Genomic DNA, 71,657 nt, shown 5'->3' on the forward strand with positions numbered 1-71,657 from the left:
TTTGGCTGCCGTTATTGAGTGTTTATTAAAGATTTCTTATGGCACAAAATTCAAGGAAAAGTATGTTCGGGTGATGATGGTCAAGGTTTGATGTTGACAATCATCACCTGAGGATTTGATTCACTGATCTCATTCAGAGTCTGATCTCATTCAGAGTCTAATCTCTGATTATATTATTAGTTGTATTCGAAACTAAGATTTTACATCATAAGAACTAGCAATGTTATGACTATCAGATAGTATGAAGGATTTTACAGAAAATGTAATTCATCACCAAAACTAACACAGATATCAAGAATCAGTATATGAATCTCAACAATGGTGAGTGACCATTAAAAAAATATTCATACTGCAATGCATGCTGGGTACTACCATAATACAAACCTTATCCATGGCTCCCAGCATGCATTGCAGCATGACTCGTTATTAATGGCCACCATTGTTGAGATTCATATACTGATTCTTGATGTCTGTGTAAATCAGCATGATAACATAGAGGTTTTTAAAATCTGATTGTAACAACAATGGGCCTTACAGCAGAATCACGGTTCTTTTATAATGAATAATACAAGTTATATATCACCTGTTTAATCAGAGATTATTCTCAAGAAAAGATCAGAGAATCAAGACACCAAATGATGTTTCATCATTTCATAATTCATCATCAAAACAAAATTACATGCTCAAATTTTCTTTCGGCTTTTGTGAAATAACAAATGTGTTATATAAACACTCAGTTATGGCAGCCAGAAGAACAACTGGTGTTATAAAGTCAAGAGCCCAACTAAAGCAAACACTGACCACTATCATGGTGTCTTATATATAACTCAAAAAATCATCATCATCTAAACCTCTGTTCATTCTCAATAACAACTTCTGTAGACGCATGACAAAAGTCAAACTGGTTAGTAATAAGTGAAGCTGGTAATGCTGTTTGTGGAGTTGTTCAATTCTCTGCTGAGATCTTGACAGATTTAAACATATTTTATCTTCAGTTGATTTCATCTAATGTTGGAAGTCAGTTGTAGTTCTTGTGTTTATTTTTCCTTCAGTCATTCTGCATGTTAACAGCAGGTGTTCATCACTAATGCTCACTAATCACTTAATGAATCACTTAATTTCTTGACTGCATTATCTACTTTTAGTGAACTCAACTGAAATAATTGCAGAGTAGGCTACTCATAACTATTGTTTTTATAAACTTAAATTAATTGAGGGAATTGGTTTCCTCAAATGTAATGAGTTAGCTTAACTCATTGGATTTGACTTCGTGTGTGATATAATGCAGTGTACAATTTAATTGTGTATTAAGAATTTTTTTTTTTTTTTTGGAACTCGATTAAAATAAGTTCAGAGTACTCATAACTATTGTTTTTTATAAACTTAAATGAATTCACCTTTGGCTAAGCCCCGCCCCCTTAGTTACTGTTGCTACCTCCGACAACTTCATCTGGGCTCTGGTTTGGTATTAACATGGCTTATGATGTGACGGCTCTTCCTGCTGAAATTTTATCAAACTTTTATAAAGCAGCAAATAAAGTGTCCGATAGAAGTAGGCAAAAGTGTCTGCAGTGTGCGTTTGAAGGCTTTATTCAAGACATACCGGAGAAACGCAAGCAACAACAAGGCATCCAAATAGAGGCAAAAGCATAACGGTCACAGTCAAAAAATGAACTACCGCATATCCTACTAATCGAGACGGAGGTTTCGCTGACTGAGGACGTCCACACAGTTTAATCCAAAGACGACACTTGTCAGTATTTAACTTCGGTTTTGGGAAGGGGAAAAAACGGACACCCCCCTCCAACCTCTCTGGGAAACGCGTATCTGTGTTACAAATGCCCCAGGCACAACGTTTAACCATATTTTTAATAAAACGACGACGTAATAGCCTGCCGAGACCAAAAATATGAGCTGCCTGCGTTGAAGTCAATGGAGCGCTGTGAAAAAGTGTCGGACCCTCTGTGGGAGCTCGTTCTTGGCTGCGCTGTGATTGGTCAATCTACATTCTAGGGTGTGGCTTAGCCAAAGGCGAATTGAGGCAATCGGTTTCCTCAAATGAAATGAGTTAACTTAACTTGTTGGGTTTTACAGTGTGCAAATGACAGAAAGCATGTATCATGAGACAGGGACTAAACTCTTAACAGCTGCAAGATCAACTGCATCAATGAAACAGCTATTATTAATTCTCCACAGTCTAAAATAAACTTTGAATTAAGCATACATTTAACCAACACCATGATATAAATCCAAATCATAACAAATGGTAGAGATAATAAACAGTTTGACTGAATTTTTTTTTTTGCCTCTAACAGTCCTTCAATGTAATTATTTATAATAACATATCACCAAACAATAGCGTTGCAGCGCAGGTAAGTTAATTTAACATTTTGAAATTATTCATAACTTTAAAGAACAGCTATTCATGCTTATGAATTGTTACAGAAATAGTATTTTAACTAAGCTAACATTTTTGTATTATTTTGCTATTGTTACAAATTCATAATGCAATATTTACATTCTACTCTTGTAGTCTAATAATTATCTATATTATTCTTTCAAAATAAAGCAGTAAGCAAAAATCTATGTTGTGTAGTGATTGTATTACCACTTACATGTTAAAAATGACGGTATAAGTAATGTTAAAAGAAATAACATTTCACTTGATCTCTACTAAATAGCCTACCAATTGTAATGGCTATTTGTTATTTCATTGTGGATTATCAACAAATGCGATTTTATGATGTGAAATTTTGCTCTCTGGTTAAAAATAAAGGAAGAAAAAAAAGAATGACGTAGGCTAAAGGTTAATAATACAGTTCAGTCTCACCACGAGCACTATGTGATTTAGGGGAGTGGATCATTTTCACTTTAGAGCTCTAGTGATGTAGGTGTAAAACATGACATCATAGCGATTCCACGTACACGCGCATTATTTCTACACTGCACGAGAACCGTTTAATAACCGTTTAATACATTTTCTGCATGGTATACAATACATTGTCATACTACTTTAGTGTGAAAAACATCAATTGAAACATTGGGGGAAAAAACAGACAATTAAAACGCCCGAGCATAACGGCCACCACCAAACAGAGTCTGTGCTCATTAAAATCTCATTTAAAACGATAATGATAACACCTACAGTGTCGAAGAATGACAGTAATATTTCTAATTATAAAATTATACATTTTGTCTGAGCTGAATCCACTCAACCGCTGTGCCAACCCAAAATCCCCAGCTCCTCGCAACAATTGCTTTTCTCCCAAAGAAACCTCCGTACAAACACGAGCAATTTTACCATTTATTCTTCAACATCTTACCCGTCGCCGACAACAACACACTTGATGGCTTGCATTTGCAGAACACGAGTAGTATCCGACGAGCGAGGAATCTGAAGAAATAGCCTGAAATGTGATGTTGAGGTGCCTGTGCAGCAGCAGCGGTCGGTGGCAGTCGGGGGTCTTTCACGATACTTCCGAAAAAACACGAACAGAAGGTTCGTGCTTTTTCGGAAGTCTCGCGAGGAGCCCATCTGCTTTTCTTCTCTACTACTATTCATTTTAATATAATGCTTCAGTGAAATTTTTCATCTTATAGACAAAGTAAACGCTTCACATTCAAATATAATTCTTAAAAACACGTAAATAAGAAACTGGAAATAGTGAATAGTAAATGAGAATTGTAGCTACTACACCAGTGGCAGGGTTAACAACTGTCATTCAGTGCCAGTTGGAATGACAGTTGTCGTGTTGAGTGTGGAGGGTAAGGTGGGGCAAAATGACAAATCTCTGGGAAAATCCCATTAATTCTCATGAAATGATACAAATAAAAATATAAATTTTTCAATATAATACATTAAATTACATTCAATATACAGTCATGGCCAAAATTGTTGCCACCCCTGGTAAATATGATCAAAACTGGCTGTAAAAAATAAATCTGCATTGTTTATCCGTTTGATCTTTCATTCAAAAAATTGCCAAAATCCTAACCTTTCATTGAAGCAAGAGAATTGAAAGTGGGGCTAAATCACATTATGAAATAAATGTTTTTCTCCAAAACACGTTGGCCACAATTATTGGCACCCTTTTATTAAATACTTTTTGCAACCTCCTTTTGCCAAGATAACAGCTCTGAGTTTTCTCCTATAATGCCTGATGAGTTTGGAGAACACCTGACAAGAGATCAGAGACCATTCCTCCATACAGAATCTCTCCAGATCCTGCAGATTCCCAGATCCATGTTGGTGCTTCTTCTCTTCAGTTCAGCCCACTCATTTTCTATAGGGTTCAGGCCAGGGACTGGGATGGCCATTGCAGATCTTGGTTTTGTGCTCAGTGACCCATTTTTGTTTTGATTTTGATATTTGTTTTTGGATCACTGTCCTGTTGGAAGATCCAAACATGGCCCGTTATAAGATTTCTAGCCCCGGCTGTTAGGTTTCGATTTTTTATCTGTTGGTATTTGATCCAATCCATGATGCCATGTATCTGAACAAGATGTCCAGGACCTCTGGCAGAAAATTACAGCAGAGTATTTCATTTTACACATGGGGTACTTTTTTATCCCTGTGTGCACCAAACCCATCTTAAGTGTTTGCTGCCAAAAAAGCTATTTTTTTGGTTCCTCTGTCCATAGAACGTTTGAAAAGTACCTGACACTACTGGCACTTCAAACGGGACGGGTTCTATGGTCAGATGAAACAAAAAAATAGTTTTTTTGGCAGCAAACACTTAAGATGGGTTTGGTGCACACAGGGATAAAAAAGTACCCCATGTGTAAAATGAAATACTCTGCTGTATCTTTACTGCTGTGGGCCTAATTTTCTGCCAGAGGTCCTGGACATCTTGTTCAGATACATGGCATCATGGATTGTATCAAATACCAACAGATAAAAAATCGAAACCTAACAGCCGGGGCTAGAAATCTTATAACGGGCCATGTTTGGATCTTCCAACAGGACAGTGATCCATAAACAAATATCAAAATCAAAACAAAAATGGGTCACTGAGCACAAAACCAAGATCTGCAATGGCCATCCCAGTCCCTGGCCTGAACCCTATAGAAAATGAGTGGGCTGAACTGAAGAGAAGAAGCACCAACATGGATCTGGGAATCTGCAGGATCTGGAGAGATTCTGTATGGAGGAATGGTCTCTGATCTCTTGTCAGGTGTTCTCCAAACTCATCAGGCATTATAGGAGAAAACTCAGAGCTGTTATCTTGGCAAAAGGAGGTTGCAAAAAGTATTTAATAAAAGGGTGCCAATAATTGTGGCCAACGTGTTTTGGAGAAAAACATTTATTTCATAATGTGATTTAGCCCCACTTTCAATTCTCTTGCTTCAATGAAAGGTTAGAATTTTGGACATTTTTTGAATGAAAGATCAAACGGATAAACAATGCAGATTTATTTTTTACAGCCAGTTTTGATCATATTTACCAGGGGTGCCAACAATTTTGGCCATGACTGTAATAGTCATCGATCAAGATTAACATTTCTGTCATAGAGTTCTAGAGATTTTATTTTGTAAAAGTGAACATTATTGCTGTAATTTCACTGTTACACACAATATAGTCTTAATTGGGGATGTTGCTCATGTAGTGAAAAGTGGGAATGATTCACAGGGCCTACTGGGAGATTTCAATAGGATTAATTCAATGTAGGTATTTGATGTCAAAATATGTAGCCTAATAAACAAAACATAGATTGTGGGATGCAAGTTAATATTTCAATCTGTAGTCCTTGAGAGACACCTACTGCAGAAATACATCAGAAATACTTTTGATGTATGAAAACAGCACAGAAAACACAAGATGCTTACATATTCAAGAATTAATCATTTTATTGCTTGACCTGCCATTGGGACAATCTATACCAAAAGTTTTACAACTTGAGCACATCCAATTAAATCAAACCGTACAGTTATACAAAAAAGCATAATAGAAAAATGGTCCCTCGACATTTTACAACTCTCTGTGTTGAGGGCTTAAACTGAAGAATGGGTGAACAGGAGTCTCTACGCTCTGGTGGCAAAGCTTATCAGCAAATATCAATTCCTCTGTACCTACTAGAACACAATTTTACTGAAAACTCCAGAAGAAAACACAATTGGCAGTCACAACCAGGGAATGAAAAGCAGGCTAAAAAAAGGGGGTAAAAGTTGCTAATACAAACACATTACCAGTGACCACTGAATGATCTTCAAGAAACATGGCCTGAAGTTGTTGTTTAAAAAAAAATCATAATAAGAAGGTAAGCAGAAAATTTGCAGAGGAACAAAATAATTGTATCCACTCATAAAGGGGAGAGAATTACAATAAACATCAATGATGCATTTTACAGAAAACAAGGGATTTACATTTTGTCATTTGTCATCAAATGAAGTTAAATGAACAGACCAATGCATATATGAGCAATAACAAGTAGACTAATCCACATGTCTTTGCCTATCTTCGGGTGTCACAGTTTATCATTAAGGACTCATAATTATATATAATTTCAACATGTTCATTTATTCAACCCCATCATAAGGCATAAACCACTCATTGAAAAGACAGTGGAACGGTTAATCAAAAGGCTATTTGAAATCCCCTATAATTAAGGGTGCAAATTCTTTTTAAAGCTACAGCACCAAGATTTGACTGATTCTGAAATTCTAGTCTAGAGGGGCAGAAATCTGTGAATGTCAGAAAACATCTTATATTCCTAGACATTTGCTGTGACGCACTCAAATCAAGCGTCAGACTACAGTGACAACAATTCTCCCATGTGGTTAATAGGACAGAGTCAGATATTGAAGATAAAAACACACTAAGTCTTTCTTTGTAATATCTTTCTGTAATTAACATAGCAATTTTGGGACAGTTCTGTGCAAACTCTTAATTACTGGAGCTTTAAGTCTGAATAAATTACACTGCTAAGAGGATCTGGATGTACATATGAAATAAAACATTGTAGATTCCAAATAATAGTGACAAGCTAATAGATAATGAATATATTAGGGGGGAAATCACTACAAGAAAATGTCTGTTGGCTTTGCATTATGAAAGTAAAGAAATCAGGCACTTTTCAAAACCCAAATTTACTTTCAATAACATGAGTCTGTTGTACAAATGAGCTAGATATTTGTAATTACATAACACAAGATGTGTGGAAAACAAAAATAAAATTCACATCAGTTATTTCCAAATAATACAAGAGTATCTCTGTGCAATAATTAAAATCTACCTTCAGCAACTGTTAACACTATTGTACCACCCAATAAAACACAACTCAGAGAACTCGAAGAACAATATCTGATAGGAGATTAAGGTGGTGGCAGTAGTGGATCGCCAATCGATTTCCAAACATTTGATGGATCCCAGACGCCATGACCTCAACGCAAGCGGCAAATACTGTCCCTGTTTTAAGACTTTCATTTGACTATATAGGTAAAGTGAATAATCTAAATCTCAATCTAAAAACAACAGTGATTATTGGAAAACAGACTTGCCCTGTTTATTAACCAGACTATTTCAGTTTTAAAAAACAATTAAAAAGACATTTGGGGTTTCGAAGCAGTTCACATACACTAATCGAGAAAGAACCCTAATGGGATCTTAGTGGGTTAAGGAGGTCACCAAGTGGTTAGTTCCTGTTGAGGATCCTCAGATTTCATTAACCATTACATTTCTATAACTCTTCTTAACAATTAAACAAAACATACAAATATAATATCTTTTCTGTATATAGCCTATATCCGCCATAAACACAATGTTGAATAAAATAAGATTACATCGCCTTTGTGTGGGGGAAACAAACAAATAAAAGCATTTGCAGCATGTGGCATTTCAGAAGGGAGAAAACGTGAGAGAAAATAGCAAAAGAAAAGAAAAAAAACAACTTTAAAAGGAAATTTAACTAATCCTGGTCTGTTCTAAACAAGAGTCCAGAGCAAGCCTGTGTGTATAGCAAAACGCCCAAAGGAAAATTAAAAAAGCCCAACGCAAAGGGATCAAATGCCTCAATATAAAACAGCAGGGGTATATAAAGCGCATATATATATATATATATATGACAAACTGTGCAAAAAAAAATATGGTTATGGTCATTTACTTCTAATATATAATCTTTTACATACACTATATATGTGCAACTATAACAATAAAAGAGCAAAGCTGATCACCATGATAAACACAGTGACATTTTAACTTCAGTACCCCCAAGAAAACAATATAACACACGTGGATTTATGCCTTTGGATTCCCTATATTCAAACGCTTGAAATTAATGAGGGAAAACTGAATCTGACACTCGGTGGCTCAATTAAGATACATCCTTATATACTGAGTAAATGCACTACATGAATATCAGTCCTGCCACTGTTTTCCTTCCATTCCAAACACTGTTATACAGAAACATGAAGCAATTTGGACGCAAGAGAAAAATCCCGATAGACCTTGTTATTTCAACATCTGTTCACGTGTCAGGCATCTGTGGCACAACGATTGGCTCGTTTCTCAGGCAAAACTAACAATCAGCCTTATGGTCAATCTAGGATGGATACAAATGCGACAGGGTACGGCACAAATCGGGGAAAAAAGCCCAGACAGACAGAGAGAGAACACTGAAGTGAATGGGCACCTGGGTGTTGGAAAATGCATAAAGAAAAGTAAGAAAATAAAGCGAATTTGCATTGGTGGACCCTGCAATTGAGGAGGTAAGAGCCTAGTGTGCCTCAGACCGACAGAGACACGAAGCTGTTGTACTGCTGTATGTTTCTCTTCAGGATATCTGAGCAGGGGCCGAGCACGCGTTCGAACCTGGGACGGTCAAGTTTTACGCACTTCAGAGGGCCGCGAGCAACCACTGTAGCAGCACGAGGTCGGTTCATGAGCAGAGCGATCTCACCTGATGAAACACATGGAGGGAAATCAGAAAAGAGCAACAGAGAAACAAACACATTAAGGTGCGCTAATGGACACTGAACATGGGGTCAATAGCAGTGTTTCCGCTGTTGGGCCACTGTCATGCTAGTGCGTGCCAGGGCCAGTCGCGTTTCCACTGCCACTTCTGGGGCTTGATCGGCCTCATCGGGGCTTCCTACAACGGCCAGGGGTTTTTGGCCTTGCGAATACCTTGGTCAAAAGTGGGCCAACTGGGGCTTGAAGAAAGGCGGAGTCAAGTGAGGGTCAGCACCACCGCTCATTTCCCATGTTATAATACCAGACTATCAGTTCAAAACTCACTCTCAGACACCAGCGAGAGTTTGAAATAACTTCCGATTGCGATCTGATGGTGATTCTGATCACCTTATGATGCAGAAATATATGTATGCGATGCTAAAGGCTATTGCTACTTATTGTAACCATTGCAAAAATAAATACGTATACGATTATGAAAAATACCAGAGACTGCTTGAAGAATGTAGACAAATCATACATGCTGCAGACGGGCTTAGGACCGTCCTCGGCAGAGTCTTTAAGTGGCCCGACAGTGGAAACGCAGCTTGGCGCTTGAGGGCACTTTTTTAGCCCTGGCTCGCACTGACCCGACAGTAGAAAAGCGGCTAATATGTAATTACATTAAAAAAAGGAATTTCTGGGATATGACTGGGATAAGCTTTCCAGAGAGTAAAGAGAAAAACATTTACCGAAGTAGTCAGATGGTGCGAGTCTTCCGACCTCCACAAATTCCTCATTCTCCGACCGCCGCTGTAGGACTGCTGCCGAGCCCTGAGGACACAAATCTAAATCAATACCTCTATTCTCCCATGACAATCTCATTATTTACTTGTGTTTGTAATTGTGCATAAATGTGAACATAAAAAAGTACAGAAAACTATATGACTCTAATTAACAAAGACTATATGACTCTAACAAAGAAATGAGAAAAGAGCATGGAAAGCTACCTCAAGGATAATGAAAAACTCATCTCCCGGTTGACCCTGCACAACAATCTTCTGGCCATCTTCAAACTGGACTGTCTCGAGGGCGTCAGCAACCGTCAACCGTTCCCATTTATCCAAAGACTCTGCTCACAGGATGTTAGAATGTCATCACTGAGCACTTCACAAGATTTGCTTACAGCATTATTAAGCTGCATTACACTGCCACAAAAAGCAAATGCTATGGTGTTTTTTTTTTTTTTTACATAGTTTACTATGAAAACAAGCCTGCAAATATACATAACCTAAAAAAAAAAATGCATTAAACTCACCCAAAATGGAGACCTTGCTAAGGAATTCCTCATACATTTTTCTCTTTCTTAGAGTACTTCCCTAAACACAGAATAAAACATATTTTATGCAGGAGAAAGAAAATGTGGCCATTTTATAAAATACAAGACCGGTAAAAGTAACAAATGATAAAAAAATAAAATAAATCACAAAACACTTAAAAATTAAAAAGTAAAAGTTGTTTGTATAATATCATACCATGCAATTATCAGTTAAATAGTGTACTAACCATGAGTATTCTCCTGTAGCTGTCTCTATCAATTCCCCACAGTTTGACGTTAGTTTTTGCTCTGACAGTGGCTGCTCTGGGAGTGCCGTAGATTAAAGCCAGCTCACCAAAACTGCCACCCTCTCCAATACTGGTCACCCACTCATTGTTGACGTACACCTATCAAAAACAATAGTACTTCTGAATATCTCAGTCATTATCATTCCAAATGTTAAAGAGGCCCTGTTATGCTAATTTAAAGGATCCTAATTGTGTTTTGGAGGTCTCCTACAATAGCACCAAAGGACAAACACTTTATTTTCTTATAATATACATTGCACATTACCTCATTTCTCAAAAAGTCTGAAAATGGTTTGTTCGAAGATTCAGGCTCTCTAAACCCTCGGAAACAAAACGCCCATTACCATATCTGAATTTCAGCTTTATATCTAAGTGCATGCAAAGTGGATTCACAGCACAGAAAACGACAACATGAACCAAACTCTTCCAGGCTTCAGCTACAACTACAGTTTGATGGCACGTCAAAGTACTAATTAGACGGTGTTCGCAGGCAGCTAATGAAGATCATAGGCTGGCATTATGCAAATGCATTACATTGTTACGTAGATTTGTAACAGGAAGTGAGACTGACTTGTTTCGGCAGTTCAGAATCTTTCCTTTTAAGAGATAATAACTTTATTTGTTGTGAACTTTGATCTTTAAAATTTTGCAGACCTTTTACATTCACAAACAGCTAACGTTATATTAAGCACTGCATGAAAGGAAATATTTGAAAAAGCGTAATAGGGGCACTTTAAAAACTCTATACAAGTCAAAAAACATGTATTATTATATTACATCCTGATTCAACATCAATTTAGAATTGCACTTACATCCATTTCACCTTGATCAATAACATAAAAATTGTCACCCTCATCCCCTGAAATTAGAAACACAATATATTAGTCTAAATATTTTGTCCATTTTTACACATTCAGCTCCTCCTCAAAAGAAGCCTAACCTTGTTGAATGACAGTCTCTCCTGCAATGTAGGTGACTGAGAACATAGCGTCAAATATGTCACTGTGAAGAGTAAAATAAGTTGTTTTCAGTAAATTAAATACTTTACTAGTTAAACTCAATAATTCAATCAACTATACAAAATAATATGTTACCTTCTTTCATTGTCATCAAGATGGGCAAAAAGCACATTCTTTTCAATCGCTTTAGCAAGGGCAGCCATAGTTTTGTAGTCTTTAGGAATGACCTGTAAATTAACAGAAAGTTTTCTAAGTAAACAGCAACTGCAGGGAAAGTAATATTCAGCATGCCAATAATATTATGCGTCGCAATTTTGAAAGATTTCAGAGAACAAGTTCTGATTAAAATACACATTTCTAGGAAAAAGTAAGAAGCTAGTTACCTTTCTGACATAAGAAGCTGCATCTTCCTCAGTGTAGACCTCTGCGCTGATGGCACCGCGGCGCCGTCGGCCCTTAACTACAGGATTCATGGGAGGAGAGACCTCATCTTCTCGGGAGTCTGAGCGAGAGCTCGACTTCTGCTGGTTGCTGATCTGTTTTGCTTCCTCCTGATAGACATAAACTTTGTTCACGGCACTGAAACTCATTTTTCAAGATGAAATAACATCTGTAAAGAGTCTAAGCCTATGTGGTTTTACTCTTAAGAAAATGACAAACCTTCTCGAGCCTCTCAAAGCACTCTTTGAGGAAAAGCATGGGCCTCTCAGGCCTGACAGTGCATAGCTGCACAATGCATTCCTTCAGCAGCTGCTGGATGTTGTGCTTCTGCACGTAGCGCTCACACTCCCGCAAGCTCCTCTCTTCTTCACTGCTCGTACTGCTGGACGCCATGGTGATCTGCTGACCTGAAACACGCAATTCACATCAGCTTATGAAACCCAAGAAATCTGGAGCAAATCCAAACCTTAGCTGAATGTCATTAGACCAACTAGTTTTATAGTGAGATGTGAAGATCTGATGATAGCTACACCTCTTAAGAGTAGAGTGTAATGCCATGAGTGCAATTTACTCATTTCATTGTGAAGTCCTCATGAACCAGAAGTTGCAAACAACTGTTGTGATAAACAACAAATTGTGAAATATAGAGGGCGGGGCTTGATTTTAGCACACCTCCTCCTCACCATCTCGAGCTTGTAGCCGACTGACACGTGGAGGGAGGGGGTTAAAGGATGTTCTGCCAATGCCACCAAACTAACGTCATCAGAGAAGGAATGTCATGTGTATTTTCTCCTGTGCATACCAAATTGTTATGGAAATTCTTAAAATCATGCATCTAATATATTTGTATGTTCCTGGTATGAGCCGCATACAGTTGGCAAGCATTCTGTATCTTCTTTAAACGCACACACACATTGTGTTTTCATTTTTTATGGTGACTTTTCATAGACATAATGATTTTTATACTGTATAAACTGTATATTCTATCCCATTACATTAACCCTAAACCTACCCATCAATGAAAACTTTCTGCATTTTCAAAAAAACATTACTTACTCTCCACAAGGATAAGGATTTCGGATATTGCCATCTTTGTGGGGACATTTTGTCTCCATAATTTAGGGTTTACCAGGTCACACACACACACACACACTCTCATTATCAGATCATGTGTAGATATTTCTCTGGTTAAAATCATCTCCAACAATCCAGTCAACAGTACAAGTAAATAAATCTGTGAATTCAAATCACAACCATATGTACAGCGTTACAATATCCCCACATATTTTAACCATTTAACATTTCCAGTCATCTGCCATTATGGGATATGAAAAATAACTTTGAAAAGATTGGACTCACAAAGAGATTTTCCCAACTGAATAAAATACCTTAAACAAATTTAAATGATCAACATTTTATTAAATCCCATGACTTATCCTGGCCTAACAGTTGACATTTTAAAATCCCCTTATATTATCAGGTCTTCCTTGAACTCGTGATCATAACCTAATGAAACAAAAAACAAACTACCAGTGCTAATAAACAGACATTGCTGCAAACCAATAAAACACTTTCAAAGGAGGTGCTGTCAAAGTGAAACAAGTTCAACGGCTGACATGGCTCCCATACTTCGCTCATGCTACATTTCTAGACTAGAAAATCCAGTTTAAAAAAATCTGTCAGCCATGTCTTTCAGCTACCATATAAATAATCAGAAAGTGTTGCATTTTGGTAAGTATGCTGTGGTCCCTGGTCCTTGTCCGGGCGCCTGAGCTCATAAATTGCGCAGTTCACATCCCCACAGGCATTTCACAATATAACGCTATTCGGTCATGTGACCATAACATTATTTTAGCGCAGAAAACACATGCCGATACAAGTACACGCCATTTAGCGCGTGTTTAAACGTTAAACAGCGTAAACCTGCAGCTCTGTGTTATATCTGTAACCAGTTTCGGCAAGCAGCAAAATACGCCATCTTGCAAGCTACATTATCACAACAACGGAAGCCGACGGCATTACAGAAACCTCTCTACGAGCCTGTCGACTCACACATTGATATCAACAAAGGTTGTAGCAAAGACCTCTACCTTTAAATATTCATACCTGAGACGCTTCGATGAGTTTGTCGACGTGTTTTACTCCGTTTACACTGGCTTTCCCACAGTCCTCGGATGGATGGATGCCTCACCGGAAAAGGTTATGACCAATCACAAACAACGATTGACGTCAATGCGCCTCGATCTGGGAAGCCCGTTACTCCTCACAACCTTAAAGGGCAAGTGCTTGTTTTTGTATTTCGAGGAGATCGAGGTTATCAACCAGCTAATTTATTACATTCTGCTGCACGTGATGTGCTACATGCGCTAAGTATGTAAATTATATTTTACAGTCCTCCGGCAGTGACATTTAAACAAAAAACACTGTGACCCTGTGTGATTTGGATCTGATGACAGCTGAAAAGGTTAAATGGTCTGTGCATAAACCCAAGCCTGCGCTGCCCTTATTCAACCAGGGTCATAACTGACATTAAGGGGGCACTCCCCGCAATATTAGGATTAGGTCGACCCATATGTGCATCTGAATGGTTGACTAATATTATTAGGCCATTACTTCCCCCTTAAAAGGTCCTTAATCAAAATGTAACAGTATATAGCTAAACATTTACATTTATTAATTTACCAGATATAGCTACTTTTATCCAAAGTGCCTTACAAAGGAAAATTATAGCAGAGAGCCATTACTTAGATAATGATCTATTTGGGGAGTATAGTAACGTTATTTAAAGGGATTGTTTACCCCAAAAAATTCAATTCTGCAATTATTTACTCTGCCTCATAATGACTTTTTGTTTTACAGAAGACAAAAGAAGATATTTTGAAATGTTTTGGCGACCATTAACTTCTATTAAATGGAATAAAAATGTATAGGCCTACTATGTATAGGCGTACTCCACAGAGGAAAGAAATAGTGAATAAATGACTAGGGTATTTCATTTTTGAGTGAACTTAAGTGCAAAAAGCATTTTAAAAAGCATTTTTTCACATTAAATTATTATCCAGTATCTATTAAACAAACAAGTCAGTTTCTTACTGTTTCTTACTGAGGACATTGTGATCGTCTTTTCTTCCCCCGTATTGGGCCGTATAGCTGACTGAAATGGCTTCTCAAACTAGCAAAATGTGTGGGAATTGATTGGTGTCACATTCCAGTGCAATGATGTTATGACGATGAAGAAGATTCAGATAGAAGTGTTTTTAATAACACAAAATAAACTTAGCAAATCCACAGTGACGCGAGACAGGATGCAAGCACAAACAATACCAGACCAAGAAGGAACCAAACTGATGAACTTTTAAATACACAGGAAGGATAATAATGAACAGAACAAGTGTGATAATGAATGTCCATGGTAATAGATTAGTGGCGGGAAACTAGAACAACTGAAACAGGTAACTGAAGAGAAACAAACTAAATGTCCATGAAAATGAAACTAAAGCTAAACTGAACATAATGGTGACAATTGGATTGTTGGATGGTTGTGGTTTGCTATTGTTGTGATGTCATGTAAACAGGTCATCAGAGATGTTGTTGCAAGAGGGAGCGGAAGTTATTTTGATTAAAGATTTCATGCATTTTAAAAAACAAATCATATAATAAACACTGCAATATTCTATATTAAATATTAATTGTCTATTTTGATTTCATGGTGACTTTAATGATAAGGATAAGACTGCACAGGCCAGGTGTCTCCGAACAAATAAACACACCCTCTCTTATCTCCTCCCTGCTGCCTCTGTAGCCCTTCCTGCCACTGCTCAATCTCATTCGTGTCGACTGCCCAGAGTCCACGAACATAGGCTTCCAAAAGCTCTCCAGCTCAAGGATAGAGGACATAACACTAGCAAAAGAGAGGAAAAGATAAAGGTGAGGGCATGGTCAATTTTCCAAAGTCAGGTAAGGTTATGTTGTTTGCTGTGCAAATCTGTAATCACTGCTCAGTCATACCAATGTATGAAATATACCATAACTTAACTAGCATTTTTAATGGGAATTGGATTAAGAATGACTCTTTTCAGGTACTGAACACTGTAACATGTCTGTAAAATCAATTTAAATCAATTGAAATTGTGTAATTGTTGTGTTTCGGTGATTCCTTTTTATTCTTTTTCTTGGAAAATGTGAATAACAATGTAGGCTACCATCTAACTGAATATGTTGAAAGTGAGGCTCACAGAGGAGAAATTGTAACATTTTTGAAAAATTAAAACAAGTATTTGGGTGGAGTAATCCAAATTGACAACACTCTGCCTTCCTTTTTTAGTCACATTCTCATGACTGCATACTCTTTCTAACACATGTGGTGCATTCCAGGGTCTCGTTCGTTGTTGAAACATGTCCCTCTATAGCTTTGGATTGGAGCCTCTGTCCTGTCATGCCTGGAACAAAGACCGAACACGTAAGAGCAAACTAGTTTACATTTTAAATATAAATGACATCCTATCATGCTCTTAATGTTGCAGCTTGCCGTTTTCATCCATTAAAATACTAAAATACTATCAGTTTGTCTTTGGGAGAAAAGCCTGCACTTTTCCTTTGTACGCATCATTTTGCTATGAACTTACTGTAATATTACTGCTTTATTGTTAAATTCCAACATATATTTTTTTCTGGTTTATTTTATGTGTATAAAAAATCCTATTGTTTTTATTAGAAATCGCCCTTAGCCCCAACACCAATGATGTGCACATTTACCAAAAGAAAGGAAAGGAATGGATTAAGATTCATGAACTGACAGAGCACAGTGGGCGAATCACAGGTAAGACAAAAGAGAATAGCTGCCACATTAGTCATTAACCTACCGATACTGTGAAACCGACCCATAAAACAAACATGATCTCAGCGCTCCAACGAAGGGCATGAACTAAACCACTGTAAACAGTGCAAGCCTATATATGTTTGAGGTCTGTACTAACTGCATTTTTTAAAGTTGCAATGAAATGGAAGTAGTGACAGATCTTTTCTTCCATATTATGATGTACATTCCAGCGAAACAGATTATCGATAAAGAAAAAAACAGGATGCAGTGGATTGTACGAAACTAAGGGGCGTGGTTTAAGATTGAGTTATGACATTTTTCCATGCATGGATAGTTCTCAATAAGATCAATAACATGCATTTAGAAACTAAATTAATTAATACTATTTCAGTTTGCCCGTTACTAAAACTGCACAATAAAATATGTTGCACTAAAATATTTTTAATATATAGATTGTAATAATAAATGAACATAACTGATAACTGATTTCACTTTTAGGGATTGATTGGGCCCCAGAGTCCAACCGTATAGTGACATGTGCCTCCGATAGGAATGCCTATGTGTGGACACTTAAGGATGGGGTTTGGAAGCCAACATTGGTGCTGGTTCGCATCAATCGAGCTGCCACATGTGTTAAGTGGTCACCTCTTGAGAACAAGTTTGCTCTTGGAAGTGGAGCCAAACTTATTTCAGTGTGCTACTTTGAAAAAGAAAATGACTGGTGAGACTTGATTGTATAATTTCTTTTGTTGCTTATAGGCCTAATATATCTATGACTATTATGCATTACATCTCATGTAGCTTTAATAAGCTCTCTTGTTCATGATTGCCTATAGGTGGCTGAGTAAGCATATCAAGAAACCCATTAACTCCACCGTTCTGAGTCTAGACTGGCATCCCAACAACATGTTGCTGGCAGCTGGCTCTGCTGATCTCAACTGCAGGTTTGATTATTGCGATGATATTATATTCAGACTGCACAATGTTTTTTGGTTTTTTTTTTTGGTAACATTAGTCTTTTTTCTTGTCATAGAATTTTTTCTGCATATATCAAAGACATTGAGGACAGGCCTGGGCCAACACCATGGGGATCCAAAATGCCCTTTGGGGAGGTGCTTCTGGAGTATAAGGAGTGCGGAGGCTGGGTGCACAGTGTCTGTTTCTCTCCATCTGGTGATGCTCTAGCCTGGGTTAGCCACAACAGCGCCATCAGTGTAGCAGACGCCTCACAGGGAAAAGAGTAATACCAAGATTTACATATAACAAATTGCTTAGTAAAACTTTGAAGACAAAAAAATGTGATGCTCAATATCCTTGAATTCTATGCATCTATTAAAAACACTGGCTGAAAGTAATAATATGCACAGGATGATCTTTAGCATTCACTTCTAGATTGCCCACATATGACATTTTGTGCATTGCAGGGTTACTCAGCTGACAACAAGACATCTTCCATTGCTGAGCTTGCTGTATGTCAGTGAGACTCAGATTGTAGCTGCGGTAAGACATTGATGATGATAATAAGAAATGTTTCTTGAGCATCAAATCATCATATTAGAATGGTTTCTGAAGGATCATGTGACACTGAAGACTGGAGTAATGGTGTTGGAAATTCAGCTTTGCATTCAAAGGAATAAAATACATTTTAAAACAGATTATATATATGGGCTACATCAGTTATTTTAAATTGTAAAAAAAAAAAAAAAAACATATTTTTGATCAAATAACATTTGTGTATGTGTGTGGTTGATCTTAGGGCCACGACTGTTGCCCTTATCAGTTCTCATACAAGGGTCCTGGATGCTTAGAGTTTGTGAAGAAAGTGGACATTCCCAAGCAGAGCTCCAAGGGCAATATGTCTGCCATGCAGCATTTCCGTAATCTGGACAAAAGAGCGACTGATGAGGAAGACACTGAGTTGGGCAGTCTGCATCAGAACAGCATCACGTAATAGAAGGCTTGACGTCTGCAAGCATACAAGATTTTGGTCTAATTTCAACATCTTTTGCATTATGCTAACATTTTAGAGAAATTTAGTTGCAGTTTGCTAAGACTTTGTTTCTACTGTAGCCAACTCTGTATTCTGGAAGGGCTGAAGGCCAAGGTGGAGAAATTCAGCAGTGTGTCTTTAGATGGTGCCATGGTTGTCTGGGATTTCAAGGTATACTGTACTGTCACGAACCAACTTGTGAGCCATTTTAATATACTGTTTAATGCTATTGTCTATGCACTGTCTGTACTTATATTAATAATGACTTTTCCTCTTTAATGTTATTTTTAGCACTGAAACACCATGGGATCTGGAGAGAGCAGAAAATAATAATATTCTGGGACCATCTTTTTTTATTTGTTTGTTTTGTTATTTCACTTTAAAGTAATTATAGCCAATTAATATAATGATGTAGCCTACTGTGGTATGACTGATCCCAAACTTGTTGTTGATTTTGTGCAGTATTAATTAATCTAAACAGTGCAAAAATAAATGACCATTTAGCACCAAAATGGGAACTTTGTATGAAATTACTATCATAAATGCACATTTCATTTTCTATTCCAAATGCTGCTGCTAAAGAAAGAACACATATTCTGCATTTTATTGTTTTTTTTTAATGTTTTATAAAAATACAAAAATTACTATTAAAAACGTTGGGTGATTTTGTCTTTTTTTCTGTGTGTGTTGGAACTCTTGCTCAAAAACTGTGCAAAAGTTTGTTAGATGCAAATGACTACTATGCAAATCAATAACTGATAACTGAGTGGGCTAGTAAGAAAACCCGGACAAAGGGTTTGACTGATGGAGTGAAAACTGGAAAGTAAAGTTTAATAGCAGAAAATTTATTGATTGTATTCTTTATTTTAAATACATAGCATTTTAATAAAACATGAAAAAAAAATTAACCGAGAGATAAACTTCGTATAAAGTTTATGTATATGTTTTCATGTATTTTATTTACTGAATAACGGCTGCAACAAACTGGAACACATCACATTTCAATAAACTATTTTTGATCAAAAATATGCCAGGCCAGGATGTGAAGGATCACGTGATGACGTTTAAGAAAAACCGAATCGATTTAAAATCAGTCAATAAACTGTTCGAAAGAAGCGATTCGCAGAAATGAGTCGGGCTTCCTAGGACTAATAAATATTGCGCGGCAGGGCAAGAATAAAAGGCTGTGAGTGACTCTTTCATGTATTCGTGAAAATAGGATGTGTTTAGACCTACTGTCTATGGTTTAGACAAAATGTAATACTGCAAAGCCAAACCACTCCCCCTTTTACTTAATTCCGCACTTACCGCCAATCAGCGTCTATCTTAGTTCTCTCGACCAATCAGTGCTCAGCCGGACGACAACACAGCGCATTTTCCTTCAACCACTAGTTTGTGATGTTGATGTGACGCAACAACTATCAGCTGGTTTTGTTTTGCTTCATTCCCTATGCTCCGCTAGAAGTCGTAAATGTACAAAAACTTGCGTTTTAATTTATGAATGTGAGGCAGAAGAATAGCTGAAGCGTTGGAGTATATTTGTCTTCCACTTTATTCGGACCTTACAGTTTTTCTTCAGTAGGTCTCCGCTTTGCCACTATCTTTCCAAGAGGTCCAACCGATCCCAGGCCTCCGATCCAGGGCGGAGGGAGGGAAGGAGGTCGTTGGGAATCGGGATCGGGATGGAGACCGAGGAGGGAGCCGACGGTCCTGGCGGGCCGGGGCCGGGGCCGGGGCCGTGCTGCGTCTCCTTCAACCAGGACTCCACGTAAGCATCATCTGCCGAATCGGATATTTCTATGATGCTATTAACAGCGGTTTACCTTACAAGAGGGAATGTCACCTCTGCTTAAAGGATTGCCCGCTATTTATTGTCTGTTTTGATTATTACACATCCATAAAAAGCCAGTCACTATGTTATAACGGTGTTTTGCATGCATAATATGATAGATGATCGAGCTTAGTGTTGTTTCAGCACTGTTTTTCAATGGTTGTAGCCTACAATGTTTTTTGAGCAGAAGTGCTTTAAATGGGATTGAACTAACAAAACAAAACACAACAAAAATCCACCAATATTACTTGTAGATTAGATACGATTATGAATCTTATAGCCTACACGATTTTATAGAGGAGAAACTGAATGTTGCAGTTTTTCACGTTTTCTCAAAGCCAAATTTGCAGTATTGTGACTGAGATTGTATTGATCAGTCCACAGTCTCCTGACCAGATGACCCACTCGTGTCCTCTTTTCTAGTGGTTGGTCACACGGTTTCTTGTCTGAAAAGTCAACCACAGCAAATCAAACCCAAAACATGATACTGAGAGTCAGGTGATCTGATATATCGCCCTTTTGAGATTATAGTCAGCTATCTCTCTTGGGGCAAAACACATTTGTATTAGAAAAATCAGAATTTTGTTATTTTGTATAAGGTATACCAGTCACAGTGGTAATTACCAACACATGTCAGACGCAGTCCTGCTGTAAACACAAGGTTTTGTTTTGGGTTTCAGCAGTGTGGTCAGTGATGGTGGAGACATACCTATGTTTTCCAATAAAAGTAGAAAAGGACATGCTAAGCACAGGATCTGACGTGAACAGCTTTTTCTAGAGGAATGAAGGGCCTGCAAAACAGATGTGTGCTTCTGTCCTCTCCCCCCCCCTTAAAAATAGATCCCAGTAAAAGTAACAGACATCAACTCTTCTGTTTATATGTAAGCCAAATGATTATAATTCACACAAATGTTTCTATCTTGAGTCTGTGTTGTATTAGGATTTTAAAAGGACTTAGCTTGCCACTTAAAAATTAAGTGGTAATTTCTGTGTTGGCCATTGCATCTGTGTTTTACTTCATTATAATAAAACAAATAAATCAAATTATATTTTATATTACATTTTGCTGTATCGTGCTGTTTATGCATAATAAATTGCATGTACACAGTGTAGCCTAATTAGTAAGTGAAAATAACTTCCAAATAATGGCTGTATTCATTTAACAGATTTGATACAGCATCATATCTTGTTTTTCCAGGTCTTTGGCTGTGGGCACCAATACTGGATACAAACTATTCTCTGTGACCTCGGTGGACAAACTGGACTGCATTCATGAGAGTAGTGAGATATTTTCCCATTCTTTTTTGTGTGTAAACTTGATATAAATGGCAAGTATGGCTGTCTGCCAAAACTACAGTGCAATAGGAGGAACCATCATGTGCAATATAATAAAGTTATCATAGGGTGTAGTCACTTTCTAACGAGTCACTTAACAAACAAATTGAAAATGCCATCTCATTTCCTTGGTATTTTGTTGAGAAAGATAAGAGAAGATATTTGACTTTAAAAATATTTTGGAGAATGTTTGTCTCTGTATGTGACCTGTGGTTGTGTTGCCAGTATTGATGTTGTGATAAACTCACCCTAGAGGGCGTAAAGTCGCCTTATGTGTTTGAGATTGTATCTGCAGCCCACAACAAAGATGGCAGGTAAAAAAAGCTAAAGACAGAGAAACAGCCTGTTTTGCTGATGTGTGTAAAATAAAAGGTAAACTTGGAAAATCATAGGGGACTTATTTATAACAATGTAATGGTAAAAAAGAAAATAATTACTTTACCCTCATATCACTGACAACCTGTATTTTTATTTTATTTCCTTGGAACAAAATAAAGTGGGCCAAGCTGCAAAAAACACACACATTTACACTGATTATTAAGTGTACACAATGACAGTGTTTACATTTTATACTTAAACTGATTTAATGAAAAGCATTTTAATTTCGGATGCTATTTCCCCTTTAAACGTAGCCCATCCTTAAAAAGATGTACCTCAACTACATGTGTCTGTCTACATGTGGCTTTTTTAGTTTATGTTGCTGCTAATGTGTCCTTTTCTCTTCTCCCCTTCAGCAGAAACTCCAGACGTGTATATCGTGGAAAGGCTTTTCTCCAGCAGCCTGGTTGTGGTGGTGAGTCAGTCCATGCCACGTCGCATGAATGTCTACCACTTCAAAAAGGGCACAGAGATTTGCAACTACAGTTACTCGAACAACATTCTTGCAGTGCGTCTCAACAGACAGGTAAATACAACACAGCTGTGCTGGAGCGAGGCACCTGCCACTTATCAATTATAAAGCTTCTGGACAAGACGATTGCTTTTCTGTGCTCTTTTGTCGTTAAACTTGAAAATGTGGTTTGGTTTGTTAGTAAATATGTCATTTGTTTTTGTGTGTGTGCTATTTTTTTCGTGGCAGAGACTGGTTGTCTGTCTGGAGGAATCCATTTATATCCACAATATAAAAGACATGAAACTCCTGAAAACCCTTCTCAACACACCATCCAACCCATCAGGTAAGGGAATTGAAAAACAAATTAAACAAAAACAGTTAATCTAGAATAAAACATTTGAACTGTCTGTGTAAATCTGTATAAATATTAAAATATTAACCCGCTCATGTGTTTCTGTAGGTCTCTGTGCTCTCTCCATCAACCATTCCAACTCTTTCCTGGCATATCCAGGCAGTGACACCATCGGAGAAATTATTGTCTATGATGCCAACAATCTGGTAAAAATGCAGGCCAAGAAACTGTTTAGCTGCTCATTTTGGCAGTTTCTTTGGTTGAGCTAGTTGCTATACATGAGACAAATGCCTGCCCTTCAGTCCTGATGCACTATATACATTTTTGTCTTTGTTGTGTGTTTGTGTGTCTTTGTCTGCTCAGAGCACTGTGACCATGATTCCAGCTCATGACAGTCCACTGGCTGCCATCACCTTCAGTGCCTCCGGCACCAAACTGGCCAGTGCTTCTGAAAGGGTAAAGCTCCACTGTTTATATAGAAACACAGCCGGGTGAACCTCACGAAACCGCTTAAGAACACGTCTGGGTCAAAAAAACTTTACAATAAGGTTCTATTAGTTAACATTAGTTTATGTATTAACTAACTTTAACTAACAATGAGCAATGCATTTGTTACAGTATTTATTATTCTTAGTTGATGTTAGTTAATAAAAACAACTGTTCATTGTTAGTTTATGTTAGCACAGGGCCATTACATAATCTTAACATACAACTTTTGATTTTAATAATGAATCAATAAATGTTGAAATTAATATTAGCTAAGATTAATAATACATGCTGTAGAAGTATTTTTCATTGTTAGTTCATGTTAACTAATGTAGTTAAATAATGTTAATAAATGGAAACTTATTGTAAACTGATGCCGAAATTACATTTTGCCTGTTTTTGGTAGCATTAAGATTTTTTGCATTGTGATTATTTTCATGTCAGTTTAGCACACAACACATTGTCATTAACATAAAGCACAAAAAAAAAAATTCTTAAGCAAAATTTTCATTATGCAAAAAAGAAATATGATGTAATGTCATTTTTTTAGGGTTGTATATGTTAAACGGCTTTTATGCTGATTTAAATAAAAAACGTATTATAATGTTTTGTTGTAATTATAATATTTGTTTATTTTTAAATGTAATATTTAATTATATTTACATTATTTTAATCTATTTGACTCCACAACAATATTTGAAGTCCCCAGATCTCTCCAGTTGTTCGTGATTTATTGGATAAGAATTAAGGAAAATTATTTGTTTTTTTAGCTCAAAATTTCTACCCGATAAAATATTTTAGAGCAAGAACATTATTTTGTGTATTTGGTTTAATGCAATGTGTTTACGTGGTTTTAGGTAAAAAAAAGTCATTATTTTACACACACTGTACATATTGTTGCTCCTCTATGCCCCGCCTTTCTGAAACGCGTCGATTTTTACAAACGCTCATCGTTCTGAAAAGTGCGGTGTGCTCTGATTGGCCAGCGGTCCAGTGCATTGTGATTGGCCCAAAAACATTATGCATGTGGAACAATTAAGCAGGAGAACAATTATGTCAAATAACATTTACCTCAGGAAAGCCATTTAATGATATATAGCAGATAGCACGTTATTTTGGCTAGAAAAAAGAGCTTTAGAGAGTATTTTGCTAATTATGTGTAGGCCTACTATATTACATATTTATTATATTTTTACTTATATCAGTTGTTATTATGATAAAAAAACACATTATATTTAATTCAAATATTTTTATGATGGTGGGCCGATGGTGGGTCTCCATTCCAAGCAATTTACTAGCGTTGCCATAGGAACGCTTCGGCTTTTGCCACCCGGAAGAACGTCTATTATTGTTGTAACGTAATGCTGAATTGTCGTATACTGCTCAAAACTCTCGTTTGAATAGTCAGTAGCAAATTCTTAAAATACGAAAACATAGGCTTACTGTCTATGAGTCAGAAGAGCCAGACTGTACATGCCAAGATGGAATTGCCCCACTTTTTAGAATCAGCTTTGTGCACAGCCAGCCTTGTACTCCCGCAGGTTCTGGAAACAGTCCTCTGAAAAATGCACAGTACATAGTCGAATATTTTGGTTGTACTGTTCTGGAACAGTGTTGTAAATTAAGCTTAAGCACTGTTTTCTAATTGTGTCCTCTTTTGGAAGGCCAAACAAAGTAGTTTGGCTTTCGCAACGAAAAACACAGCGTCTCCATGACATAGCGGCGCCGGCGACAACAATAATACTCAGAGAATAAAAGTTACGCCGCCTTTCCTTGCGTACACATTTTGGCGGCGTTATGAAACTCTGCCCCCACACACTGACGTAGATTTGAACGAAGCGTTTTAGGAAGGCGTGGCTGAGCTTTAATTTTTACAAAGAACATCTCTTTAGGTTTGACACTTTGAGTTTTGAAACTGCAGATCTTATACATGCACAAACAGCTACATAACACAATAAAGAAAAAGGAAAACAAGAAACCGCATCATATGACCCCTTTAAAGGGATAGTTCACTTTGAAATTAAGTTTTGGTATGTTTTAGCTTACCTGAAGTGCATCCAAGATGCAGGTGTCTTTGTCTCCGCAGTAGTTTCAATTTTGATATTTTTAGGTCAAACCGTTCTTGTCTGTCAGTCATATAATGCAGGTCTTCTGGAGCATTCCGGCGCTTTACGGCGCTTGACTAAGTAAACAGATCAGATGGACGTGGTTGTGTAAAAGAGATAAAAACGATATAAATACTGTTCGTTTTATCACACAAACCGCTTGTTTCGTGTCTTAGGCCATCAATGTGCACTTACGATGGGGAATGTTTAAATTTGGACTTTTCTCTGCATGCTATTAGAGACATCTCTGCATGCTTTTGGAGACAGTGCCTATATGCCTGCATTATATGACTGACAGACAAGAACGATTTGACCTAAAAATATCAAAATTGAAACTACTGCGGAGACAAAGACACCTACATCTTGGATGCACTTCAGGTAAGCTAAAACATACCAAAACTTAATTTCAAAGTGAACTATCCCTTTAAGTAAAATGTCCAGATTTGCTGTATTGTGAAATTTACAGAGCACCTAAAGGGACAAAAATGAGACGAGAGGGAAAAAATATTTCAATGCTTTTGCATTCACTCACAAAAGTTTCTCGGGGGAACGCAAAAATATGCGAGGGAACGCAAAGGCATTGGTATCATTTTTCCATCCACGTCATATTTTTTTCCTCCACCATGTCCCTTCAGGGGCTCCATAGAAATAAAATGTCACAATGAAAAACAATCCTAATTGTCCTAAAATATGTGTTCATTCATTTATTTTTGGTGTTCTTTTTCTCTTTCTATTTACGGGGTGAAATGTAACCCAGACGTGTTTATGAGAGATTCACATAGTCATACCTTATACACAAACGTAGACACAGCTCCCAGCATCTGTCCATTTCTTTTCTCCCGTCCCAGGGCACAGTGATTCGAGTCTTCTCCATTCCAGAGGGACTGCGCTTGTTTGAGTTCCGGCGGGGGATGAAAAGGTACAATGATGATGATGATGATGATTCAAAGCTCACAGTGAACACTGAAGATACTTTAATCATACAGAAAGAGAGTTGGAGGTGTTTGTGTGAACTGTGGTATGTGTGAGTCTGTTTTGTGTATGCTTTTGACCTTTGTGTGTTTGTGTCACCAAAGGTATGTCAACATCAGCTCCCTTTCCTTCAGCCCGGATGCTCAGTTCCTCTGTGCCTCAAGCAATACAGAGACGGTGCACATTTTCAAGCTTGAACAGCACAGCCCAAGGTACTGAAAATGCTCCTTGCTACCAGTGTAATTGAATCAGGAACTCTGTTTTTTTTTTTTACTGACAAATCTAAACTTTGTCAGTGTTTGTGTTTGTGTTCATCCATGTTTTTGTGTTTTACTTGCAGTGGGGATGAGGAAGCTCCCTCTTGGTCAACATATGTAGGTAAGATGTTCACAGCAGCCAGTAGCTACCTCCCAGCACAGGTGTCAGGCATGATGAGTCAAGACCGAGCCTTCGCAACCGTCCGTCTCCAGATGGCCGGTCAGAAGAATGTCTGTGCCCTGGCAATGTGAGTTTTGCAGTCATTACACAGCAATCTAGAATGAGTAACAGTATTTACTGAGGAAAAAACTCATTCAAGAGTTTCACTTGACCAATCAGAATCCAGAAACTTCCACGTTTGCTTGTGGCCTCCTCTGATGGGCAGCTATTCATCTATAACATTGACCCTCAAGATGGGGGTGAGTGCACTCTGGTGCAGAAGCACAGGTGAGTTTTCACTCTTTTTTTAAACAAATGAATTATAATGATAAACTGTGTGGTATGTTATTAAATATAGCACGTAAAAATATTTTTTGTGCTATACATACTTTCATGCTGGATTCCATTGTAAGTGCTCAGGGAACTGGATGAGTTCAAAAGGCTTCAAACTTTTAAATCTGTTCACTTAAAATGGTTAAAGGAATAGGTTTAAAAATTCTGTCATCATTTACTCACCCTCAAGTAGTTTCAAACCGTTATGAATTCTTTATTTTGAAGAATGTCATTAACAAAACAGTTGATGTACTCCATTGACTTCCATAGTAGGAAATCCATAGTGTCCAGCATCAACTGTCTGGTTACCGACATTCTTCAAAATATCTTCTTTTGTGTTCAGCAGAAGAAAGAAATTCATTCAGTTTTGAAACTACTTGAGGGTGAGTAAATGATGATAGATTTTCATTTTCAAGTGAACCATTCCTTTAAGATTGGTTGACTAATTAGTTCAATGACTTTTTCTGCATTTTACATCATCATGCCAGTGAATGATGAGAAGCAAGTAGTGTCTTTTTGTGCTTTATGAGCTTGTCATTGAGTCTGACTCAAGTGATTCATTGAAAAGCACAAACAAAACAAGTCGTATTAAAATTTGTATGCTTACAATTCTAAGATTCTACAGAAAGTGTTTTTTTAAAATGCATTGGTGTTTTTCTCCAAAAAATAACTAGTTTTGTTACAGTTAGCAGAAATATTTTTTTTGTTAAAAATGTACACTTATAAAACCTACAATTAACCATGAAACTAACTGAAATTGAAAATAGTATTAGAATTACTAAAACTAAATAAAAAATAATTAAAGCCCAATAGTTTTCATATAGTAAAATAATATGAAATATTTAAATAAGCTATAGTAAATACTATGGTGCATAAATAATACTGAAATAACACTGTAAATGACAAAAAAACAATAATCCCCCCTCCCCCCCTCCAGTGAGATATGGGGAATAATTAATCAAGTATAAAAAAACAACAAGAAATAGGTCTAAATAAAGTAATAGTTTCTTAGTTAGTTTTAAATGTACGTGGTAAGCGGTAAGTGGTAAGTTTTACACATTCATAATTCTTCCACCCCTTTTCTTTTATTGCTGTGAATGACTCCCATGCCGACATGCACACTCTCGTTCAGTCACTGACTCAGCAAATCCTCGTTCATGAATGAGGTGACCCAATTCATTCAATCCATTTACGAACAAGAGGCCTCGATGTGGTAGTTAGCAACTTACAAGTACAGCAGTTTCAAAATTCATGTTTGAGGTATGACTGTGTCTCTTTATAAGCGCAGCCCTTATTTGTGCTGTTGTCGCCTTTAACCCCCAGGTTGTTTGGATCAGATAAGGAGTGGGAGGAGACAGAGAAATCTGAACTCACCGAGCCACCGCAAGCATGCCAGTCATATGCTGCCACCGTGGCCATCCCCACCTCTGGACCCGTTACAGCCACTCTCACAGGTACCACAACACCCTTAAACACACACATTCATTTACATTTGAACTCATTTTCATGATCACTCAACTGTGTTCTTCTCAGGGTACTCCGAGGATGGGGGAGCTAAGAAGGGCGAGGTGATTCCCGAGCACGAGTTCGCAGCAGGGCCTGTGTGCCTGGACGACGAAACAGAATTTCCTCCCGTGAGCATTCGCTAACCTCTCCAAGTCAAAGCACCGGTGTTGCATTCCAGTGTATGGGGTTGTCTTGTCCCTCTGTCCACAAGCATTCAAACTAAGTGTGATTTATTATCTTTAACCAAACCAACACCAGCCTCTTCAGGTCTGATGAGGACCAAATGTTGCAGTTTAGTCACATCAGAAGCTGATTATGTTGTTTCTTAAACAACATAAATGACAAATATCACTCCAGACATTATTTCTTTGAAAAATGAAATAGTTTTGTATATATTTCAGTGGTATTACTCTGTATTTAGACTGAAGTAATGCTACATTAATGTAATTATTTACATTACGATACAAAGGTACACGGTGTAACTTTTGGCCCTCTAGCGATTAAAAACGAAACTGCATGCATTTTGCAGAAGAACATTATTTTGGTTGTGCTTCACGTGACACTGCGGATGAATATGGTTATTTTACTGATCATAAAACTACTTCACTACTTGGCTTGAGAGATATAATATACAGTTTGGATAGAAAGGATGTTAGAGAGCTACAAATGGCAGTCTATCTGTTCAATAAAATGCCATACCTGTTGAGTAATAATAACAGCATCTCCATGTTGCTTTTACAACATTTCAAATCCCTCAGTTCTCACCATCTCTGAAAAGTCAAGCCAATGTTGATTCTTTTTTTGTGCTTTAAAAAACGGATGATTGTCCAGAGGTTCGATATTTAGCTGCTCCATCTCAACCTTTCTCTGTTGTGACAGCTAACCTATACTATACACACGTCAAAGGAGCTGAAAGAACTTTCCTCTATTTACGGATATGACGAGACAGGCACGGACGAGTGACATATCAATTTACCCGCCGGTCTAATATATAAACACTTAAAATAGGCTTACCATAGAGAATCAGGGTAAGACAAGAACATGTTTTGGAAGAAGGACTGATGATGTATTGACATGTATTGAACAAAAACAAAAGTTACATAGTGTACCTTTAAGCATAATTACTATTACTAAAAAAAAATAGCATTTAGTTCAAATAAATAGTATGTAATGAAATACCATTCAAATGTTTGGGGTCAGTACGATTTTTTTATTTCTTAAAGAAATTAATACTTTTATTCAGCAAGGATGGATTAAATTAATGAAAAAAGTGACAGTAAATACATTTATAATGTTATAAACAATTGTTATTTAAAAAACCCCGCTGTCTATTAACTATTTATCAAAATATGTGACAATGATAAGTAGTAAGTAATGATGTTGAAAATTCAGCGTTGTCATCACAGGAATAAATGACATTTTAAAATATATTGAAATAAATTAAACAGTTATTTTAAATTGTAATCATATTTCACAATAGTACTGTTTCACTGTACTTTTGATCAAATAAATAAATACATCCTTGGTGAGCATAAGAGACTTTCTTGAAAAGCATTTAAAAACAACGTACCAACTCCAAACTTTTGAACGGTGGTGTATACTGTATGTAACAAATCCAATCATAATTTAAAAACAAAGGCAGTGACAAATCATCCTAAAGTGTTTCACTTTATATGTATTCATCTTAGATGTTGAAAAACGTTTTCGGACACTAAACCAGCTGTTGCTGTTTTATGATGTACATGGACGTGAGTAGAAGTTAGTTGACTGATTGGTTTGTTTGTGCACAGACAGGACCAAGATATGAATGCATTGAATCCACACAAGTTATTTGTGTTGATGCAGTAAATGCTGGGTTGATTCCTCGCCATTGCTTCATTAGATAACTATGAGAACTCTTTTTCTATTTCAGTCTAAATTTCATGATGTCAAACACACACAGGAATATACACATTCTACACCTTATATTCTGAACAAATCTTAATGGATTGATTGGATTTTAACGAAGATATTTTATTATTTTATGATGCGAACAATCTCATGATCAAGTGGAGATATTAATAATGCTTTACATTGATGCAGTGCTCACTTAACTCCACATGGTGGAGCACTTGTTGTTGTCCAACAGGCCTTGTTACTGCTAACACTTCATATCTTGTTTTGATAGATCAGAAACTATAGTCTTTCAGATAGTTTAATAATATTGGTTTAAATGGAGGAGCTCAGGACTCTGACGTCAGAAGGATTTTTATCATTTATAAGATATCAATTTGAATTTACTTATTCAGATGCCATTGCTATTGCTTTCATATACCTTCCAAGTGACTAACCGATATGGGTCAAACATGTTCTCAGCTAGCTCCTGTTGAGATCTGTATCTGTCTATAACACACCCATGGCTGAGGGAACAATAAAGCTCTGTTCTGGTTTCCGGTAGATAAATTGGTGCCGTGACGGATCTGGGCGAGGCAAGGGGAGACGACCGTGAGAGGGTAGAGAACAGGTGGAGGCCGCAACTGTCAATGGAGGATCCTCAGTGCATGAGCAAGGACAAACAATGATAATAAGGATAAAAACCAACAAACTAACTTCAGGGTGCTAAATTATTAACGGAACGGTTGAAATGCTAATATCTTAAATTGAGTTGATCAGGGATTTGGGTCGTTGTCACTCAATCCCCTGAAGGGTGTGTTATAAATGAGGTGCATGACTGAAATATAACCACATATTGTTCTAGTTATGTAACACATTGTATTAATTCAGTCGTAATACTGTAGCATTTTATTCTTTTAATTTATAACACCATCATATTGAATCATAAGAGAAGAAGAATTACTTTTTTTATATATATGTGTTTTGCTGTATTGATACTTAATATGTTTACATGTTACCATCCAGAATACTAATACAGCGGGATGTTTTGTATGTATGTGCCTATAATTTTACTTGTAAAAGTGCAAAGTATTTTGCTGGATCGCTCAAGACCAAAAGACAAAAAAAGATATGAATATGTAGGAAATATATTAGGAATGAAATTATGCAAAGCACCTCTTGTCTCCTGTGGTCTTTTCTTTATCAAATTATTTGTTACAAAGGAAGTGAATAGATACTGCCATTCAAAAGGTATTTTTTTATATATAAATTGTTACTTTTTTTCAGCAAGGATGTATTCAATTGATTAAAATTGACATTAAAGACATTTGTAATATTCCCAAAAAAAAATATTAAGCAGCACAACTGTTTTCAACATTGATACTAATCATAAATGTTTCTTGAGCAGCAAATCATCATATTAAAATGATTTCTGAAGGATCATGTGACACTGAAGACTGGAGTATGCTGATAATTCAGCTTTGACATCACATAAATAAATTACATTATAAAATATATTGAAATAGTTAAATTAAATTGCAGTATTATTTCACAATATTAGTTTTACTGCATTTTAGATCAAATAAATGCAACCTTGGAGAGCATAAGTGACTTCTTTCACAAACTTTATGTTTTTATAATTATATCTTGACATGACTTTAAACAGCTTGTTTGTGCCAGTTATCACCAGTCAACCTGATATAAATCTAATGATATTGGAGAAAGACTGAGGACACCATAAACATTTCTGCATGACTAACGTCATATATTTTATTAAGTATTTGTGCCATAGGTCACATTAGATTGCATTTGTCTATCTAACAGTTGATTTTAAAGATGAATTGTAAAAAAGGTTTGAATAGAAATGCATTTTACAAATTAAAAGAGGCTTTACGAGACTTGTCTTTACAATCTAAATGTGATGGTATGGCCCACAGAGATCTGGAGATCCTTCATACCAATATGAAGTGTGAGTTTGCCATGTCTTTCTTTTACAGTGTAAACAAAGCATTTCATAGTCGATAGCACTACAAAATGATATACGTTTGTACAAATACGAGATCATTAAGGCTAGAATAATCCCTTGGTTATACCGTTGTATATTTCAGCAAGAGTAAAAGAAAGAGATAGAAAACCTTAGAAATGATTATCCTTTCGAGTGAAAAGGAGCACTTCGATATGTGAGAAATCAGCTGTTCACTGACGTCACTGAAAGGCAAAAGAACATGTTGAGCTTTGGGCACAATCTCGTCAAAATAACTGTTGTCCCACAGTGCTGTGTTCAACTTCTGAAGTCATTTCCAGTTTAAAGGAGGTGTTATGTTGCCTATTATTCTCTGTACTTGCTTGTAAAATGATATTAATGGGATGCTAATAATAGTTTATAGGTTAGGTTATGTAATTCTATGTGATAGTTAGGCCCAGCGTAATTGAAATACAGGACATGACATTGAGACAGGACTGGTGTTGTGACAACAGAGGCTCGATGCAGCAGATGAGGTTAAAGGTCAGAGTGAACAACAGAGCTGATAAGTGTAATAAAGAAAGTGCGTTCACGACCTGCTCATGCCAGAGAAGGACAAACAGATGGAAAAGAACTGATACATTTATGTAAATGTATTTTGTACGCAGCCTGAAATCATACATGATCTACACATGCTGAGCTGAGCAGGGTAACACTTGACAATAAGGTCCCATTGCTAACAAATGGTTAGAACATTTCTGCCTAAATTAAGGTAACAGATTCTAAAAATGGCTCATTTAGAATAAATCCATAAATTAAAAAGCACAACATGCTGAACATGCTTTATAGGGACATTGTTTTTGTTTGTTTTTAGCTTTCCCAGCTGTGAGTATTTGCATATATTACGTCCCAGTGTGGGGTTGGGCTATAGAGTCAAATAAAGGCTACAGTCAGTTATCAAATATATGAACAAATGCAAATTTGATTAAAAATGATTGAAGCAACGCACATCTGGAAGGGGAAAGGATAGCAACAAACATAAATTCACCAATATGACAAGGTGATTTGAATCTGATCTGGTGATCTGGAACCTTTTGATGCCTCCAAGAAGAAAAAAATGCAGATTCTCAGAATGGTATTGATGATAAACTCTTAAAGTATTTACCTAAGCCCTGAAATGAACACACTCCCGAGTTTTTGAGCATTCCAAACAACAATTAATTGCATAGGAAAAAAAAAAAAAAAAAAAAAAATGGGCCTGATGTGTGTAATAAATGAGCTGTCCAGGGTACTGAACATTATTGCGTCTTCTGCTTCGATGCAGAGTTTGCCATAGACACACACATACCTGATATCTCCTTCAAGTTACCGAAGTGACAACAATTGTAACACATAAAAAGCAACTTTTAATTTGTTTCATAAGGGCACTTTATCTTTACTCATTATCGACAAATATTTAGATGTGCTTTAACTCAGTGCTCTACGTTCACTCTTACATTGTAGTAAAGCTAAAATGATGGTCAGCTATTCATTGTAAAGACAGAGCTTTGCCCTGTAATCTTGTTTGGTCTGACGGACCACGGTGTATAATTTAACTAGACATTGTAAGTCAGCATATAATGATCATATGAACTCTTGTTATGGTTAAATCTACTGTGTAACAACATCTTATGATGTTAATTATTACTAAGGCTTCTGTGAAAAACAATCTCAAAAACATTAATAAAATAAAAAAGAAATACAAACAAAATAATAGTAAATTAGAAAAACACGATTTGGAGTTATCCTTTTGTCTTCGATAAGTGATGGATTCCTATATTCCTCACCAAATCAGCTGCAGTTAAGAAATCAGATACACATGCCTCTGTTTTGTGTGCTGAACACAACACAAGCTTCCAACAGTAATTACTAAAGGAAATGACGCAAGCCATTCTTAGGTAACAAAGTCAGTTGGTTACTTATCTCTCCCTTTAAATGACTGGCCTCTGTAAGGCCGACTGGAAAGATAAATGCATACTGATAAATGCATAGAGAAATTATCTAGATTTAGATCTAATTTAACTTTTTAGAAATGTAATTGGAAATAAGAAAGAAATGTAAGAAATTTATTTTTTTAATTAAACAATATTTCAGATTATGCACTATTTGTGGGTCTTTAATAAGCTTTTTAGCTTATTGAAGCTCAAGATGCAAATCATGAATCAAAAATATATATGTTAAATTGGTGGTCTTTAGACGTTTGGACCCCACTAGGCCCATATAGAATGTTTTATGTAATATTAAGCCAGCATCCATGAACCCTTTATCTACGTAGCCTACTTTAAAGTAATAATTATTAAAGCAATATTTTTTAAAAAAAGTTATCAGAGTATATTGCAACAGCAAAGCCTGTTTTAAATGTGACGACGGCTTTGTGTTATGGGGTGAATTCATGTTTATTCATCATAGACTGTAAAAAATCCATGCATTCAATTATTGCCGCTACAAGTTTCTTACTAGATGCATGTTACCATAGATATCATGTAATAATGTATATATATGCATGTCACCCGCGTGTCTGTGAAAAGAGGGAGGATGTGCATGTGACGTCACAGCCGGCAATGTAAAAAATAACCAAAATGTTGGAGTTTTAAGGAATCTCCTTGAAAGGTGTTTAACAAATGTTGAAATTTCCGCCCGTATTTACATGGCGCAATTAAAACGCACGCTGATAATGTAATCTTAATGAGTAAGCTCATTCTGGAGACAGAACTGGTTTAAACCTGTTTTACCCGGCCGATATAGGCTCCTACCATGCTTCACGTGCACGAGAATTGCCTCTCCTCAGCTCTCATCGGAACGCGCATGCTCGTGCATCCAGATCACTACGGTCACGCTCAGTCCTGTTATGATCCTCACACAATGTCTTGCTTATTCAAATTGCTGTTCATAAGATGATTGATATTATTAAATAAAACTCATTTTGAAATACTCGTATAATACTATATTTCATTTTACAGAAGGCTAGCGGTCAAATAACAAATTATCTAATTGAGTGGTGTGATATATTGACTATTCAGACATAAGCTCCAGGTCTTGTTGGGATTTGTTTCACTTCTACTACAGACAGGTGAGATAATTTGAGCCAGTTCACCAAGTGCAATGCGCGTTCACGATTCAGTAGTACAGTCGCAGTAGCAGTCGCGCACGAGCTCGAATACCGGCTTCAGCCGGTATAAAATGTGCCAAGCTTCAGCGAGAGGAAACAGAGACAGCGAGCTGGCATACATGATCTAGTATACTAACAGTATTTGTTAATCATTAAAGTTGTTAATGTTGTCGAACATAAACTAGGAAACGATATAGTTAAATATATGTCACTTGGTCGTGGCTTAGGCTATTAACGACTCGCGCTCTCCACAGGAGTGACTGCGGATGCTCAGGGCAGAAACGATGATCTCTGGTTAACACTTTAACAAAAAAAAAAAGCCAGCTAGACTCTAGAGCTGTTGGTTTTTGTTTTCTTTCAACATCCCGAGTTTTCCGCAGTTTCTTCAACGTCTCGGTAAGTTAAAACGATTTGTACCCAAAGTATAGCATTTGAATGCCGTTATTAGCGCGACTGCCATGATAAAGTTACTTATTGCGTCACATGATGTACTATTATGATCGTAAGCTAGGTAATTTATTGACTTAATTAATTGAATAATGCCTATACCATATATATCAAATATAAATGTATGTCCCTGTTACACTTAATTTTCCTGGTTAAATAAACTTTACATAAAAATAAGAGACTAAGTTAAATATAATTCTGTTTTGTATTTTACACTATGTAACGTTTATGTTCTATTTATTAAAAACAAGTATAACTGTCACCAAATTAGTGTTTTTATGTATTTTTGCATTTATTCCAAAATTATCACTAAAGCCAGTAACAATTTTATACAATATTATTTGTAATGCTGAAGTTCAGCTTTATTTTAAACAGTCAGCTTATTTTCAGCAGTCATCAAGCTTGTTCACAAGGTCACAGACACAAAGATGTACCTTAAATTTCCCCAAGCTGATTGCTCACAAAACACATTCATCACGTTTTCAAGTTTGATTTTGACATAAAGCAGTGATGTGTCTGAGTTGCTTACTTACTTTTTCATTAGCCTTCCCATTAACGTCATCGATAGGCTTATTCGACTTCATGGAGAGGCTGCACACTGCAGAGCCATGGGTGAAGCATGAATCCCCCAGATCCCCCTCTCTGGATGTAATTTGGGCATAATGGATGGAGCTAGAAGTTCCAACCACACCCTAACCTTACCCATAACTCTATCGCTCCATCTGTTTGAAGTCCAGAGAGGTAGAGCTGGATGTCATTTGGCTCTGCAGTGAGCACCACTTGACTTCATGTTGCGCTGCGCAGACCGATTGGCAGCTGACTTGAAGCAATGCATGCCGATTAGAAATTTTGTCTGACTTGAGACAGCGCTGACGCCATGTCACGGTGACGTATGGCATCAAAGTACAGCGAGAGCGATTCGAGAGCAGACGGTTGACTCAGCCGGCGCAGCTTCTCAAGAGGGGCTGCACAAGCTCTGATGACGACACAGCTGTTCCACGATTGGCCGGATTTACCCTAACCGATCATATCCAATAACAGCGCAATGGAGGCATAGCACTATTATATAAAATCAAATAAGACAGTAGTCAACACTTGAAGTGGATCAAAAGAGTTCATCAAAGTTGTTCTTCTTAGACAAGAACGGGTATTGTTCAAAATTCATGTATAACTTTGATGAAAGGTTTTGATTCACTTCAAATGTGGAATAATGTTTATATATATAAATATATATATATATATGTGTGTGTGTGTGTGTGTGTGTATATAATAATATGTATACACATATATACAAACTTTTGTTAGATGTGATTACTCGCAATATATATATATATATGAATGAATGAAAGTGTAAAGTGTTGCTTGACTCTGGCACTCCATTTTTTTCTATAATATTCCAACAGTGGTTACATAACAAGGATTTTATGCATATGGATTTGTAGCACCTTGAAAGACAAGGCAGATTAAAGACAAGCTTGCAGACAAAGCCCGCCGCTGTTGACAAGGGGACACCATCAGAGCCAGTGTAGAAATACATCCGATCTATAACTCTCTGTACTGTCACTTTGCTTACATTTATAGAAACGTCAGTGTCCATCATGACAGGATTGATGTCAGCTCTGAAGGGCTGCACGAGCCCTAATGTGTACACTGAGGTGCCAGAAGGAGGCTGGGGCTGGATGGTGGCTGTGACCTTCTTCTTCGTGGAGGTTTTCACTTATGGCATCATCAAGATTTTTGGGATTTTCCTCCAGGACCTCATGAGAGACTTTAATGAAACCAACAGCAGAGTGTCTTGGGTCGTCTCCATCTGTGTCTTTGTTATGGCCTTCACAGGTAATTTAGTCTAGACATTTAAAGATACAGCACGATAGCACTTGTTGTACCTTACAGTGTTTGTTTAAACAATACAAATGATGTTTGCACAAATGGTCAGCTTTACAAGTGAAAAATACCTTGTATGATAATACAAGAAGATTGTTTCTGGAGAACACTTTTGCAGGTTATTCAAGTTTTGCAACGCTAAACCAGTTTTCCATTTTCTTTCTTTTTCTTTAACTCTCATTGAGACATCAGTAGAAGCCATTGTGTACTGTTTTTAAGTTTGTTTCATCAGCAATGCAGGTTTTATTCTACAGCGACCACACAATTCAGTTTTAGTTTAGGGAAGTTGAGGGACCAAAGAATAAGTAAAGTCAAACTGGTTTAAAACGACATAATGGTGAGTAAATGATTAGGTGAACTGTCCCTTTAAAACATATCAGATATTGTGGTCTTTCAGTGTGAACCTGTCAAACAGATCCTGACTTCCAGGCGAATCTGTTCATGTTGGCATTTATGCTGAGAGCGAGCTGAACTGTGCTGTGAAAGGAATGCCGGCTGTTGTGATGGCTGACTAGAGATACACTCACATTGCCCAGTGACAAAGCAGCGCCACCATTTCATGACTCAGTGGACAGATTCACATTTTTTCCTGCTGAAAGGGCTTCAAAAGATCATTCTTGTTCAAACAGAAGCAGTCTGAGAGTGAACCAAAGTAAAACCTGCGGCTGCTAGTGAGACTGTCTTATGCCCTTGCTGTCAAAATGACACCACCATAAATGGATAATTTAAGGAAGTGCACAGATCCACTGTGTTGTTTTTCAAACGTGTTTGTAATTGGCTCCATCTTTCCCACAGCTCCTCTTTCCACAGTGATGAGCAACCGCTTTGGCTATCGGCCTGTCGTCATGCTCGGTGGATTTCTGATTAGCCTTGGCACAATCTCAACGGCCTTCACCAAAACCATAACTGAGATGTACATCACCATGGGAGTCGTTGCAGGTAAATCCACCTTCTGTGTGAGTTTATATGTGCGATACATATTTTGGGACCCTAATTGTTCCTTAACAAAATATGTGAAGTGAATGAAGGTGAATTTATTCAGTATTTTAAGAAATGTTGCATTGCGTTATTTTATTGCCAGTGTGGCGTGTTACTGAACAGGGACAAAAGGGTGGCATGGCATGAGATTGTGAAAACAATGTTTCATTTTTATTTTAAAGAAGAGACATATTTTCCATACATTGCATTTGTAATTTAATTGTTTCGTTCTTTTTGTTTGAAGAGTAATGGCTGCTGAAAATTCAGCTTTGCCATCACAGGAATGAATTAAATTAGCAAATATATTTAAATGGAAAACAGTTATTGTAAAATGTGATAATATTTTACAATATTACTGTTTTTACTGTATTTTTTTTAAATAAAAAATCTCTTGGGGAGAATAAGAGCCTTCTTTCAAAAACATTAATAAATCTTACCAACCCCAAACTTTTGAACAGTATTTTCTATAATATCACTAAATAATTAAGTCATGTTCATTAAGGAATTAAGGAATTCAAGCAGTGCTGTGTCTGGTATATGACTTTTAGTAACACACACCCTTATATGATGCATTTATATAGCGTTTTGTAGGTGGAGTGTTTTCATGCGTTGACATTCATGCGGTAACACACACAAATTGCCATTAATGAGAGTCAAGAACATTGACCCAAAGTGAAATTTCCTTCTCTAAAGAAAGCTGTAGAAAGCTATTTAAAAACACCCCAATATAACACTGCATTTTATTAGTGTTAAAACTGTTTTAACTGAAAGAAACTTGCTCTGTTATATCTTAAATTATGTCAGTGCGATTGTTTTGTCTCAAGATCACCAATGTTTTTTTCCCAAGGCATGTTTACTTAAATGTCCTAACTGAACTGAGGTCTAATCCTGGCTTAGTGTAAGCCATGTCTGTGAAACCAGGCCAATATGTTTGAATATTTCATTTTTTTACAAAATAACATATTCACACTCTAGCCGATCAGTCCACATGTCCCGCTTTCATTTATTGTTCCAAAGGGCTGATGTTTTCTATAAACAAAATTCAAATTATGACCACATAATCCTTTTGGGTAACACTTTAGTTTAGGGTTCACTTCTCACTATTAACTAGGATATTGGCTGTTTATTAGCACTTAAAAAGAACATATTAATGCCTTATTCTGCATTAAACATATTAAACATCCCTTAATCTTACCTGATACCTAAAGTTAACAACTACCTTAACTATTAACAAACAGTCATTATGAGTTTATTGTGGCAAAAGTCGTAGTTAATAGTGAGATTTAGACCCTAAACTAAAGTTTGACCTCCTTTTGTTTTTCCAGATTTTTCTAAAGATGCACTGCTAGCTTTCCCCAAAATTCAAAACACTTCCTTCCCGCCACTATTAGTTGATCCTAACCTTGCCGATCTTCTCCTTGTCTCTTCTTTTGTCTCTTTTAAATACAGTTTTCTTTCAGCCCTTTATCAAGTTTGTCCCACGGAAGAGAGTGGCCTGGTTCTTTGCGCACCTGAGCCCCTTGTGTTGAAGAGACCAGTGGCTGTCATCTCCCTCTTTGCTATTTATTTACAGGCCTGGGCTACTGCCTTACCTTCCTGCCTACAGTCACCATCCTGTCGCAGTACTTCAGCAAGCGCCGCTCCCTCGTCACATCCATAGCCTCCACTGGAGAATGCTTCTCCCTGCTAGCCCTCGCGCCAGGTATGATCGACAGGGTTGTGCTACAGATACGTCTGGGTAGTTATCATTTTCTCATCCTCATGTTTTTCATATGAATGTCTTTCTTCTGCAGAACACAAAAAGAAGATATTTTGAAAAATGTTTCAGCTGTTGTTTGACTTTTGTTGTATGGACAAAAAAAAAAAAAAAAAAGAAGACATTTCTCAAAATATCTTCTGTGTTCCACAGAGGAAAGAAAGTCATACAGGGGTGACATGAGGGTGAGTAAATAATGACAGAATGTTAATATTTAGGCACAGGCAACTTTTACAAGCACTTGCAAACTTCTTTTGGATGTTACAGATTAGCCAAGCATGTATATAACATGATAAAAGCCTATTTGTAAGTCAAATAAATGTGAATAGTTATAAAAGAGTTTCGATTATTTTTCACAGAAAGCCCAATGTTTTTTCGACCTGTTGAAAACCTTGTCTTTTTTTGAATTCATGCTGCAGCTCTGAATGCGCTGAAGGAGCAGATCGGCTGGCGTTACTGCTTGATCATGATTGGGGTTATGCAGGCTTCAATCATTGTCTGTGGGGCTCTGCTGAAGCCAATAGTCATTAAACCCGAACCTGCCACACCAGAGGGTTCCACATCCCCCCTTAAAGAACCTGAATCCAAATATGACCAGGAGAACGAATTCACACACACCTCTATTGGCTCTGTGGACTCAGGGGTCCAGTCCGTCACCTCCTCTCAGATCAACCTGTCTGGCCTGGAATCTACAGAGCGGGACTCTGCAGAGAAAGAAGCACTTAGGAAAAAAGAGGAAGGAGAAAACGTTGACAACGAGCTACCACTGCTAACTGACACTTCAAGGGTCTCCAGGCCCAAGCTGTTGGACTTCTCCGTGCTCAAGGACGCCAGCTTCAACTGCTACGCACTGTTTGGCCTGTTCGCCACGCTGGGCTTCTTCGCTCCGCAGCTCTACATCATTGAGCTGAGCGTGAGCCGAGGCGTGTCACGTGACAGCGCCACCTACATGCTCTCGGCCATGGCCGTGGCCGAGATTCTAGGTCGTCTGTCCATGGGTTGGGTCCTCAATCGCAGGCCCGTTCGCAAGATCTACATTCTGCTGATTTGCACAGTGCTGCTGTGTCCGGTGCTGATCATTTTCACCTTTGTCACTGAGTTCTGGGGGCTCATGTCCTGCTCCTGTTTCTATGGCTTCCTGCTGGGCACCGTGGCCTCCAGCCACATCCCCATGCTGGCTGAAGATGACGTGATTGGCATTCAGAGGATGTCATCGGCTGTTGGCGTCTATGTCTGCATCCAGAGCTTTGCAGGACTGGCCGGTCCACCTCTAGGAGGTAAAAACAGCTTCTGTCAACTAGCAAACAGAACAGGGGTTTATAAAATAGATGAACATATGATGGGACCCCTTACTAAAATATAAAAGCAGCTAGATATTTGTACATGTATGGAAAATAAAGGGGTATCCAAATTATTGTTGATTAAATTAAATAAAATTTTAGATGAATAAAATGAAAAATTTGACACGGTCATTGTACGAATGTTTAACACTACACCAGTCTTTTTTGTTTACAAAGTTACTCCACCACACATTTATGTTAATCTTGGTGTTTCAGGTTTTCTGGTAGACACGACTGACAATTACGGATCAGCCTTTTACTCCTGCGCGGCTGGGATGGGAGTAGGGGCTCTGTTTCTTGGACTGGTGCGTCCAGCCAAATCCGGATTCTGCCTTTGGAGGAGGAGAAATGACCAGCAAGCACCAGACAGAGACTCTACCTCACAGGGAAGTGATGATGGCACTGCTGACTTTGTAGAAATGGACATGGAGACAGACAACAGTCCTGCGAAGGGCAAACCTTGGCCAGTATGAATACCGCCTCACCTCAAGAGTAGACATGCTCCTTATCCTCCACTTGAATGTCGTCCCAAAGGTTGCAATACACAAAACCCCTGTTTCAACAGGGTAGAACTGTCACAAATCAAATGTTTAATCACTCTTCATTGCACTTCTGCTGAACACCCAATCATAACCCCCAAAACAAGTTTACATTTTTTGTGTTACTCGTTATTATTTATTGAAACAGGGAACAAGGGTCCTTCCCATTCATACTGTGGTAGTACGCATACTACAGTCTCCACACACTTTTAGAGAGGGCAAGAATTAAACCTATCAAGCGTTCAATTCTTTAACTCTCATTTACCAAAGTGCGAAGCTGACTATTTATTTCATAATTATATCGACCAAAAATCATCACAACGCTCAGTTCTAAGCTTTAACATCTAAAAAAATGAAACCTCAGGCTGTTTTGCTACTTACAGTGAGGCTATGATGCGTATTTATATTGCATTAGGTTGAATAAACCTAATTCAAAGTTAAAGGTGAGACGGGTACGAAGCTGTCTAGTGTTTCAGGGTTATATTTGCTTGTTTGGGTCTCATGTTTAATGCAGCTTTGATGATTTGCACCACTTATTCCCAAGCATTCACTATCATAGATGATGTAGATTGTGATGTAACCTGCTTCAGAGGCAAGTCTTCCATCAAGAGTAACTCATCATCAGTCAGAACAGGTTGAATGAGGGATGAATTATGCTGACATATGACAAAGGCCTCCGAATTCCTGCTCAGAGATGCTGTCTACTTAGAAACACATTCAAGAGATTCTTATAAGTTATGGCGAAAGAATGTCATGTTACCGCTGTAATTTGGAGTCTGTGCCTTGTCCAAGAATTCTGCAGAATCGAGAGCTTGCGACTTGAAACGGGAAACTAAAGGGGTCGTTCACATGGAACGCGTTCTTGCGTTTAAAAGCATGAGATTCTGTCTCGAGATGCGTTTTAAAAAGTAATTTATAACTTGACATGAGACGCAGTCAAAAATGTCAGTCTAGTTAAAGTCACCATGAAATGGTGATTGGCAAATCATTTTTAATGGAATATTGCAGTATTATAATTATCTTTGATCAAATCTTTTCTTCTCTGATGACATGTTTTACTGGCACAAGGGCGGGACAACCTGTCACTCACATGACATCACACAGATCCAATCAATTCCTGATGGACAAAATTAAGTCCCGCCCTACATTTTTTCTTGTTCAGGATGCAGTTTCACTCGAATATACATCACAACATTGAAGAAAACACTTATCACAATTTCTGTGTAATTTCTAAACAAGATGTGTCACGGAAGAATGAAAAAGAAGAGTATCGAGACGGGTAAACAGATGAAATTAATGCGGCTCAGAGTCATCCGTAACGAGTATCGCCGTGGAGTGTGTTCTGTGAGAACTGGCCCCAAACACATAAAACACTGGATGAGGATCTTGACTCAAGAAATGGAGTCAATTTAAATGCAAAAAGAATTAAATATATTCTAGCATATGAGATGAGTATGTTGGTCAATTCCAGTAAATGCACTTAATGACTTGAACTCTTATGTTCTGTAAACTTAATTTGTCATACATGTATTTAAACACTGTACATTTGATGAGATGGCACGTGTTGTGTGCCTTTTCTTTGATTTGTTCAAATCTTTTTTTTAAACGTAATTCAGACTTCTGCCTGTGAGATGCTGCACTTCGGAATATTGCAATGACGTTTTGTTTAATCATGTATAATAAACACAATGATTTTTATAATCTGGATTTTCCATTCCATACTTTTCCAGACTCAAATGAACAAGACCTTTGTGTAGATTTTTCTACACCGTTTTTAACATACATTGATTATACAGCAATATTTTTGGTATATAATAGTCACCTGTAAATATTCTTATTTTCAGTTGTTTTATTTTCCATTGGTTTTCTCAAAGTGATGACATGCGTTTACAAGATTAGAAGAAACCTCAAACGCTTTATACCCTGCATTTATTCACCTCTGACACATCAGTTTGATACTGTAATCGTGTTTTGCTGTTGAATGATCACCAAACGGCCAAATAGTCTGATTTAGATGATGGTTTGCTGCTTTATACATTGTGCACGCACATTCGATGTGAAAATATGCGCCTTGAATGTATTCAATTGTGTTCGGCAATCACTAAAAGATTACTCAACTTTTGCTATGAAAACACTGCTTGAAAATTCTTAATTATATTTTTCAGAAAATTTTATAGGGGCAGTAGTCTGGAAATACAAAGATTTTTTCCATTCGTGAAAATGACTCTGGAACCCTGTATAATGTAGTCCTGCTCAGTCATTATTGTTTGATTGCCACTACACAGGTTTACCTTATTGGGAAACACCACAGAACCTCAGTGGCCTTGAAGCAGTCACATGACACTGGACAAAGAGCTGAGTCATCTTGCTCTGCTGCAGCAGAAGATAAGCACAGCACATGCAGTTGGAGTAACCTCACTCTGTGGAGGAGTGCAGTGAGGTGGCAACAGCAGTGACTGTAGTATGTGTGGAAATAGTTTAAAGCTAGGTTACAGTCAAACTATTGTTTTGATGTAGCGAATATTTGTCCAAACAAAAGAGAAATAAGGCACAGACACAACTGTTCTGCATTATTTTGGACATGAATTGGCAGTAAACTGCAGATACAATTTGAAATGCATTTAAACATTTCCGTTTTTAATCCTCTGGAATGCCTTGCACCACAGACTATAGGCAGTGGGCCAAGTCTGTTTTTCTCCTTTAGTTTTCGATTTGATAGATCTCCTCCAGGGAACTGGTTAATTTTTTATAACTGGCTTTATAAATTGTTGTTGAGCACATTACTGCTTGTTTCCAACGTCAATTGTTGCACATTAAAAATATAACGTAGATATAATCTCGCTAGCTAACCACAAAATGTTAGCCGGAGTAAGAACCAATCAAAGCTCGTGTTGTTACCTTGTCAACTTGAGTTGACCAATCACGTCATTATTTGAACCGGTGCCCGAAGACCCGGATGTGAACTGAACTCGCGGGCGCGGCGGCCGGTCAGTGGCGAGTCCTCCGTTTTTTGGCTAGTGTATGGCTGCACCACACATCGTGGAAACAGTAGGTAACTGATTAGCACTAGCATTATCCGAAACATTGTAAAAAGTCTGAATGCATTGGTCTTGGCATATGTTCGCCGAATGCTACACACGTGGGTAATGCTAAGCTATTTGTCGTTTTAAATGTAGCTAGTATACGGCAAGTTGGCTAGTGTTAGCACCTGAAGTAACTTTGTAACGTTATGGTAGGATCAGCTTTTTGTTCTGTGGATACCGCAAGCTAATTATTTATTTAACTGTGTGTTGTAAAGAGTTTATCAAGGGCTTATTTGCATTTGTCTTAAAATGTTGACTATGACGCTGAAGTTTTTTTTTTTTCGTCCAGAAGAAGAAAGTTTTAAAGTTTTTTTCCATCGTTCAGCCCCTTCCGTGTAACTAGCTAACAGTTATATGAATTTATCTTATTTGAAGTGAAGCTTATGTACTGCGAGAGTATTTCCAAAACATCTCCAGGAGTAAGTTACACGATACACGTTGTCCTGCCTGTTTTAGACAACTCCCTGCTCCAACACGGATGATATAAACAGCTTCCATAGTTCATAATGAGTTGACAGTTTGAATCAGCTATGTTGGGGCAGGGAGAGATCTAAAACACACACGGTTATATAGTTAGCTTACGTTATCTCCTGATTCCTGTCTAATCGCACATTGTATTTTGTATATTTTGCATGCGTTTCCTCTCCTGATGGTGAAGCCGACATCTGTAGGGCAGAAGGCAGACGCTCTTGGAACACCTCACTTGGGTGAAGTAGGCAACGTATTAACGGTATCTCCATGAGGCAACGTCCACGTTGGATTTATTTTGTATAGTTGGCTAATGTTATAGTAAGGCAAAAATTAGATAAGGGGTTTTCAAAGTCTGAGACTGCGTGCCTTCAAACAAAGCGTGGGAAACGACGTGCCCCCCACCACATTTTTAGTTTACTTGGTAAGTTTCGCTCAATTCCTGGATGCCTTTGGGATCATACTTATATATTTTTTATCCCATAGGCACTCAACATTTGAGCCAAAATAGCCTAATATTGCTGAACATAACTTCTTACTGCACCAAACAGTTATAAACAAAGGTCTGTCCTAAGGCATTTATTAGTTTCAGCCTGATGAGGGGAAAACAGTTCCCCAAAACTACTGTATCTGAACTCTCACACATGTGGGCTATTCTGTGTGATCTCCTTTTGATAACTAATGGCGCTTTTCCACTGCATGGTACGGTACGGTTCGGTACGGCACGGCACGCTTTGGCGCTTTTCCACTGCATGGTACGGTACGGCTCGGTTCGGTACGGCTCTCTTATGGCGCATTTCCACTGCATGGTACGGTACGGTACGGCTCGCTTCAGCTCGCTTTAAATGGTACCACCTCTGTTGAGGTTCCAAGCGTACCGTACCGATACTAAACGTGACGTGAAAACACTGCAGATCACTGATTGGTCAGACAGAATCGTCACTTCAGCGTCATTGTATATTTGCTACACGAGACACTAAACCCGCTATATTTAAATAGCCAGACAACAGCAAACGCGGTAGCACCTGTTTTTAGAGTTTTTACTTGACAAAAAAAGTTCAAAAAAATCAAACAAGAAATGGCTGAATCGTGGTCAGTGGACGAGGTGCAGACGTTCCTCTCGTTGGTTGCCGAGGAGCGGAAGTAGCACAGCTCTTAGCCGCACACGGCTACCACCAGACATACAACTTAACGATCAGTCCCACCCACTTTGAAGCGGTACTAACTGCAGTGGAAAAGCAACCGAGCTAAAGCAAACCAAACCGTGCCGTACCGAGTTGAGTCGTACCACGCAGTGGAAAAGCAAAGCGAACCGAACCGCTCCACGCCGTGTTGAACCGTACCGAACCGAACCGAGCCGTACCATGCAGTGGAAAAGCGCCATAATGCAAGTAATGTAATAGTTTCACTTCCATTGATCCTCCCCTGAAACTGTTTGGAGGCCCGCCACACACTTTGAAAACCCCTGAGTTAGATTATCAACGGCTAACTAGGGCTATTTAGTGAATTTACAACACCAGACAAAAACGAACTTGTACCAGATTAACTTTTATTAGTGTCAAGTTATTTAAAGATGTAGTCAGGCCATGGCTGCACGCTCACAATGTTGTGTGTTTCATCCTTAGACAGCGTTGGTGCAGTTCCTACATATGGCGCTTTTCCACTGCATGGTACGGTACGGCACGGCACGCTTTGGTGCTTTTCCACTGCATGGTACGGTACGGCTCGGTTCGGCACAGCACGCTTTGGCGCTTTTCCACTGCATGGTACGGTACGGTACGGCTCGCTTCGGCTCGCTTTAAATGGTACCACCTCTGTTGAGGTTCCAAGCGTACCGTACCGATACTAAATGTGACGTGAAAACACTGCAGATCACTGATTGGTCAGACAGAATCGTCACTTCAGCGTCATTGTATTTGCGACACGAGACACTAAACCCGCTAGATGTAAATAGCCAGACAACAGCCAACGCGGTAGCACCTGTTTTTAGAGTATTTACTTGACAAAAGAGGTAAAAAAAAAAATCAAACAAGAAATGGCTGAATCGTGGTCAGTGGACGAGGTGCAGACGTTCCTCTCGTTGGTTGCCGAGGAGCGGATCCAGAGCTGGATGGGGCAACACGGAATGAAAAAGTGTTCCAAGAAGTAGCACAGCTCTTAGCCGCACACGGCTACCACCGGACCTACAAACTTAAAAAAAAAAAAAAAAAAAAAATGACTACCGAGCCAGTAGAGGCGGCAACTATTAACGATCAGTCCCACCCACTTTGAAGCGGTACTAACTGCAGTGGAAAAGCAACCGAAAGCGAACCGAACCGTGCCGTACCGAGTCGAGTTGTACCACGCAGTGGAAAAGTGAAGCGAGCCGAACCGTTCCGAGCTGAACCGAGCCGTACCATGCAATGGAAAAGCACCAATAGACACATGTCTGTGCATGGTAGATTTCTACATGTGCAGCCCCCCCCCCCCCCCCCCCCCCCCCACCCCCCCACACACACACACACACACATACATTGTAATGTTTTGCACTGGCAATGCACAAGCTCCAAGACACTTTTTGGTGCTGGTGGAAATGTCATCCAATGAACTGCATAGAATTCCCCCTCGATCCTCCATCAATGCTGCATTGGGGGAGGTATGTCTGGCAGGCTTTGCAAACTTCTCCTGTAGAACAGAGGAATAGAAAATATTTTGGTATATATTCCAGTATGAATAGGATGCATTGTCAGGTAGACAAATATGACAAAGAATGTGTTTATCAAAGGTGGTTACTTTTAATCTAGTAATCTCACTGTTTAGATTTGTAAGAATACCATGTAATGTCTTTGTTTCAAATAAAACATTCCTTTAAAAAAATGACTTTTGTGTTCAATTCATTGTCAACCTTACACTATTCACTGTAATCTTATATTGAATATGCTTTTTGCCCTTGTTAAATCTCCAGCTTTTCAATAATTTTTTTTAAGATAAAATGTTCAAAAATATACATGAATAAAAAATCACTTTGTGTAGTTAAGATTCACTGGTAGTGTGAGGTTTATTTAACATACTTTCTTAAACTAACTACAATACACACATACATAGCCAAAGTTACACGATCAATACACAATTATTTTAATAGAAAATTTGCAGAATTTATGGATTTGATACATACCTTCAGTATCTTTGGCTGCCATTTCTCTCCTCCTACATGCTCTTGCAATGTGATCTTTATTGGTGAAGAGCATGTAACGTTAGCATTCCCTATGGAAGCCCACATTAACTGGCACATCTTGGGCTCTCCAGGTTTCTGTTAAATTGAATGTTGCTATGGCTTTTTCAGCTATTAAACTCTCAGCATTGTTGAGGTTAACCCATTTCTGGGCACACTGAACAAATGATGCCCAACTTGTTTGAGAAAATAAGGTTATTGGGCTTTTTGCCCTAGAAGCAACATGTATACAGCACTTCATATTGTCGCACACCGGCTGTCAATCGCGTCCCGCTTTGTTGTTATGCGGTCTATGTAAATTTCCATGTATGTCACGGGTGATCAATAACATTAGAGGTCTTCTGACGGTAAGTGCACAATGTATAGTATAGCTCGTGTAGACAAAAAGTATATAAAGACTATTTAAATCGCAGGATTTCGTTATAAAGAGCAAAGTTACTGTATCAAATATGTTGGTTGTCAGGGAGACGGGTGATTTGTTTACGTTTTCCGGCGCTACGATTTAGTAGTTCTACAAATTTGCCCGTTTAAAAATGTAAGAGTTTAAATCGATATCTTCATAAAATGTGCACACATCAACGTTGGAAACAATGATTACACTACTTATAAGAATTTTTACATGCCATCTGTAAACAAATCACTTAGTTCCTTGGCAGGGATCTGTGAAATTCACAATTTCGGGGTCCGGCCCACGGCCTACTAGTAGTCCATTAGGGTGCACAATCTTTGTTTCTGCACAAATTATTTTATGTAGCAATAACATGACATTTCTATGCTGTTCTTAAAAGGATGTTTTATATTTAATATAAATTAATCTTATTTATATAAATTCTGAAAAAATATTTTAAGAACAGTGTGAAAAACCGTGATATAAATACAATTGTATTTATAATATTACGAGTGTAAAAAAAAAACTATTTTATCATTTGTAAAGTCGTGCATTTTAATTCAAGTAGAACTGACTGTATCCCTGGCTTATATTTGGTGTAGCACCACAACCTAGTGTTCACAAAGAGGAATTGCATTTTCACCGATGTCGATTTAAGAAATATTTGTAGAAATTAAAAATAAGTTGCAGAATTGCTATAACGTAGTTATTCTGAGCTAAAAACAACAACATTAAATGACAGTTTTTGCAAAATGATTTTATTGAGTCGATGAAGAATGAGGAAGCATAGGTTAGACTGTACAATGAAAAGCAGGTCTATATTCAGTACTGAGCACAACAGTCTTAATCTTTAGAATGAATTATTTTGATATGAGGACTCAAAAGCATCCACATAAAAAAAAAAAAACCTAAGTACAAAAAAGGACCAGAAATGTCCGAGGCATCAAACGGGAGGCACTAAGATTTTTTTCTGGCAGGCATAAGTCTTGCATAATTATAATACTCAGACTCGATTATCTGGGCAAAACTGAAAAGGGCAAATCAGCCACCTCTGATCAGAATCACGTTTAGGAGAAAAGCTACAGTGAGAAAGACGATTCTTACAGGAAGAGCAGAGAAAACCTTTATCTCTCTCACACATCACAGTACGGAGGAGGAATACAGCTAAAGTAGTGTATCTATCTGCAGCATCGCCCTTTCTTTAAACGTGTCAACCGTTAGGAGACGTCAGAAACCGATAGAGGCATTGCGGGTGTCAGTGGGTGACGGCTTTTGTCCTGCACCTGTCTTACTGACGGATCTGTCAAAGCTACACCAGACAGTGACATCATTTGCAAAAGCACTTGGGTTCACCCTCGGGGCTCTCGCACGCAGGAAGTCGTGGGACTCTCAAATGTCCTCAGCCATTCCTCCGGGTTTTGGCAAGTGCAGAACACTTGCTTTGTTAAGTTCAAAGGCAGATAATACATTGTTTTAAGACTCGGGCATGCTAGAACTAGGCAGCAAATACTAAAGGTTATTTCAGCATTCTCAAATGACACTGAAACTGGTTTGAAACAGTCAAAATCTTGTGCTCGGAACATGTTAAGTTTAAGTGAAAGTCGGATACTAAGACGACGACAAAAGCTCCGTAATGCCCAGTTTGCTGGCATCGGGCACGGTGAATGGCACTAGAAGACACAGGAACGCTGTCAGTGGAGCGTGAAGACGTAATACTTGCTTTTCACGAGCCTCCCGGGACTTAAGCCAGGGGCGTAAGGCAGAATTCGACACCAGACAAAGAGTCCTCTACTGCTGTGAGCCATCTGAATGCATAGACGACATATACAGGCATCATTCAGCGCTAAAGCTGAGATGAAGCAGCCAAAAGCGCTAAAAGAGCAGCCTTGAATGGGGAGAATGCGGGCAGGGAGTCAGTATCTCTGGATTTGTGGGTGCAGTGGCAAATACAGTTATACATTTCAGTGTAGGTTACAAATCTGTTAGAAAAGAGTGATGAGGGTGAGGTACAGACTATTTACATAAAGTACTTACTACAACGGTAGTATTCAGGGCGGACATGGCACTATACAAAGTAGCTATACACAACCATTGAGGGAACGAGGTTCACATCGTAAGATCTATCCCTTTTGAGGAAAGTTGTTCGAATTATTGGTACCTTAAACACGTGGCACTTGTGAATACAGACGCTTTTATTGGCGGGGTCTGACCGAAAAGCCAGTACAGTTTGGTTGTGGATTTAAAACAAAGCAAATAAATTAACAAGACAGCGTTTTTTGTTCCCTGATGGATAAAGAAGTTCTTCCAGACTCTAGCTAGGGCAGAGCGGAGGAGGATGTCTGCAGGCCAGCAAGGAAATGTGATTTCCAGCCACTGATGGAGAGCTACAATTAGTGAATGTTCCTGAAGGCGAACAGTTAAAGTGGTCTACATTCAGCCCTGAGTTTATGCTGTATGCATACTGTATCTATCAGCTCGCCTAGCGTGGCTAACCACAGTATAAGTTCAGTTTATCAAGTGGTATGAATTGTGAGCGTTGTCCATCAGCAGAGGAATATCAGAGTGTAAACGTTTTGAAACATAACTTAGAAGTTTATCTGTAAATATATTCATAGATCTATATATATATATAAAATAAAAAAAAATGATTCTAAAATTTTACAATTGATTAGACATCTACACGTTAAAAACACCAATCAAAATGAGGAGGGGGGAAATTAAGGCCAGGCAGGCATCGACAGAAAGGCTCAGAACATAGTTCCTGTTAAAAGGTTAAAACAGCATTTGCATCTCATCTTGCTATTTGGTCAGTAATAAAAGGCTCAAAGGTAACAGATCAAAGACAGTGCTAGAATCTCTTCCTGCTTTCTTCCACTTTTTGAGGGAGGAACGCATTGCGTTTGGCACCTTTCGGCGAGAGGGTGCCGCTCAATGACATGTACAGCTTCTCTTGGCAGGACATGTGTGAGTGTAATGCACTCTTCTCTAAGCGTACTCTTTAAGAGAATAACTACCCGCCTTCCTGTGCTCGTGACAGACCGCCAGGCTAGGCCGTCATCTTCCTCGGCTAAAAAAAAAGCACGTCAGAGCTATTCAGAAAGGTTACTGTGTGGAGTACAAACATCTGAGCAGAAGAGGGTTATTTTGGAGAGATCTGAAAGGAAACGGTTGGACAAACATCACTGCAGCATGAGCTGTTTGAGGTTGTCGTGCAAGATGGTGTCCTTGACGTCACGGAAGACCAGGCGAATGTTCTCTGTGTTAATGGCGGTGGTGAAGTGGTGGTAGAGGGGCTTCTGCTGCTGGTCTCGCCGCTTGTTCCGGAAACAATCCACCAGGAACTTCTGCACGTCCTCCAGGCTGTGCGGCTCCCCTGTGTACTCGGGGAAGTAGTCCTTGATGGCCACCGTTTTGACCTTGTCCTCAAGCAAATCTGTCTTGTTGAGGAAGAGGATGATGGAAACGTTGCTGAAGACGCGGTTGTTGACTATGGTCTCGAAGATGTTAAGTGACTCCATAAGACGGTTGGTCAGCCGGTCCTCCATCAGCACCTGGTCGAACTCGCTTGACGAGACAAGGAAGAGGATCGAGGTGACGCTGTCAAAGCACTCGAACCATCTGCGGCGCTCCGACCGCTGGCCGCCCACATCCACCATCTTGAAGGGCACATTCTTGATCTCAAAGTCGTACTCGTGAATGCCCTTGGTGGGCTTACGTGCCAGCAGGATGTCTTGCTGTGATGGTAGATACTCCTGTAGAAAGAGAGAGAGAGAGATAGACAAAGGGACAATCAACCATTTATCAGGGATGACTTGAAGGGACAAAACAGAAGATTCAAAGCAAAATTTAAAGGTGACTATGACTTCAGGGTCAAGCAGGTTATTCTATTCTTGATGTTCATGATAAAAAGATTGTTGTGTAAAACTTAAAATGAAGCTGGTGAGCTCCAAGCACAGGCCCTTGAATCATGGTGGAATGAGACACCTAAATAAACTGTCAGGCGTAACCAAGGAAACCAAGTTATTGTTTGTAACTTGTAACTTTAGATTTCGATTGTAAAACTAATTAAAATATAAACCAATGTTTTAAAAATGTGTTATTTGGCAAGTGACCATGGTATAAGCGGGTTAATGCCCTTCGAGGTGTCCATTGTCAGGTTTTAATGGACTTCGGCGGAGGCAACCGTCCTCCGCTGCGCGTCGGCCGGTTCACACCTCGCCGTCGTCCATTAAAACCTGACAATGGACACCTCGTCGGGCATTAACCCTTACTCATACGACAGCAGTTCGCATATACCACACATCCGATAGATGCCATTTAAAGTCTGGAACACACTACGGAATTGTGTACAGTCTGAAAAGATTTTAACACTAGATGTCAAACACTTTCAAACATTTAAACTTTGTAAATGGTTAGAGAAAATCTGGACATTTTCTGCACTTTTCTGTAAAATCTGCCAACTCTGACAGGCCAAAATCTGCAGATTAGCTACAGACTGCGAATTGGGGCAAAAATCAGGCAAAATTTGAGTAGTCTAGTCCAGTCTTAAATTAAACTACTAGAGAAAATAATTACTTTTCTTTTACTGAAATTAAAGAGAAATTAAAGAATTTAAGAGGTCGAAATAGTGTTTATAGAAATACAGATACAGCAGAGACTACACTGGGATATTTATTTACATTTAAACATGGAAATTATGATTAAGTTTAACTAAATAAAAGTTGACAAAATGAGAGAAGAAATATTTAATACTCTGCACAATTTCTAGGTAACCATTTCAATTTGTGACCCTGAATATAGGCCTAATGTGAACTTTATCCTCAGGAGAGTGACAAACAAATAGTTCACAAAATTGTAGACATTCATGATCATTTTTTACTGGTAAAATTGCTATGCTATTAACATTTCTGTAAATCAAACATTATTAAAATAAAGGAATGTGATCTCAGACTTGTGGACTCCATTGTATTATCTCATCATGGTTTTCCTTACAGGAAAAACACACTTGTAGATAAAACACAGACAATAAATCAGTGGTACATAAAACTCAAACTGTGGGGACAGGACAACCAGGAAAAAAGCAAACAACTATTATGGCCAGCTCATTCTCCACATTGTTGGCATACCAGAGTTGGGGGTTGGTGGGGGAAAACATTAGAAAAAAGGTGAATCTGGATCGAAGCACTGGCCAATACAGTATGAGGTATGAGGGCAAATGTACACAAAATGCATCAGATGAAACTCTACACTAAAGTAACCACAAGACATATCAAGTCGATAAGAGAAACCATGCAAACACATAAAACCTGAGAAACATTTCTGAAATTCCAGACAGGATAACATCAAAGACATCTGCCTTGAATGGATTTGGCATCCAACATGGCGGTACTCATGTCTAGATGCTGAACCCATGGAAAAGTTGCTTTATTTGTAGGGCTGCACGATTAATCACAATTTCCATGTAATCGCACTTAAACCGATTTGGCTTATCGTGATTTTGAAATCGCAAAAGCTGCGATTAATTTGTATGCGTAGCTTGTCATTGATGTACACTGCGTTGACAGAAACGAACATCAGTTCACAGTTTCACTGAGAAACCCCCAACAGTTATTGGTTTGTTGATTATGATTTAAGATAGGGGTGGGCGATATGACAAAAATATTGTTATATCACCAATTCACCATTTTTCAGTAAACACAATTTTATCATGATTCTTTTTCATGTTGGATTTACTATTTTGCAAGTGACTGAGCATTACAGCCAAAATAATGTCCCTGTTTTACAAACAAAGCCTTACAAGGTAACCAAATAAAAAAAAGAATGGCAGACATACATCTGTCTCATTTTCTTTGTTATTAAAATATAAGAACAAAGATACATTACATATACATACATTACATGTACACAACATAACATACAAATTAAATAAACTATGCTTTAGTTTTTCAGCTATAGTTGGTGTATTTAACAGAAGCAACAATAAATTGAATGAACAAATATAAAAATAAAACACTACTTCAATGCATAAAATATACATTGATTCTTATTAAAGCTACTATTAAGGTTCTCAGTCAACAGCAGTGAGTTGTTTTCTCTTTGTTTTGTTGTTTTATTAACATTTAGGCCCTGTGTCCAACAAAACGTTTTTGTTTTGTTTTTTCACGCTGAAGCGCTGAGCGAGTTGAAGAATGTTCAACTTTGGGTAAAACATCACGGTTTCAAAAGGATCAAAGCTCATCACGGTTTTTACCCAACCGTCCAATCACAGTGAAAAGGGGCGGGACTAATACCACCACACTGACCAACCGCCACATTCTGCTTGTACAACATCAACATATGACAAGCATAACGGAACAAAATAATTTAAAACAAGAGCCAGAGAAAATATGTTACATTGTATCGACATTTTAATATAGTATCAATACAGAAACAAAATATGTGTGAAATGAGATACTAGTAACACTTTTGCGGATATTCCGTATCATAAAAAAAGCAAAGCATCTCAACTAGGGATGTGAATTTCTGCCAAAAATTTCATCTTTAGCGATTTGTCAAACAAACAGTTTATTAATCGAACAAGTAACGTTCTCGTCGTTACTTTTTTTTTTACACAATAGGCATATGGTAGGCTAATTGGAAGAAGAAAAAAACTAATAAGCACGTCAGTCCGTTTGTGCATCGCCAAACCAGATGCTCGTTAGATCTAAAAATAAAATAAATGCGGTAGGATATGTCACTGATTTTATGCGAACCTGCCTTGTTACCGGCAATAGCCTACTTTTTAAACAAATTAGTTTCAACCAATATATTCCTCAAAAGTTAAAAGAACTTTTATTTTGACGGGTTGCCGTGAAGACCTTGAGTTTCTGTGTGTGTATGATATGACGATAGTTTTTCTCAAAACGGTAAAATACTCATGAAGTGACTCTGAGTGGCTCTGGAGATGAATTTCATCATGTCATCATATCGTGAGGCAGCAGAGACTGAAAACAGCGCGAGCGTCACTCGTTCTTCAGTGTGTGTGTGTGTGTGTGTGTGTGTGTGTGTGTGTGTGCGCGCGCATGCGGTAAATGAAACCGCGCGTCTGTGCCATCCATTCACACAGAGGCAAGCAGGGTTAATATTTAAATAAGTCTTTTTGCAGTTTAATACACACAGATACTATATATCGTGGTATAGGCTACAGTGCTCATAGTAAAAAATAGCCTGGAGCCCCGCGCTTAGATAAACACGGAAGCGACAGAGAGCAGCGCCTATTAGTGGGTACAGAATATACCCGGTACTACATAAATGCTGGTACTGTCACATTTTCAGTACCGACCGGTACTTTGACAACACTATTGGGAATTCTGTGAAGAGGTTGCAGTTTCGTCCTCCATTCTGCAATGTTTCGGTCTCCCACGTGTGTGGCGGTGGCGAGCTGTACCTCCGGGAGCATTGCAAAAAATAAATAAAGAAGTGTCGACGAAAAAATATCGGCGCGCCGCTACAGCATTACACTTAACACAGGCACGCATACACTCGTCTCGTTGTCACGGCTACATAAACTAATTTCCGCACACAGGAAGATAGATGTTATGGTAATATTTCATAAAATAATATTGTATTTTAATCACAAAAACAAAGTTTGCATCAAGTGAAAGCATCAGGCACATTGGCTACCTACATAAGCTGTTTTAAATTTAAAATGTTCAATGCCTTATCGCGCTGATGTGACCGGATCGGGTATCCATCCTCTATTTCCTACTATGGAAGTAAATGGGGAACAGCAACCGTTTGGTTACCCCTATTCTTTAAAAAAATCTTCTTTTGTGCTCAGCACAAGAAAGAAATGAATACCAGTTTGGAACAACAGAGTAAATAATGACAATTTTATTTTTGGGTTGACAATCCCTTTAAAGGACAAACGGCAGTATGTTTACTATCAGGCTACTGTCACTTTAAGACTGGCACTCACCTAATATACACGCATATGACACGCACCTGATTTTCTCTCAAATGTTTGCTTTCACTTTATTCATACTGTGTTTATGTAAACCTTGTGTGTATTTGACAGTATTAGCGCAATAAGACTCGAAAGATAACTTAGTCCAGTAACCAGGCGCTGTTTGGCAGGCTTTTAAGTGCATAGGGTGTATGCGCTCAGAAAAGCACATAGAACAGCGCATCAGCAGCGAATGAAATGTTTAACCAGCAAGGCTTTAAAGCACATGCAAATAATAATTTTTTGTGAATTGCATTGTCCCGTGAGTGTAACTCTACCTCTGCGTTAACATGTAATGTGAATTTAAGTCGCATTGTACAGTATGTTGGGACAAAGGGGGCAGAACTGCAAATGATAGAATGCACTGTAGCACGATACTGCGTTATTTCTTCAAAAGCAGATCGTAGAGACATTAATCGTCCACTATCAATACAACGTACGCCCCTACTTAAAGATGTGAAATAAGGATTTCTATGAAGAAATCATAGAAATTCAGCAATTCATATGAAGCAATTCATATGAAGATGAATTGCTTTTTCCATCGAAAGATTCAAACTAATGTTCAACCAAACACACCTCTCCCTGACACATACTCTGCATGCCTGCATTTTGTTGCCTATGGTAACCCTTCCTAAATATTTATGAGTCTGGGCCGCTGAGGTCTGTCTCTCCCCAAACATTTGACTCCCACACTTCATCCACCCAAGAAGGATGAATGTAACTGAAACAAACACATACTTTCCAACAGAGTCAAGCGGCCATTTCCCTCTCTGAGCACACTCGGAAGCGTGCAGTATTTCCTCTTCCTGTTTGTTGATGGTGTGATTGCAGAAGTGGGTCCACATTGCTGTGACGTGGCCGAGTGAGGAGTAGCCAGTCTGAGGCGTGCCGCCCGAACCAGAGCGCATTCAACTCTGCTTCCTTATTCCCCGAACAGAAATTTTGTGTGCCAAACATGAGAAGCGAGTCCGAACGACAGCATGACGTCAAGGAGCATAATAAAGAAAGTAAGATATGTGGGGAAACGAGTGAATGGTCCTTTAAGTCTCTCTTCCAAACGTGGCATTAGTGCTTTAAACAATATAAACCAGTGTGACTGTTTTCATAAGCCGTGAATTTAAAACAGGTTATCTGATCTTTCGTTCTAGAACAGAGCTGTCTGGAGTCAAAGCTGAGATACTAATCGCATTTACTGCAGTCAGCAGCATCTAGAAAGAGCACAAAACCACAAACATCCGTTTAGTACTGAGAGAAAGAACACGAGCGGCAGGCGGCAAGTCACATGACGCAAAAGGAACTGCACTGGGCCCTCGTGCATCAGCCAGACGCTGATGCTGTGACAGTCTCAAATGATCTTCAAAAGACTAATTCGTCAACACACCCCACATATAACATGCAAAGGAAGTGGGAACAAATATAGAGATCTAAATAACTAGGGTTATGAAAAAGTTCTAGTACTAAATAAAAAAATAAAACTCATTTTATTGTGCTGTCATCATAAAAGCGGTCATCAGTGCTGTCATCATGTTTTGAATATGGATCAATAGTAGTGTAGGCCGATTAAAAAAATGTGTAAAGACTGCTTTTTCCAGTCAGTCAGCAAGTCTTGACGGCTGCTCTATAATCTAGAAGTTCATTTTATATTAGTTTTTTGCCAAATTTGGTAAAGAGAATCATAAAATTTCTTTGGTATTACTGCTGAAAGTAGGATTGAGATTATTTTCTATTACTGATGGCCAGTGTTGACTGTTCAGAAAACATACAGCATATTTCATCATTCTTCATCAGTGTGATCACATGGATTATCTGAGTGAGTAAAAAAAAACCTCAGGTCATCCTTAATCACGCAGCATCATGACACGCAGTCTCTTCTCCGCTGACTCTTTCAAATAACAAACTGAAGACTGGTGATTTCTCAGGGAAAAAAATGTTTCATGCGAAAAAGTTGCTATAGGAAGTATTATGAGAAAGGGTTGACACGTGACCTTTGATGTCAGCAGAGCTAGTTTCACTTCTCTCTGTATGTGCTGGCTGGTGAGCAGGGAAACCCTGTCAAGGCCCACAGCATTGTGAGAAAAAACAGATGGGCATTCATCTTTCTGAGATTAGCTTCAGCATTTACCATTCACTATTTCCTTCATGCTCTGCCGAATAAAGTGGTCTGGGTCTTAAATCTAAGACTGCTTTGACTGACATAATATAAAAGAGCTCTTTAGCAATGCTAGCTGTTTCTGTACTGCACTTAATCATTCAATATGAAATGGATCAGTCTAATGAATGGAAGTACAGACTGAGATGTTTATTTAATATGCACTGGACAAACTCCATCATAAGTACTTCATAAGACAAGGTTCCTAATTTCTATTCTGGAACTACTGTCAATATTTATCCAATACATTTCCAGGCCCATATGGAATGTATGCCCGCACATTTCGACAGAAATTAAACTGCCATTTACAAACATGAATGCATCTTTAGAGCTTTTCAAACTTAAAATGATTTAACCCTGGGTTATCTTGCTTCAATGTTTTACATTGCGTATAATTTACAATTGGTTAATTAATCCTCTGTATCCATACGCTGCCGTTTCATACTGTATATTCCTAAATCCTGGGTTAACAACCTTATTTGCATATTTTCTGTGTCAGGATGAACACAGAGCAGGTTTCATAACACCAGGTAAAAAGTGGTGCTAACCCAGCCACTATATTTCAAGTGTGAAAAATTATTTTACCGGGGGTTACAAGCAGTGTTTAGAACAACAATAACCTGTTAAGCGCAGTGTGAAAAAGCCCTTTCGTTTATTACACACGTTGGCTAATTTGTTAGTGCTTTCCACTTTCAATAAGCGTCAGCGCCATTAACAAATTTTACTGTTTAAAACCATTCAGCAGAACTCACTCATTGATTGATTGTTGATTACCCCCCACCCCTAAAAATGAAAGGCACCCTAAAGCATACTAAATTACTTAAGAAACACTATTAATCATAAATATCAGGTCTCTAAAAAAAACATGTGACATCAGCACAGACAGAATGATGATATACGGCTACATGCTTACCGGTGTTCCGAGTTTCTCCAAGTTATCCAAGAAATATTTCACAGATTCACCCTGAGAACGACAAAGAGCAGAGAGAATCAGTCAAGTTGATCAAAGAACTATAAACTGACAATGAAAACAGCTGAGCACAAAAGAGTCATACAATCATTAGTACAGAAAGTTAATCGAGGTTCATTTCTTCATAATTAGATTGATCTAGATGAACTTATGTGCTTGTGACAAAAGGTTATTATAGTAAAATGTTTTAAATAAACCTGTCAATCAGCGAAAGTGGAAAAATGTGCAGAGATATGCATTTAAAGAAACGAGGGCCTCATTCAACATCAGAACAGACGGATGCGACTCATGAAACCCGTCAGACAGGATGTCAGTAAATCACAAATATTGTATTTTTTATTTTTTTTTACTGTTATCTTTAATTGACTCCCATGGAGAAATTCTGTATAGGCTTGATGAGGTAGTCGGTGTTACACTGTGTTCAACGTACAGCGATTACATTACTTTGCCATGTCGGCACCGCCCCAATGTCATTTTGCTTTCTTATAGAAATAAAAAACATTTAGTTCAGTTGGACAACGGACAGATTTCACTTATTACATGTCGAGAGTAAGGAGAGATGACGGACAAGCCGATGGCGGAGGATTTGGTGCGCAACAGATCTAAAGCGTCATTGACAAATATCTTATCTTGTAAAATGTGCGGCCAGTACCGCCGCTCCCATACAGACAGTAAGCGCGAGGGCAGCACAATATTGGAAAAAACTGACATTACACTATTTTGTTTTTCTGCAATATATTTTGCGATATGAAAACCATTTTAACAGACGATTGATTAGTTTTATTTGGAAAGAATTAATCATTCATAATATTGATGTTGTCGCAAGTTTATTTACCGTGTGAAAATGTCAACATTTTTAAGAGTTCATAATGGTGACTCAGGGCTGTACTACAGCTTTAGTCGTCAAATTGAGACAGCTGGTCTCAGTATGGTACACCAACTCCAGAAATGAACTCAAAATGAACTTAGTTTTGCTCTGATTTTGTTTGAAATATATCTGGGCCTTAAAGGGATAGTTCACCCAAAAATGAAAATTAGCCCATGATTTACTCACCCTGAAGCCATCCTAGGTGTATATGACATTCTTCTTTAGACAAATACAATCGGGAGTTATATTAAAAAATAATATGTTTATATCCACCATAAATAATACATTTATGACGTATGATGTAGGAGTAGCGTAAACTTTGACGCCTCTCACGGTTCAAACCAACAGGGTTGGGCAACCTCGTACGTCATTACGTTGCGCGTCAAGTTCAAGGGTTAGTCTTTCGCCGTAAATCGATGCGTACAGCCGTCTGCCGGAAGCTAGTTATTTTAGTCCGTAAAGGTTTAAATGAGGAAGAGCCAGGACATTTTTTAATATAACTCCGATTGTATTCGTCTGAAAGAAGAATGTCATATACACCTAGGACGGCTTCAGGGGGAGTAAATCATGGGCTAATTTTCTTTTTTGGGTGAATATCCCTTTAAGGAAGAACACACCAAAGAACACTCTAGTTTGGAAAATGAAAATTGTTAGTAACAGGAACAAGCGGCCCAGGAAACAGCAACAGGGCTTGAGTTAATGTTCCGTGACGCTCAGATGTATAATGGACCAATTAGGCTAGCCGCTTGCAATTTCAACAGTTTGGCGTGCTGACAGGACAGGAGGAAGGAGTTATGTTGTTCTGCTTCCTTCTTAACATCATCCTCATCTTTTTCAGCGTATGATGGAGCTGTAGAGCAAAGCTCAGTGGGAGCAGTCGGGGGAAAAAAAAGTCTGCCTCATTTCCTACATAAAATACCATTTCAAAATATTACAGCATCTATTTGCATCTTGGGGTTAGCTGAGGTCTACAAGAGGTACACGGAGGTCTTTTGAGGTGGCTTTCAGTAGAGAGGGGATTATGTATGTCATAAGAAAACCCCTAGTAATCCTCCCCCAGCTGGGCATGAAGCCACAGCCACACTGTGCTGTTCATCTTCAATGAAGGGTGTGGGCACACAGGAACAACACGCTCAGAGCAAGCCAGGATATCAGTTTTTGAGCAATGCTAAAAAGGAAGTCCTGTTAACTCAGCAACACCTGAAACAAAGCGCACTGAGTACTGTTGGTTAACTGCAATCTGTATACATCAACATATGTACACAGACATACATGCATGCATATATACATACAAGCATTTAAAATGTTTTTGTACGCAGTCACTTGATAATGTATATACAAACTGAAATATTCATTAAAAAAATAGGGATGCATCGATATAGAAAATTTTGTCTAATACAGATGACCAATAATAATTATTTATATTTGATAGCCAATAACCGACATATTGGCCGATAAATCTAAATCCAAGTTTTTGTATAATTTTTGAGAGCCTGATTACAGGAACAAAAGTTTCACCATTAAAATCTATGTCCCAAGAACACAATTATAATGTTCCTATTAAAACATTTTATATAGCCTATATGACAGACTTGTGTTGCACTTAACTGCATTTTCCTTTTTTTAAGAGATTCCAATAATTAAAGCAATTCAAAACCATCATGGCGAACAGTGCGCATCTAATGCGTCTCAGCTGAAGGAAATAATCCATTATTTGTCGGATTTCAGATATCGTCCAAATTTTTTTTTATTGAGCCGATAACGATAACAGCAAAAACATATTAGCCGATACTGATATGGTCAATACTGATAAGATCAAAAATAAATTATATACTGTATTTTCCGGGATTTTTTTAATAATCTGAAAAGTGCTATGATTAGCATTTCCAAGGCGACTTAAATCATTATAATACAATATATTACGATTAATGTCAAGCACGCAAAACATGCGCAAAGCATACACATTGGGATTTGTGCCGAATGAGAGAGCTACACAAGTCCAAGTTTATTTGTATATCGCATTTCCCAGTTTCAGTTGGTTAAGGCATGGCATTTATAATAAATGTTTATGATGAATGCCACTATAATTTATATTGTTCATTCCTCTTCTGTTCTGAATATAGTTAAATTTAAATGATTTATTGCGGAGTAATGGAAATTAAAATGTTTATAGTGCTTCTAACTTTTGTAAACATTGTTTTAATTATCTGCATTGCACATTATTTTTGAATGTAATAATAAAATGCCAAAATCTTGGTTTCTGGAAATAGACTTAATATAAATGTTTATTCGTAATGATGCATAACAGTATATGTATTTATCTTATCCAAATTCTTTTTTTTTCACACTTGTTCCACAAATGTTGGAGTGTATGTATGGAAGACCACATTTATATATAATATATATATAATATATATATGTATATATATATATAATATATATATATATATATATATATATATGTGTGTGTGTGTGTATATATATTATAAGAAATTAGTAGCTTAAAGGAATAGTGTACAAATTAACAGCATTATGTGAAAGTCACACATATTGGACAACCTAAATGTCAAGATAATTGCCAGACAAAATGATTAATAAAATAGCCTAATTGTTATCTGTATTAAATAAATAGAAATAATGAGTAACAGTGAGGGTCAGCAAAATATCTCCTTCCCTAGGTCTCAGATTTGCAGGCATGCACGAGGGTCTTCATTTTAAATCACAGATCAACATTCCTTCACGGATCATGCAATTCTTCTTATTGATCCTGGTAATCTTAGGCTGGGACGAAGGGAAGGGGAAAGATAGGCAAGCCTGAGACCTCAGGTCGATCAGCCTCCAGAGCACTCTTCATCCAACAATCACACTTACACTAGTCCAGAGTACTACAGAAATGGACAAAACTTTCATGCTCCTTTCCAACCCTACAAGTTTCCAGCTGTCCCTCCCTATATGGGGTGGGCAGAGCACAGAAAGCAGTATTTGGGAAAACGAGAGAGAGCACACTTGGGTGGATGTCTCTTATCAAGACATCTCTTCTGGTGCCTTCAATCTGCAGACATCATGGATTCCGCGGTAACCGGAGCTGAGCTGAGCAGTGCTGAAGACGGTTTCATTTTATATTGCAGCATGATCATCTAAATCGACCAGACAGTGAGCATTTTGAAAATGTCTTGCAAGTATTACCTAAATCAGATTAAACCTTCAGTGAGTGGGGTTTGAATAAACCTCACCGACTCACATAGATGCTCAAAGACTACAAGTAAACCTTGTAATGATTCATCAAACTGAATTTGACAGTTATAAACCATGTGCTGGCTTTTTAGCATAAAAAGCAGACGTTAAAAAGACTACCAAAAGAAGGCGGATCAGAGAGCCGTGTACAGGGGTAGTGCGAGCAGAACAGCGAGGACTAAAGCAGTGGATTAGGATTATGCAATGCCTAGACATAAGAGGAGGGGTGGAGCGAGGAGGAGCCAGAGGCGAAGGGATCTTGGCTGCAGGAATCTAGAACAAGTTTTGTTTTGTTGCAGGTTGGGTGCATACCATAACCCCCAGAGGCTGAGGGGCAGAGTTGTGAAAGCAGAAAGCCTGATAATGTTTTGCACTCGACACACGTGGTTTGTGGATTACAGGGCACAAAAGTGTTTTGTTTTGTTGCCTTCATTCACACAGGCTGAATGCAAATCACCAGAGGCTGCCTACTTAACAGGCGAGCTGTATGGAAACCACAGTGGTAATGGATGGATTTGCATTCGACCATCCTTTGCTCAATGAAAACGGGGATTCCTCAGTTTGGTGAAGAGTAGATCTACCCTGTTATCAGTTCCATAGATCTGGGCCAGAGTACACCAAGTCAATTTGTGTTGTTTCTTGTCCTAACCAGCATGCATCTGCTGCTCTGCTAAAGTCCCAACATGCCCATGCTGAGAGGATCACTAGAAATGGACAAAGACCACCTTTATCCTTCAGCAAAAAAGCAAACTCTCTGTGCATGACACCAGTAAATAAACTATATCATAACTTATGCACAGAAAAAAAAAAAAAAAAAAAAAAAAAAAAAATCACGTTTAATCACTATAATACAGCCGCCTTGGGCTGTCTTAGTCATGCCATTTTGGCTAACAATTAATTGCCGTACAAATAATTAGCAGCAATTAAAATGTCAGTTTTACAGGTCACTTACACATAATGCTTGACATACAAGTCAAAAAGCCATTCATGAACTTGGAATCATACAATTTGCACTTTCAATGCATGTTAAACTTTGTTTAGCATTAGGGCAGCACAAAGTACTACAAGACCAGAAGAGACATAAAAACATGACATTCATGTTGTATGGATGATTGCAATCATTCATATGATGTATGATGAAGCGCAACAGCCCAAATTCTTCCACATCAATTTGACTTTCTAACTATCAATGTTGGAAAATGTGGATCCGTCTATATCTGCAATCCCTCGTTCTTTGTAACCTCTACAAATCATATAATAATTATATAATAATAATAATAATAATAATAGGAGTTTGTTACTGGGTGTGAAGTCCTTTGGTGAAATCAACATTTTAAATGGGGAAGCAACGCATTAGGAACTGAGAGCATTTAGAGAAGTTTGAAGTTGTGTGCTAAGATAGCACTTGTTTATGTCAGGGCCTAATGAGAAATCGCTTGAGATTTATAGGGGGAAACCAAAAATTATCAAACTAAACTGATATACCCAAGTTATTAAAAAATAAAAAATAAATAAAAAAAGCAGGAATAGCAATCTTTAATCTATGTTAGATAAACAAATCCTGGGGCAGAAAGTCTGCTGATGTCAGAAGCAGACTGATGAAAAAGAGTTCACACCAGCCAGGCCTGAGCACAACAGTGATGTGGTTTACACATCCTCCTAGATGTACGCACATACCATCTTGGCAAGGCAAGCTGCAAAACTTTTAGATGGGGTCTAAAGTCTCAAAGTATTTTTGTCCCAAGACTTGTCAAATGCCAAAAAAAAAAATCCCACAGACTCTCTTTAGTGCAAAGTAGATGGCTATGACCTAAAGTAACATTTGCTAAAAAAAAAATTTAATTAATAAAAAAACTAGCATGATGTTAGTTTAAAGGTGGGGAAAGTGATATTTGAAAAACGTTGTTTGTAAGTTAGTCAGAACGACACACGAACAAACAAATCTGTGTAGCCAATCTTCAGAAATAGAGATGAGACAATACAAAAGAGAAAAGCTGAGAAGAAATCAATGGAAAACAAAGGGTTATGACTGGACAAGAGCTTTAGGACCCGCGTTAATAATAGAAAAGCTTTCCAGCGCTGGAGAGAGAGAAGCGGGAAGGCCTTAAAAAATACACGGAGGTTGCTTTGATTCAGGTCAAAGGACTCTTGGATTGCGTGCGCTAACGACTGCTGCGTTTAGCGTCATTGTTAGTGCACTAGACTCACATGCCGACAACAATTGCCCCGAACAGAACCCATTTCCTGCTAAATATACAGTTTCACTCAATCACACATTACAGAAGTGAAATGCATTATGACTTCACATTGAGATCACCAAAAGCTCACCAGCTGAAATTCCCTGCGCCGGTCATATGCGTTCTGTATGCCGCTGTCAGCCCAGAGGGCACGGATCGATGGCAGGTACTGCAGGAACACTTTGGTCTCCACCATCCCCTGTGACCCCATGGCTGACCGTGTGTCGAAAGCCATCATGGTGTCTCCACAAGCCTGGTTTGAAGGGTCTCCCCACGGGATATGCAGCTTTTCTCTGGCATCCACAAGCACTCGAACACCTGTGATGACAGCAATAGGAGGAACATAATGTAAAAATTATGAGTGGCTCTCCATTGTATGATGCTGTGTACTGACAAATTTCAATATGATGCTGTTTTCAAGTTTAACGAAGCAAACAACATTAGACCCCAAACACTTGTTAACATGAAAATGCTAAACTTTCATCAAAAGTTTATCATTTTTTATCACAATACAAGACAATGGGTCTGTATGAAAGTAAGCAGCCCATTAGGAAAATTGGTGGGGGGTGCTTATGAATGCGCAATCATTTTTCAGTCGCTTTTGAATTCGCGATCATGTGTACTCTACGCCTATAACTTGCAGACATCAGGGAGCTGCAAATGTGAGCTCACTTTTCACTTTCAAATTCACGAAGAGTACTCTGTATATAGGGTGCAGTGGAACTGACCACACATTTTGCAAGATGATTTTTTTTATTTATAAAACTCAGGATCTGTTGCACACCAAATCCTCCACCACCATCCTGTCAGTCAACTCATCTCTCCTTACTCTGGTCACATAATTGAAATATGACTCCTGCTTAACTATGCTGCGACGCTGCAGCTTGTGATGTATGAAGCAGAGCAGACCCTTTCAGTTTATAATTGTAGCATCTGTTGTCCAACTGAAAGAAGCAAAAAGACAGTGCGTGGTGGGCAAGCAATGTAATTGGGTGTATGGCCGAACACAACGTAACTAACACCAGTAACAGACTAACGCAGCAAGCCTAATACATGCATGCATGCATAAATACATCTCAGGATAAAAATTAAATGCAGAGCCTTTGAGTAACTTCACACAGCTACAAGGAAATTCATAACTTCACACTGACTGCACGATTAATAGAGCTGCATGATTAGTTGTCAATAATTTAATTGCTAAAACTTATCAACGGTCGATTAAGCAAGGTCATCATTACAGCGCATATGTCTTAAGCAAGGTGTGTTATGGCTCATGTGCAAAACAATCGACAAGGAAACATAGCGAGCGTTTGTAGTCAGGCTAAGTATTCTATTAATGCCTTCAAGCTAGCGGTCAACCGTTTTTCATTCTATTAATGCCGTATTCTATCAATGCCCTCAAGCTAGCGATACGTTTTTCTGACTATTATTTTGACGGCACTCCGGACTTTTATTTTGACAGGCGATGCTGAAAACACCAGCGCCTGAGAGGAGAACGGCAGCGCCTGATTACACAGCGCTCACTCACATTCTCCATCTTCATTAGTTTACACGATATCTGTCAGTCACATCTAATACTTTGTTAGACAGAACTGGTAAACAAAGAAAGTAAATGGTATGCAAAAAAGTAAAGCGTTTGCTTTTATTATATTTGTAACAGAAAAGGCAAACAATCAGGCTAAAATACTTTCTCATTTACCGTCAACATTCCACAGTCCCTCCAGAAAAACGCGGAGTTTTTTTGTGATTGTTGCAGGCAAAAATCCTTGATTATGCGGCACGTTTTCTTAAATGCGATGGAATATGCGGGATATTTATGCAATTTTATGCGATGAAATTGAGGGAACTTGCAAAAGTTGCGGGAACTTGCAAAAACTGCGGTTTGATGAAAAAGAGAAAAAAGTTTTTTCCCCCCAACACCCTATTCACTAGGCTACTACTTTAATGTAAAGAGTCATTTCTTATTACTTCCTATGATAAGCAAGCATACTACCTCACATAAAGTGCTGGGAATATTTAAGTTCTCATCTTGTTTTATTTCAGACCTTAATAAACAAATGGCTCAAACTTACAAAACATTGATGAGTCGAACAAGTTCTGTAGCTTTACAAAATGAATATGCTACAACTTCTGTAAAAATTACAAAGAGGCAAAGTGGTTGTCCAGCATCGATTTCCGCCTGTGGTCCAACACACAGTTGCACGGAGTGCAAAATAATTTGCCCCCACTGTCATGTAACACACTGGGAAACTGCTTTGCGCGGTCTTTTGCGCTTATGTTTGTTGGCAAATGAGAATGATTTGCTAGCTTCGTCATGGTTTCATCAGCATTACGGGGTTTGCAGCTTTTCAATGATGTCGCGCAATTACGTCACTTCATAACGTTCCCATGGCAACAGGGGAAATGGCTGTGCTTGTGTGAAGTAAACGCAACATTTTTCAACTTTCTGCTAAGATATATGTGACTTTTTGCAACGAAAATGCGGGGATTATGAAATCATGCAAGCCCGCATATTTTGCGCGCGGAAATCTGCAATTTATGCGGCGAAAGTGCGGCGTATTTGAAAAAATGCGCCCCCCCACATAAATATGCGGACTTTGGCTGATTTTGCATTGAATCATCTGATCGCATAATCGCGTTTTTCTGGAGGGACTGATTCCACTAACGCACATCTACATCATTCAAACAAATCTCTGAATGTCTAATAAACATTTAATTTCACAAACCTTGCAGGTTTAATCGAATCCAGCTGTGATATCTTGTGAAGTGTGCATTTGAAGCCTGCGTAAACGTGTTACTGCGAGTGATGGTCGGTCCGTGCGAAGTAATAAAGATAGGCTATATGATCTAGGGCTGGGCGATAAAACGATAATGATAATTAGGGCTGGGCGATATGGCCTAAAAAAAAATATTCACAAAAAATCTGATTTACGATTTAAATCAATTAAATCAATTGAATTTTGTAATTAAATTGACAGAATCTGAGAGCTGAGAATTTGTTTAATATTAATAGTACCGTAACCTTCTCTGTCGGTGTCAGTGTCCTCTTTGCTTCGCGATTTTCTCTGCATGAGAAAATGGATGTGGCGTGAGAGCGTGTGGAAATTAAGTGACAACTGCGGCTGAGCAGTTGAGTCTGAACTACAACTACAACTGAATTAAATTTCGCTTTAATGGTGGAGGACGCAAAATTGTGTAAAATTCCAGTCTTGGTAAGTATACTCTTAACAGTCGGTTATAAAACGCATGTGACAGTGTGACAGACAGTATAATGAAAACAGCAATGAATCCGTGCACTAGCTCTAAAAGTGACAGCAGCCTGTCATTGTCTGTCATTAATGCTTTAATTGTAAGGAAAGAGAATGAATAGCCTATGTATTTAATTTAGTCAGGAATCAGAACTAAAAGACCATGTGTTATTTTACATTTGATTACTTTCAGTTTCTGTAGTATTTCTGAATACTAGTGTTAGACCTACCCAAAAACTTTCTTCTTTATTTGTATCTATTATTTTGTATAAATTTTTGCTACTTTTTTCAATTTAATTCAAAGATTGAAATCAAGCTTTCTTGTGTTGTGTAAACTCTTAACAAAATTACCCCATTGTAAAAACGCGATGAGTGAGCAAACATTTAGGTGAGATAAACGTAAAAAATTCAATTTTCAACAAAAACCAAAATGTCTATATCGTCATAAAAATCATTATAGCAAATATTCTTGAAATATCGTGATATAATTGAGACTATATCCCCCACCCCTAACACAAAGAAAAAAAGATGAATGTTTTACTGATGTACTTGTCCCAAGAAACAAATAAGAGCACGTGACATCCCCTACTACATCACTCCTGGATGAGGGTTTGAGTATCAGTAGTGTTGGTCTCTTGTTTTGTATACTCAGGTTATCAGCATAGGAGAGTCCCATATTGTGAGCTGGTTTTCAAACCTGTCTTTCTCTTTCAAAAACTGGCGTCCCCAGCAGTCATAGTACAAATAACCTGCTAAGCCTGTTTCCACTAGCAGCTCTCTCCCTCACAATAACAGAAAGACAGAGCACTTTTGACCTTTCTTTCAGATCTTTTGGCTAGTTTGGTGGCAAAGTAACAAAGAATGGTTATTGAAATAATGAATGGATTTACTTTGCGGTTATCTTCTATTCTGCATAGAAACCAACCAGCCTATTCCGTCCCAGATTTAAATAAACTGCTCTTTCTAAACCTTTGGTTTACAATCAGTTACGCTGCCAATATA

The 71,657-nt window shown here is 38.1% G+C and overlaps 6 protein-coding genes across 10 annotated transcripts in view; 3 read left to right on the forward strand and 3 right to left on the reverse strand.

The window, feature by feature from the left end:
- The window catches only part of rac3a (Rac family small GTPase 3a), a 9,176-nt gene extending 5,711 nt beyond the window's left edge, over positions 1-3,465 (reverse strand). Inside the window, exon 1 of the mRNA XM_079610044.1 lies at positions 3,324-3,465. Within this exon, the coding sequence (XP_079466170.1) occupies positions 3,324-3,358 (35 nt within the window). The 5' untranslated portion in view covers positions 3,359-3,465. The remainder of the gene's footprint in view (positions 1-3,323) is intronic.
- A 2,364-nt stretch (positions 3,466-5,829) lies between these two features.
- prkar1aa (protein kinase, cAMP-dependent, regulatory, type I, alpha (tissue specific extinguisher 1) a) lies at positions 5,830-14,139 on the reverse strand. Of its 2 annotated transcripts, none has more exons than XM_079623132.1 (11): positions 14,017-14,139; positions 12,130-12,317; positions 11,853-12,020; positions 11,605-11,696; positions 11,451-11,512; positions 11,323-11,369; positions 10,451-10,609; positions 10,203-10,263; positions 9,895-10,016; positions 9,637-9,718; positions 5,830-8,894 (listed from the first exon to the last, which is right to left on the reverse strand). In XM_079623132.1, the coding sequence occupies exons 2-11, from the start codon at positions 12,301-12,303 to the stop codon at positions 8,722-8,724; spliced, it is 1,140 nt and encodes a 379-aa protein (XP_079479258.1). In that variant the 5' UTR covers positions 12,304-12,317; positions 14,017-14,139; the 3' UTR covers positions 5,830-8,721. The 2 variants fall into 2 exon arrangements, with proteins under 2 accessions (XP_079479258.1, XP_079479259.1); XM_079623133.1 differs by having other exon boundaries at positions 14,001-14,124.
- Positions 14,140-14,168: 29 nt separating this feature from the next.
- Positions 14,169-19,557, forward strand: LOC307004158 (actin-related protein 2/3 complex subunit 1A). Of its 2 annotated transcripts, XM_079623152.1 has the most exons (11): positions 14,169-14,280; positions 15,713-15,837; positions 16,285-16,369; positions 16,625-16,729; positions 17,228-17,450; positions 17,566-17,673; positions 17,763-17,969; positions 18,154-18,229; positions 18,486-18,676; positions 18,800-18,890; positions 19,011-19,557. In XM_079623152.1, exons 3-11 carry the CDS (start codon positions 16,306-16,308, stop codon positions 19,014-19,016), a joined length of 1,071 nt encoding a protein of 356 aa, XP_079479278.1. In that variant the 5' UTR covers positions 14,169-14,280; positions 15,713-15,837; positions 16,285-16,305; the 3' UTR covers positions 19,017-19,557. The 2 variants fall into 2 exon arrangements, with proteins under 2 accessions (XP_079479278.1, XP_079479279.1); XM_079623153.1 differs by lacking the exon at positions 14,169-14,280 and having other exon boundaries at positions 15,724-15,867.
- A 557-nt stretch (positions 19,558-20,114) lies between these two features.
- Positions 20,115-31,934, forward strand: wipi1 (WD repeat domain, phosphoinositide interacting 1). Of its 3 annotated transcripts, none has more exons than XM_079600615.1 (13): positions 20,115-20,487; positions 21,749-21,831; positions 22,620-22,789; positions 22,964-23,060; positions 23,178-23,275; positions 23,433-23,525; positions 26,509-26,579; positions 26,737-26,844; positions 26,973-27,137; positions 27,230-27,337; positions 28,706-28,836; positions 28,916-29,016; positions 31,326-31,934. In XM_079600615.1, exons 1-13 carry the CDS (start codon positions 20,402-20,404, stop codon positions 31,374-31,376), a joined length of 1,362 nt encoding a protein of 453 aa, XP_079456741.1. In that variant the 5' UTR covers positions 20,115-20,401; the 3' UTR covers positions 31,377-31,934. The 3 variants fall into 3 exon arrangements, with proteins under 3 accessions (XP_079456741.1, XP_079456742.1, XP_079456743.1); XM_079600616.1 differs by having other exon boundaries at positions 20,272-20,487; positions 22,623-22,789; XM_079600617.1 differs by having other exon boundaries at positions 20,272-20,487; positions 21,749-21,828.
- A 3,942-nt stretch (positions 31,935-35,876) lies between these two features.
- On the forward strand, positions 35,877-44,521 carry slc16a6b (solute carrier family 16 member 6b). The gene is made up of 6 exons (XM_079631114.1): positions 35,877-36,267; positions 37,900-38,154; positions 38,998-39,141; positions 40,754-40,882; positions 41,356-42,213; positions 42,493-44,521. The coding sequence occupies exons 2-6, from the start codon at positions 37,917-37,919 to the stop codon at positions 42,747-42,749; spliced, it is 1,626 nt and encodes a 541-aa protein (XP_079487240.1). The 5' UTR covers positions 35,877-36,267; positions 37,900-37,916; the 3' UTR covers positions 42,750-44,521.
- A 6,182-nt stretch (positions 44,522-50,703) lies between these two features.
- Positions 50,704-71,657, reverse strand: part of gna13b (guanine nucleotide binding protein (G protein), alpha 13b) — a 33,241-nt gene continuing 12,287 nt past the window's right edge. The window contains exons 2-4 of the mRNA XM_079613390.1: positions 67,499-67,725; positions 61,012-61,062; positions 50,704-53,717 (exon numbers count right to left, since the gene is read on the reverse strand). Of these exons, the coding sequence (XP_079469516.1) occupies positions 53,145-53,717; positions 61,012-61,062; positions 67,499-67,725 (851 nt within the window). The 3' untranslated portion in view covers positions 50,704-53,144. The remainder of the gene's footprint in view (positions 53,718-61,011; positions 61,063-67,498; positions 67,726-71,657) is intronic.

Source organism: Phoxinus phoxinus (assembly GCF_949152265.1).
Source record: "Phoxinus phoxinus genome assembly, chromosome: 1".
Lineage (NCBI taxonomy): Eukaryota > Metazoa > Chordata > Actinopteri > Cypriniformes > Leuciscidae > Phoxinus > Phoxinus phoxinus.

Coding starts and splice junctions, on each gene's coding strand:
- prkar1aa (XM_079623132.1), bottom strand. CDS start 12,303: ATGGCGTCCAGCAGTACGAGCAGTGAAGAAGAGAGGAGCTTGCGGGAG. Junction 11,513..11,604: donor CTTGATGACAATGAAAGAAG/GTAACATATTAT, acceptor TACTCTTCACAG/TGACATATTTGACGCTATGT. Junction 11,370..11,450: donor AGAGACTGTCATTCAACAAG/GTTAGGCTTCTT, acceptor TTCTAATTTCAG/GGGATGAGGGTGACAATTTT.
- wipi1 (XM_079600615.1), top strand. CDS start 20,402: ATGGAGACCGAGGAGGGAGCCGACGGTCCTGGCGGGCCGGGGCCGGGG. Junction 22,790..22,963: donor CAGTGCGTCTCAACAGACAG/GTAAATACAACA, acceptor TTTTCGTGGCAG/AGACTGGTTGTCTGTCTGGA. Junction 23,526..26,508: donor TGGCCAGTGCTTCTGAAAGG/GTAAAGCTCCAC, acceptor CTCCCGTCCCAG/GGCACAGTGATTCGAGTCTT.
- LOC307004158 (XM_079623152.1), top strand. CDS start 16,306: ATGTCCCTCTATAGCTTTGGATTGGAGCCTCTGTCCTGTCATGCCTGG. Junction 16,370..16,624: donor CTGGAACAAAGACCGAACAC/GTAAGAGCAAAC, acceptor TGTTTTTATTAG/AAATCGCCCTTAGCCCCAAC. Junction 17,674..17,762: donor TCTGCTGATCTCAACTGCAG/GTTTGATTATTG, acceptor TTCTTGTCATAG/AATTTTTTCTGCATATATCA.
- slc16a6b (XM_079631114.1), top strand. CDS start 37,917: ATGACAGGATTGATGTCAGCTCTGAAGGGCTGCACGAGCCCTAATGTG. Junction 39,142..40,753: donor CACCATGGGAGTCGTTGCAG/GTAAATCCACCT, acceptor ATTTATTTACAG/GCCTGGGCTACTGCCTTACC. Junction 42,214..42,492: donor GGCCGGTCCACCTCTAGGAG/GTAAAAACAGCT, acceptor TTGGTGTTTCAG/GTTTTCTGGTAGACACGACT.